Consider the following 62,836-nt stretch of genomic DNA (forward strand, 5'->3'; position numbering starts at 1 on the left):
TCAGCTAGAGAGGAGGAAAACTGTGATGGGATGTGGGGGTGGAGGAGGAATGTGGTAACTGCCAAATAAACACACCATCCAGGGAAGCCAGCCAAGGCTGGGCCCAGAATATCTGGAACGGAACCCATCTTCCTTCTGCAGCAGGAAGTGGTGTTGGGAGCTGAGTTGACTGGAATTTCCGAGCTGTGAGGATGTTCCTGGTGAATGCCTTTTATTTATTTATTTTTTCATTCATGAAAAAGAGTTGGAATTAAGTGACTCCCCCCCCCCCAAACAAACATTCCCTCCCACAGAGGAAGCGCTTAATTTAGCCTTATGTTCCCAGTTGAAAAATATCTCTGAGGTTTGCAGGGCTTCTGCTGGGTTGTTTGTTACCCCAGAACATGGCAGGATGTTAATGAATATGGCAGGACTGGACTGTCTGTATCTTGATTTTAGCTGAGGTTCTAAGAGAATAGGTGGCTCCATCCCAACCTCAGCACCAAGAGGAAGTTCTGTTAGGCCATCTATGCAGGATGTGGAAAGAGGTGTTGAAAACCAGTTTTGGGAACCTTAGATGACCCTGTCCACTCTGGCCCATAAAAGATGTTGGTGAGGCAGAGAGACAGTTGAAAAGTAGAGAGAATGTCTTTGGAGACATCTGTGCTATAAGTTATCTCCCTTGGGATGAAGCAGAGGGGTGCTTCCCTTTATCTAGCACCAAATTAGAGGAGCTTTGATGGCATTACTCAGGAAGCTTGAAATGTGCCCCTGGAGTTTGCAGGATGCAGTAGACTGGGTATCTGATTCACCGAAGAAATTTGATTTGTGAAAGACTGCCTGGAACCAACTGTCTGGAATCTAAATGGAAATGTGACTGTGTGTGGGAAGTAACTGCAGTCCATGAGGTGGTGGGTGAAAGGGGCTAGCTAGTCTTCTTGTACCAGAGGTGGCCACACACAAGAGGTAAAGAGTTGTTTAAGTCTTTCCACAAAGGGCTACCTGGCCTGAGGAGGGTGAACCCAGCACAAGGAGCCTGGAGGTGAAACATCCCAGATACCTGGGTATCTGTAAAAAGCAGCTTGGAAAGGACATCCTATGCAAGAGGTAAGACTGGGACCCCAGGTTTTCTCAAGCGTTTATAGGAAGGATTCTTGACTGTAAAATGCACATCTGTCCAGCAGCAAAAATCAGAATACAGCTGTAACCTTCACTTTGATGATACTGTGATTTATCATAAGAAGTATATATTTGATCTTTGTCATTGGTTCCTAGCACAAAGCTCCTAAAACCCTTGGCATTTCCTAAGTGATAAGAGCAATCAAGGTATCTTGGTATTCACAACAAACCCGTTTGAACTATACTTAGTTTATGTTAATGAGATGACTTTTGGAAAGCAACTGAGGATGGGGGCTGTTGCGTCAGTTCAATGATTTAATCAGTTATGCTTATGTAATGAAGCCTCCATAAAACCCAAAAGGATGGAGTTCAAAGAGCTTTTTGGTTGGTGAACATGTGGAGATGCTGGAAGAGTGGCATGCTGGAGAGGGCATGAAAGTGCCCTACCCTTTTCCCCATACGAGGCATCTTTTCCGTGTGGCTGTTCCTGAATTATACTCTTTCATAATAAACCTGTGATCTAGTAACTAAAATGTTTTTCTGAGTTCTGTGAGCTGCTCCAGCAAATTAATTGAACCCAAGGAGGGAGTTCTGGGGACCTCTCATTTGTAGTCAATGGGTTAAAAACACAGGTGACAACCTGGATTTACGATTGGTGTCTGAAGTTGTGGGGAGGACAGTCTTGTGGGACTGAGCCCTTAACCTGTGGATCTGACATTCTCTCCAGGCCAGGTAGATGGTGTCAGAATTGAGTTGAATTATAGGACGTTCAGTCAGTGTCTGCTGAGAACTAGAGAACTGCTTGGTCGTGTTGGAAAAGACACACACATCGAAACATCCAACTATCTTATTTCATATGACTGTAGGATGTTATCATTAAGCTAAATAAGAGAAGATGTCATAGTATAGAGCCCAATGAATAAAAGCCAAGCGTTTTCAAATGTAAAAACAAAAGAAAAAAGGAAAAGGAAAAGAAAAGATTTTCTTTGCGTAAGGTTACTCAAATATCAAATTGAGTGTGGATAAATGTACCTGAAGCCTTCTCAGGGTTTGAAGGGGCTGGATTGCCAAAGAAACTCTAAACCAGGTCTGCAACCCTTAAAGCCACCCCAGAACTCCACCCGTCAGAAGCCAGCTGTGGAAGCTATGCAGAAACCAGGGAGGGCACATGCTTCGCAGCCCATTTTAAACTGAGAAGAGTTAAACTGGCCAAGTGGGCAATGCCACTGCCAAAGAGGAAATGAGCAGAGGAAGTGGGCCAAACAAACAACTCACTCCATTGTCAGAGCAGCGAGTTCCATCACTTCTTACCACCCAGTGGGCCTTGATCATAGCTTGGACCACCAACTGTTGGGCAGGTTTCCCATTCTCCTATTTTCAAATGAGAGTTTTTTGTTGCGATTATCCTGCTTCTACTCTAGCATTGTTTCCATCACCATATATCTTTTAATTTATAAGTCACTGAATGCAGAGAAGTTTATCCAGACCCGATGGAGAGAACCCCACATCTCCCAAAACCTGAACTGGAATCAGCCATTGGATAAGACTTTGGGGTCATCTCCTTTGAGTAGGAGGCAAGGGTTTTTCTACGTAAGGTCAGAAGGGTTCGCATGGTCAAAATGGTAGACTGTTGAAAAGATTACTAAATTGTACCCCATCTTCTCTATTTTTCCTTTTATTCTACAGCAATTGAAGTTTTCACTTGGCACTTGATTGCCCAGCTATGATCTCATCCCCCAGATTCCCCTGCAGCTCGATGTGGCTATGTATCTAGGACAGCGAGATAGGAATGGAAGTGATATGTACAATGCTCTGGTTGAACCCTTAAGAGGAAGTTTACTTGTGTTCCTTCTATTTTAGTCTTCATTTCTGAAATGATTTTTAATTTTATTTACCTTTTATTTAAATTTCTTTCTAGGTTTTTCTATTCTGACTTATGTTGCTATTTCTGAACTTATATAATCTTACTATCTTTGAATGCATTTGGATATAGTAGATTACATTTTTCATCTGTTATAGATTACATTTTTAATCTGTTTTGTGGGCACATCTTTCTGGCTCATGTTTGTTATCTGTGGGGATGTTACTTTGCTCCTTATTTCCACTTTTCTTATAAAAAAAACGTTGTATGGAATTTGGCCTTGATAATTTTCTATTGCTTACTTCTGTGTGAAGTTAGTTTTCCTGAACTTTTAGAAGGACGCTGGTCATGACTTCCAGTACAAGGTGAACAGAAGCAGTGACAGTGGGTTTTCTTGACTTATCCTAGAATTTTAAGAGTAAAAATTTAATGTCTATCCATTAAATATGCTTTTTCAAAAGGATTTTGGTGGATCTCTTTTACCTGGTTTAGGAAGTTCCATTCTATTTCTAGATACCTAAGAATTTTTATTTTTAACGGGTGTGAATTAAAACATTTTTTTTTTCATTTGAAATAATCTTGTATACTTTTAAAATTTAATAATGAGATGAATATTTAGTACATTTTAATGTTGAATCATTTAGGAATTTTGGAGGTAAATCCAGCTAAGGTATGATATATTGTTGCTTTAAATACACTGCTTGATACAGTTTGTAGAATTTTGTTTTGAATTGTTATAGTTATAAGTAATATTGCTCTGTGATATTTCTTTCTCATTTTATTCTTGTTTGGTTTGAGTATCAAGGTTTTTCTAATCTCATAAAATGAATTGGGCATGTTCTCTTCTTATTTTCTGGAACAATTTGCATGATATTGGAATGATCTGTTCCTTGAATGCTTTGAAGAAACTGCCTAGAAAACTATCAGAGCCTATTTTTTAATGGGTAGATTTTTAAAATTTTGCTTAAATTTCTGAAATGGTTATAAAATTACTTAGCTTTTCTATTTCTTCTTGAATCAGTTTTGGATGGATACATTTTCCGGGAAGTTACCCATTTCATCTAAGTTTTTAAGTTCAGTAGTAAAGGTTTGTTTATACTTTATAGTTGTTTATTGTTTAAATTGCTGTTTTTTCTATTATTATGCATCTTTTTCATTTTTAATATTGCTAAGTTGTGCCTTCTTTCTTATATGTTGTATGTACTTAATGTCTAAATTTTATTTCATTCTTTCTGCTTTTTTGGATTTATTCTATTAGTCTTTTCCTCATGTCTAATGTTGGCTGATTAGCTCAAACATTTTCAGCCTTTCTTCTTTTCTAATATTATCATTTATGGCTACACGTCCGTCTGATGTCATGTTTCCTGGAAGTAGAGCCTAGGATGGGGATTCTTGTATACATGGTTTACTGAGAGACAGCTCTCAGAATAAGGGAGCTGAGGGAAGCTGGATAAGGTTAGGGAGGAGCTTAGCAAAGATGTGGCCCAGCTGAGGCTAAGTGGGCCTGATCCACAGGAGCTCTGGAGCATGAAAGGCCACTGAATTGGTCCCACCTTGAGGCAAGTGGGCGGGACTTTTGCAATCCTATTTGAGTCAAATATTGGCTATAGACTACCATGGAGTGGTAGGTGGGGGCATAATCTCCCAGGTCAGATGGCTCCCATGAACTGAAGGCAGGTCTTTGGAGAAGGGACAGCCATGAGCTGTTAGTAGGCAACACTCCTAGAAACTGGAGATGTTCACGTTGATCTGTTAAAGAGCTATGGTTACAAAAAAAGGAACATGGTTGGGGCACCATCCATAGCGACTACATCCAATAACATGTTATATTTGTATTATTTCATATTTGTAGTATTTCGTGATTTTATATAAATTTGTTCTTTTATCTGTAACTGATTTAGAAATGTGTTTAATAATGTATAAATGTGAGCTTTTTAGTTATCTTTTTGTTAACTAATCAAAAAGGTGTTTATAAGTTAATTGCTTTCTATTAAGAGAACATTTATTATACTCCTTTTTTGCTATTGGTTGAGGATTACTCTATGGCCAATTTTTGTAAATATTATGTATGCACTTGAGAAGAACTTTGCATCTTATTGGATGCAAAGTTCTATATAGACCTTTTAGATCAAGCTTACTAATACTATTGTTCAAATCACCTATGGTCCTTAAAAACTTTTAATTACTTATTTCTCAATTATTGAAAGAAGTTTGTTGAAAATTTATGCGAAGATCATGGGTTTGTCAATTTCTTTTCATAATGCTATCAAATTTTGTTTTACCATATTTTTAAGATGCACATTTCCCCCCACATTTTAACATTTCTGTTATTAGGATATATTCACAATTGAGGGTAACTTATGATTATTTTTAGCTAGGTGAAAGTTGTCATTGCATGAGCATAGATGAACTTGGTCACAGTTGTTCATATTGTCATCATTTCATTTGAGTGATATACATATTGGCACATTACATGTGGAAGTTATTGACCATTGTACATTTCCTAACAATATTACATTAATGCAGCATAAAAATGAAAGTTAAGTACGTTTTATGTACAGAAAGAGAACAGCAAAGCAAAAGCACCTATGTAATGTTGAAGTTATTAATATTACTCTAATTCTATTTTTTTTTAAACAGAGCAGCAACCAGGGATTTTATGAAATAAAATAAAGAAACCCATAAACAGATGAACCTGTGTTATAGCTAAAAAGCTTCCCTGTCACTCACCAACCAATACAACTAAAGGCAGGAGACATTACCAAAACCCTCAAATTGGATGAAAGACACTTCAAAACATTGAGAAGCTGATATGATTGATATGTGATGTGGGAACTATTGCTGAAGCTTTGAAAATCAGTTGCCCAGAAGCTTTCCTTGACTTTGAACAGAAGCTGTTTAATTTCTGGTGACCTGATTCAATTGGGGAAAAAAATGAAACTGTACATTTAGTCAAATAGAGAAGGATGACAAAATCACACATTGTTTCAATACTTGAAAATTGTACTGTTAGTTTTAAAAACACTAAAGAAAATATTGTAAGCACACGTTACCAAAAGAAGCAAATCACTGTCATGATATACATATGTAGCTGCTACTAACAAAAGATGCCATGATATTTAATATGACTAAGGCGTTCATGTACTGTGTTTCCCTGAAAATAAGACCTAGCTGGACAATCAGTTCTAATGTGTCTTTTGGAGCAAAAATTAATATAAGACCCGGTCTTATTTTACTATAATATAATACCGGGTCTTATCTAACATAATATAAGACCCAGTCTTATTTTACTATACTATAAGACCGGGTCTTATATTAATTTTTGCTCCAAGAGACCCATTAGAGTTGATTGTCAAGCTAGGTCTTATTTTCGTGGAAACTCAGTAGTTTAATTTCCAAAACAGAATACTTATGAGAGTGAAATAGGGAGTTGTAGATATTTATGTAAGGATAGAGGGACTGTCCTAAGTAAACTGAGTCACCCTAATTTTCAATTATAAAGCAATTTCTGAGAATGACATTTCCCCCCCAAATGTTATTGTGGCTGCGTAAAATAATGGACGGATGCTAGCTGGGTCAATGAAGGATTAGCTAAAAGTCATCTAGAATAGATGTAAATGAGCCATGGGCGACCAATCTACCCAGTACATTAGTCTTGATACATTTTGTGGGCATTTATTTGAAAATGAGATAATAACCTCAAGAGACAAAAAGAAGGAAAACACAGAAAGAGGGCCAGAGACTGAGGGAACACAGTGATAAGTTCTAATATATATTTAATCAAAGTTCCAGAAATTGAAGGGCAAGAGAATAGGTGGGGACAAAGCAATATCTGAAGACATAACAGCTGAAAAATTTCTGAAACTATTGGAAGATACTAGTCCACAGATTCAAGAAGCTCAATTCCAAACAGCATTCATAAAAAGGAACCTGAACCTAGACACATCATAGTGAAACTACAGAGGACCAAAGACACAGAGAAAAATTTTGACAGCAACTAGAGAGAAAAAAAGACAGATTATTTTTAGTTAGATGGAATGGAAGTGAGAAGGAAATGGAATGATATTTTCAATGTGTTGGAAAAAATTCATAGAATTCTACTCCTAGCTAAAACATCTTTCCATTAAAAATAAATAAATATGTTAATGTGTTTTTTTTCATTGTATTCATTTCCCAGCACCAGACACAGTTCCTTGTTATGACTATGCCACTTGCCCAATTCTCAGGAGCATCAGAAGTGGAAAATAAAACCAATGCTACCAAATGTTTTAGGGGGTTGAGAAAAAAGTAATTTCAAGCTTGGAATATTTGCTGCCATCAGGAAGACTATGACTACCTTTATTTTGAAATACATGACGGAAACCACAGCTCTCTGTGGTTTAAAGGAAACATGATGAAATCATTTTGAGGCTCTTCTCCTGTTTAAAACCTGGGATATAAAAAGAACTCAATGATAAAACAAACAACCCAATAAAAATGGGCAAAGGATTTGAACACATGCTTCACAAAAGAAGATATACAGATGACAAAAAAGCACATACAAGATGCTCAACATCATTAGTTTTTATGGAAATGCAACTACAATGAGATGTCACTATACACCTACCATATGACCCAGTGATTCAACTTCTAGGTATTTATCCAAATGAAATAAAAACTTACATCCATACATAAATCGGTACGCAAATGTTTATAGCAGTTTTATTCAGAATCTCCCAAACAAGAAAACCCAAATGTCCTTCAACTAGTGAATGGATAACCTGTGGTATAATTACATAATGGAATACTACTCATCAATAAAAAAGGAATGAACTATTAATAGACCCAGCAACATGGATGGATTTCAGATGCATTAGGCTAAGTGAAAGAAGTCAGATTCAAAAGGCTATGTGCTGTATGATTCATTGTTTTCCAGAAGAGCAAAACTATAGCGTCAGAAAAAAGATCGGTGATTTCCAAAGCTGGAAGAGGAAGAAGGGCTGACTACCAAGGAGCAAGGAGGAATATTTTGGGATGGTAGAGCTGTTTTATATATTGATTACTGTGGTGATAACACAACTATATGAGTTTTTCAAAACTGCACACTAAAAAGGGTGAGCATTACCATGTGTAATTTATACCTTAAAAAGGAAGAAAACAAAAAAGAAAAAAAGTAAAAAAAAAAAAGAAAGAAAGAAAAGAAAGAAAAAATGCAGGCATCCTCAGGGTATTTTATTATCTCACTCTCTTTGACATGTAAGTAAATGCTGTGCGTGCGCGCACACACACACACACACACAACATTGGTGGTTGTCATATCAAATTTCCAGGACCATTTCCTCCAGCCCTCTTTCTCCTTTTAGTAGATGACTTTCCTGTCTACATAACCAAGAAGTATCAGATTAGATGAACACACTTGACTTTTCTCTCCTCTATCTAAATTGTCTCTCCTTATTCTTATGAGGATTCAGGATAATCATGTAAGCATCTCAGGGTATCTGCAGTCTAGTGTGGAAAACAATTTTTAAAATTATTAAAAAGTAGAATAAGTTCAAGAAAAAATATAGTGACTTGGTGATATGACCAGACACTGGCATCCCTTGATGTTTCAGGGCTCAACCTATTTGTGGACGAATTACCCAGTTAAGGCTAAGTGGAAGAGGCCAATGTGAAAAGGTTACATACTTTATGATTCCAACTATATGACGTTCTGCAAAGGGCGAAACTATGGAGACAGTGAAAAGATCAGTGATTGCTAGGGGTTTAGAAGGAGAGAGGGGAGAGTCGATGGAGCACAGAGAATTTTTTGGGCACTGAGATTTATTCCATATGATATTATGATGGTGGATACATGTCATTATACACTTGTCAAACCCATAAAATGTACAACTCCAAGAGTGAACCCTAATGTAAATAATGGGCTTTAGTTAATAATAATGTATTAATATTGGCTTGTCAGTTATAGCAAATGTACCACAATAATGCAAGATGTGAAAAATTGGGAAAATTGGGAGGGAGGGTGAAGGGGTACATGAGTTTTTGTTCTGTAGTTTTTGTTCAAATTTTTCTGTAAACCTAAAACTGTTTTTAAAAATCTATTAATTAAAAATAAAGTGATGCAGAAGAGTTGAACGTTAGATGTGAAATTTTCAGAATACTTAAGCAATTTTATTTGCTTGAAATTTCCTTCTTATGTATGCACAAGAGTGATAAGCTATAATTTATTGATCCTAAGACACACAATTTAAAAAATCTCTGAATTGGGATGCATCTTAAAATGGATGACATTTTAGATTTGATAAAATATATATGTTTAAATAAGTTGAAAGGAGTTCTTTCAATAAGTATTAAATAAAACCTAAGATTAGAAAGTGTTGTGTCATAGTTTAATAGATAGTGTTTTTCTTTTTAAGTGGTGCTTAAAATAATAGTGCATCTTATAATTGATGTGTTTCAGATTAGATGAAATATAAGTATACACTATAAAAATCGGCTAGATGATGCATATTTAATTTATCTGTTATTGCCTTTGGTGATGGGAGTTAAAGGGTGATGACAATTTGAATCGTAATGCTTTATTTATTGTATTTAAAAATGATACAGCAACTGATATAAAATGTTAACAATGATTAAATCTGAGAAATAGGAGCATGGTGTTATGTCTTTCTTGGCTACTTTATTTTCTACATTTAATATTTTAAACAAAACAGAAACACCTGAAAAAATAAAATGGAAGAACAACAGCTCAGAAACTTATTTTATTTGCTTGGGAGTATTCTTGGACAATTAGAGGATGGCAGAACTAGAGGGAGGAAAAAGTTGGTCAGGCAGACACAAAAAGACAAATATTGCATGATTCCACTTATATGAGATACCTACAATAGTTAAATTCCTAGATACAGAAATCAGAATAGTGGTCACCAGGGGTTGATGGTGGGGAGGTGGAGGGAAGGGGGTGTTTTTGTTGAATGGGTCCAGCGTTTCAATTTGGGATGATGATAAACTTCTGGAAATGCATGGTGATGATGGTTGCACAATATTGTGTATGTACTTAATGCCACTGTGAACTGTACACTTAAATATGGTTGAAATGGTAAATTTTCTGTTATGCATATTTTAAAACACACATACACGCACACACGCACAAGTTGAGCAGGGGAAATCAAGAGTCTTACTTTGGGCATGTTGAGTTTGAGACGCTCAAAGGTAAGTTGGATAAAAATCTAGATGCAGGGGAGTGATCGTGGTCTATAGATGCAGATTTGGAAGACGCCATGTTGGAGCTGTGGGGCCAGAAAGTATGGGGAAGGGCAGGCAGTCAGTTCCAAGACCAGGGCCCTCCAACCCTCAGAGAAGGTGCATCCAGTGAGGTAGGAGAAAACCAGGAGAGGTGGGGCCCAGGAAGCCAAGAGCAGAAAGCCTTCCTAGCAGGAGACAGTGGTCAGCAGTCTGGACTCTTTCTGAGAGACGTGAGTGAGGTGAGGACCACTGGATTTGGATGTGGTAGTGACGGCATTGTTGGGGTTTCAGTAATGTGCTAAGGAAGGAAGGCAGACTGAGGTGGGTTGTGAAGGGAGGAAGTAGTGATGGGAACTACTTTATCCACATATTTTGAAATTTTGCTGTGAATGTTAGGTGAGTAATGGGATGGTAGCGGGAGGCAGATAAGGAAGTCCAGGAGAAAGTCTTTTTTTTTTTTTTTTTTTTTAAAGATGAGAGATGATGGAAGACATTTGTATGCTTGTGGAAATGGTCCACTGTTCCCAGAAAAGAGGGAGCGAGGGAAGAGATAGGAAAGGAGAACCGAAGGAGGAGGGATACAAGTGGTGTGAGTGGCCTTGGATGGGAGCAGGATACCTCCATCTCAGAGAGGAGAGGGGGTAGAGAGAGTGGGCCCCAAGTATGTGGGTCTGAAGTTTTGGTGGTGGGAATATGATGGTGTCTGTTTCTTCAATGAGGAGTGAAGCAATAAAGAGGATGGCTTCTGTTCCCTCACCAGCTGAGCTGGGCACAAGAGGGGGTGTTGGAGGTTTGAGGACAGAGGCAAAAATGCGAACAAGTCATAGCAAAGAGTAGGAAAGGCTACACCCATAGGAAGTGCAGTGGGCCTGTGGAGCCCTGGATATAAGGGGAGGCCAGTGACAAGGCTGAGTGACTTTCTCTAGTGGTGAATTCTAAAAGTGTGCTTCAGGGACCAGTATCACCTGGGAACTTGTTAAACATGAAAATGTCAGGTACCACCCCTAACCTATTAAGTCAGAAACTCTGGGGTGGGGCCCATCCAACTGTATTTTTCACAAGCTCTCCAGGTGATTTGGAAAGTCTGAGAAACTCTGAACTGGAGTGAAGGAACCAAGGGCATTGGGGATGATCTGCAACTTGTAAGTGCCAACAGGTGCCATTCTCCGGGGCAGAAATGCCAAGTGCTATGAGCTGTGGGTGTGTCTTCTCCCTGGACTAGTGACAGATCTATAAGCACACCCTGGAAACTGCCCAACAATGGAATGACACTTACAGGAACTTGGAGCTTTCTAATGAAAGATTATTTTGAAAGACAAATACCATCTTTCAAATACACCTTTTTTTTTTTTTCCCTGAATCTGAATTTGAATATTGAGTTTCCTATGTCTTGGTCTCTTCTGCCCACCGTGTTGTGGAGGACGCTGGACTTTCCCTGCTTTCCCCAGGTCGCATATTCCAGGGTCGTCACAAAGCCCTTCCTTGGGACTGCTCTGTCTTTCCACATGGCTCACTTCTAATTTTCAAGTGTGTGGAGAAACAAGGATGAACTAACTGGTCATTCTCCTACGTGTGAAGACTTTTCCTCCTGAACTAAAATAAAGACAGGGATGAGTCAGCCTCTCCCAAGCTCCAGGATCTCTCAGTGACTCAGAGGATGGTCTGTTTAATGGGCAAGTGCTCCTCCCAGGAAGTTGGCAGCCCAGCCTCCCCCTGTCTGAGTCACCAGCCCTGGGTGCTCCTTGCCACACATTGCCACCAGGATCTGGGGAGACAGACTAAGAAAGATCAGTGATAAGTGGACCAGGAAGGAGGATGGAGTTGAAAGGCTAGTATATAGGAAGCTAAATTAGTTCCTCATTTGCTGGTGGCCTTGGGTGAACCCACAAAAAGCTCAGTGTCCCTTTTTAGAAAGTGGGAGAAATCGTGTATCCTACAATGTGAATAGACCCAGTAGTGGCCCAAAAGGAGAGAAGATGAGCCCTCTGGGAATATATCTGGTTGGAGACACACGATGGAACTTTTCTGTGAAAAAGGAAGGGAGCCGTGGGGGTGTTTCATCCTTGAGGATTTCTAAGACAAGCTGTAGCTTGAGAAGAGTCTGTAGGATGGTGCAGGAGCCTCCATGGGAGGAGGGTAGGAGGTCAGATGTGGGGAGGCTGGCCCCAGGCAGGGGAGCTTGGCAAGTAGGGGCACCAGTGGGACACCTGTGGGAACGCAGAACAGCTGGTAGAAACACAGCAGCCCAAGTCCTTGGTGTTGGTACTGCCTGAGTTGCTGGGTCTGGCTTTCTATTCTGTCTCTTTCACTGTCTGTCTCTGCCCATCTCTGTTTCTCTCTATTTGTCTCCTCCTCTGTCTCCTACATCACAGAGAGTAGTGAAGGCCCCCCTCTGCATGGGTCAAGTGTTTTCTTTCCTGTTTAGATGGTGACTGGCATTTACTTGTGGAGGCAGCAATCAACCCATCCTGTTTACCTATCACTGACACAGCCTGTTGTGGTCAGAGAGGCTGTCTGCCGCAGCCTCCCAGGGTGGGGTGAGGGCCAGGATGAGGACACACACAGGCACACACACTCAGCCATGACCAGGTCAGTCTGCCCCATAGAGCCCGCGGGTCCTGGGCTGTCCCACTTTGATGTCTTGGATGCTGTGAGCCAGTCAGCTGGGCTGAGGTCACCTACTCTGCTGCTGACGTCTGATGGCCCAGCATGCTTGGCACGGACTCATGTTTCAGAAAAGATCTGACCGAAGCTGAGTACACAGTGCACAGCTCCTCAGAGGGTGGGGGAGTTCTCAGAAGTGAGAAGGGCAGCACCCGGAGGGCAAAATGTTAGAAGGCATCTTGCTCAGAGTTCCCATTTCTATGTGAAGGAATTAGGACCACAGAGAAGGCAAAGAGCTTGCAGAATCGGTTACCACATCCCCTCTCTTCTCCGCCTCGCCTGGTTGGGCCCCTCTTTCCTTAATTCATGTGTTTTGAAACACTTTTAAGTTTGTTTCTCTTAGTTTCCCCAAATTTTGTGCTGTGTGTGCTGTTCAGAGTTAGGCTGGAGATTGACAAGTTTTCCAGAAATTGGTGGTATGAGTGGGGAAAGGGCGGGAGCAAGGCCAGACCTGTGGGGGGACAGATGGTGGTGATGATGGCCATTTTAATAGAGGGAAGGAGGAGCCAGGCTGAGAAGATGGTACTCAATGTTATCAAGGGCTGGCCTAAAACCTAGCTCATAAACTCAGAGTATATAAGGGCTCAAGCAGACAAAGATTGTCAGTGAAAATGACCAAAGAACATGGAAAACCTAAATAAGCTGAGAATCTAGGTGGATGACCTTTGATATTTCGAGGGTTTTTCTGAATTCCTGTGGTCATGTGGAGTTTTCCAGGGTCTGTCTCATGGCCTGATTGTACTCCAACTGTGATGGAGAAGAGTCAGATAGACATGGGCTTGGTGGCGGGGCAACTCTACCTCTCAATGCTGGGGGCCCATGTGTGTGACTGGGGCCCATGTTTTGACTAGGACATTGTTCATTTTCTGAAGTTCAGATTGGACTGAGTGTCTTGCATTTTCATTTACTAAATCTGGCAACCCTTCTAAGCTCTCCAAAGGTCAGCCCCCACACCCGAGGCCATCAGCAGCAAACCCGAATTACTCTGAAGTATGAGATTTCACCTGAAAAACTCACATAAAGTTTAAGGTCATCTTCATGTTTCTCTCCTTATTTTGGTATAAAGCAGGTATTAAATTATCCTGGTTAATAAGGGGCTAATATCCAAAATATACAAGGAACTCATGAAACTCAACAACAAAAAAAACAAACAACCCAATTGAAAAATGGACAGAGGACCTGAAGAGACATTTCTCCAAAGAGGACTTACAAATGGCAAATAGACATATGAAAAAATGCTCAACATCACTAATCATCAGAGAAATGCAAATAAAAACCACAATGGGATATCACCTCACCCCAGTCAGAATGGCTTTCATCAACAAGACAAATAGTAACAAGTGTTGGAGAGGTTGTGGAGAAAAAGGAACCCTCATACACTGTTGGTGGGAATGCAGACTGGTGCAGCCGCTATGGAAGGCAGTGTGGAGGTTCCTCAAGAAATTACGAATAGAATTACCATACGACCCAGCAATCGCTCTCCTGGGTATCTACCCAAAAAATCTGAAAGCATTTCTCTATAGAGACACGTGTACTCCAATGTTCATTGCAGCTTTGTTTATGGTGGCCAAGACATGGAAACAACCAAAATGTCCTTCGATAGATGAATGGATAAAGAAGTTGTGGTATATATACACAATGGAATACTATTCGGCGTTAAGGAAAGATGATATAGGAGCATTTGTAACAACATGGATGGATCTTGAGAGTATAATGCTAAGTGAAATAAGTCAGACAGAAAAAGCAGAGAACTCTATGATTTCACTGATATGTGGTATATAAACCAAAAAGAACAAGACAAACAAATGAGAAAGAAAAACTCATAGACACAGACAATAGTTTAGTGGTTACCAGAGGGTAAGGGGGTGGGGGATGGGTGATGAGGGTAAGGGGGATCAAATATATGGTGATGGAAGGAGAACTGACTCTGGTTGGTGAACACACAATAGGATTTATAGATGATGTAATACAGAATTGTACACCTGAAATCTACGTAAATTTACTAACAATTGTCACCCCAATAAATTTAATAAAAAAAAATTATCCTGGTTTAGAAGGCAAACATTTCCCACCTATTTATATTTGATTGTGGATTAGTTAAGGCCCTGCTTATCCTGATGGCTGACTTTCTAGGTGGATAGTAGGAGGACTTGGGGGTGGAGTCCTGGGGGTGTTTGCACTGGGCACCAGTGAGCGAGGAAAGGAAGAGTAGGGGAATGAGATTTTTACAAGGTCACATTTGTTCAATTTAAAGGACTCCATTTTTGCCTTCCATTTTGCCTTTTTGGTATGTGTTTGTCTCTTCTTTCACAAAATCAAGATTATTTCAGTTAAAAAAAATACAAATTCTCTTACTTTGTAAAATAAAGAGTGGGCAGGCAGAGAAAGCCAGAGCCTCTGGAAAAGTGGGGAGGAGGCAGGAGGGTACAAACTCCTGAAAACAGCAAAGGGTGTTTTCAGAACAGTAGCTACATGTTGGAATAACTAGGAGGCCAGGTGGCACCCCAGACCCTCTGCATCAGAAATTTTGGGGGTGGCAGTGCTTTTTAAAGCTTCCCAGTTTATTCCAATGTGCAGCTGAGGTGGATGCCACAGCTTTGCTACCCAAACTCTGGCCTGAAGACCAGTGGCATTAGCCTTCCCTGGAGGCTGGTTAGAAATGCAGAATCTTAGGCCCCTCCTGCTGAATCAGAACCTGCCTTCCAACAAGGTCCCCAGGTGTTTCATCAGTGGTCTGAGAAGACCCGCTTTAGTGGACCAGTCAGGAGCCTCATCTTGATGGGGTAGTCTCAGCAGGAGCTGGCCTATTCACTGGGGACCTGAAGGCCACGGGTGCTTTCTCTCCATCAAGCCTGCTATAGTATCTCCCATTCCTGGGTGTATGAAGTTGGAGCCCTGCCCGTAGTACTGGAACTTGTATCCTTTGTTTGGGTCTGTTAGTGTCTTTTCACCAATACATCATTTGTTCCATCAGGACAGCCATACAGCAACCAAGGATGTTGGCTGAAGATCAGGGAATCCTGTCCTGGTGGAGAAACATAAGCACACACGTCAGGATATGTGGAGAGGACTAGAGGGAGTATACAGTGTGGCCTTGACTTCAGATGCAATCTTTATTTACTGCATGGCCATGAAGGCCTGGTGTTGAGCTATGTACTCTTGTTTTCTACCTCTTTCTTCAATCAGATGGAATTGACATAACTTATGAAAACACTGGGTGAGCGAGGATACTTTTTATTTGTCTTTATCTGTCAGATGCTGTCACAACAGTGCTTTCTAACAACCGTGAAACCTCAGTGGCATACAACAATTAGTGTTTATTTCTCGTGTGTGTGGTTTGGCTGGGAGGGCTCTGCTGATCTCATGTGCTTACAGGGTGGGTGGGTGATGGCTGATCTAGACTGGGTTCAGGTAGGGTCTTTAAGATAATGGTCTGGGTGAGTTTGGCTCTAGGTGCTGGGTTGAACTCTGGGCTGCTCCTCATGTGTTCATTCTATGGCTCCAGGCTGAAGGGCAGCAGCTATCTAGGGGACCATTTCTAATGGAGATGGCAAAAGCACAATAAGGAAGTGGAAATGTGCAGGAACTCTTAAAACTGAGGCTCAAAATGGACACATTCCCACTTCTCCATTTCATTGGCCAGAGGAAATCACGTGGTCGAGCCCAACATCAGTAGGTGGGAAAACATACTCCATCTGTCTGAGTCCATGGTAAGAATATGGCTGCAAAATGCTACACAGAGAAGTGAAGAGTTGGGGCCAGTAGGTCAACCTGCTACATCCTCCCACCAGGAACACTTCCTTGGGGATATATGACCCATTCCCTCTAGAACTTCCTTATAAACTCTGTCATGCAGAGACTGCAGCCCGTTACTCCCAAATCACTTTCCTACCTTTCCTGTGTTCATAGCGAGAACACATTTCCCAGCCTCTCTTGTAGTAAGGTGTGATTACGTGACTGGTTTTGGCCAATGATATGTGAGTAGAAATAATGTCATTTTTCAAGTTGAGGCTTTCCAATGCTGCTGGCTTTCCAATAACTACAGACCCTAATGGTTGCTGGAGGCACAGGTTGGAATGAACCTAGATCACTGAATATGGAGGAAAGCCATTATCAAATGGGAACGCCTCTTTATTGTGTAGGTAAGATATGAATTTCTATTATGTTTGAACCATTGTATTCTTGGATCTCTTTGTTACAGCATTACTATAACTAATACACTTCTTAAAGCCCTTATTTGTTACTCTGCCCTCATAACATTAGGGCAACCCAGCTCCCTGTGATGGAGATTAGGGAAGTGCTTTGTAAACTGTGAAGTGTTCTGAATGTTCATGAGAAGTCTGAATGTGATTAGTGCTTTCCTAATGTTTTAACAGAAAAATGGGATCTAAGTCAGCTATACTGACGTGGCAGAGACTGATGCTAATAATTACATCTAGAGGGGACATAACGGTTTAGACATCACTTTCACACACTTCATTCTTTTTAATCTTCATTGCAATCCTGAGTGGTAGGTTTTTTATCTTTACTCCTGTTTTAAGGATGACAAAAGGGAATGTGCCAAACTTGCTCAAGGCCTCACAGCTTGTCAGGTGCCTGAGCCTGACCTTTCCTTCCTTGTTGTTCTGGGAGGAAACAATGAAGAATTGTTTTAGCTCTAATCCATTTTGCACAAATCAGGCTCCAAAGGGTCCCTTGAGGGGATAGGAAAACAGGTTTCACCCAAGGCTGCTGATGCTGGTGATGTGATTTGTAAGAAGCATTTAAATTTGGGGACCTAGTTGAACCTGCCTACCTCAGGAGTCTGTTCTTAAGAATAAGAAGGAGGTATTCTTTGGTGTTTCTACTTTGTGGTAGATGGCTAACGAGGAGTCCCTCCTTTCCTGTATGTTAATTTGTTATAGGTTGAATCATACCCGCCTCCCCTCCCCTGCATCGATAGGTTGAATATGTTGGAAATATGTTGGAGTCCTAACCCCCAGTACCTCAACATATGACCTTATTTGGAGAAAGGGTCTTTATAGAGGTAATCAAATTAAAATGAAGTCATTACGGTGGGCCCTAATCCACTGGTGGGCCTTAAAAAAAGGGGAAATTTGGACACAGAGATAGGGACTTGCACACAGGGAGAACTCATGTGAAGATGAAGGGATGAAGGCAGAAATTGGGGTGATACATTGACAAGCCAATGGACACCAAAGATTGCCAGCAAACCACCAGAGCCAGGAGAGAGGAATGGAACAGATTCTCCCTCACAGGAGGAACAATCCCAGATGACACGTTGACCTTGGATTTCCAGCCTCCAGAACTGTGAGACAGTACATTTCTGTTGATTAAGCCACCCAGTTTATGGGACTTTGTTGTAGCAGCTCTAGCAGACTAATACCACACTCCACTCTTCCTAACACGAGATGGAGTCAATTCACCCTCTCCTTAAATCTAGGCTGGCTTTGTGACTTTCTTTAGCCTATGGTATGTGGCAGAAATCATATACTGGCAGTTCTGGGCTTAGGTTTAAGATGTCTAGCAGCTTCCAACTTTACCCTCCGGGAAGCCAGGCTGCCATGTAGTAAGAAGTCTAGGTCATCCTGTTGGAGAGTCACATGCAGAGAGAATCCATTTGGACTATTCCACGCCCAGCCAAGCTTCCAGTTGTTGTCCTTAGTCAGCGTCACATACAGCAGAAGAACTGTCTAGCTGAGTCCAATCAACCCACAGAGTTGTGAGAAATAAGAAATCATTGTTGTTTTAAGCTACTGAGTTTTGAGGGTTGTTTGTTGGGTAACAATGGACAACTGAAATGTATTTTGGCAAGTATTGCAGCACCTCTGTCACTGTTGAATGTTCTCCCAAGAAAGAAGGATGTTCCAAAGATACTGGGCATCCCTGAAACATGACGAAGGTCCCCAACAATGGCCTATATATTTTTTGTGAACTTACAGTTTGTTTGGCACACAGCTCTGGGTCCACTCACCTTCTGATTGTATGCAGTACCCTGATACCATCCTTCCTCACTCTCCATCGCTGTGGTTTGGATGGGATTGGCATCAGGGTTGGGCATGTGATTCAGGCCCAAACAATGATATGTGATCCAGTCAGAGCCAACTTGGTGTAACCTTGGGTTTTTGCTGGGACAGCTGAAAGAAATGTGGACTTGGGCTGTGAAGATGGAGCTGCTGGCAGCCATCTTGTTGCTGCAAGAAACAAAGAGAGGAGGAGAGAAAGACTAAAGCTTGGTATTTTTTGTCTCTTGATACCATTGGAGTCTTTGCTTCTGTGAGCATATAAAATTCCTGTTGGTTACCCCAAGACAACGTGAGTGGTTTCCCATCATTTGTAATGCATCAAGTCCATACAGATGTTCTTATTTAATACTTACAACTCTTTGGAGTAGGTACTACTTATTAACCCCATTTTACGGATAAGGAAACTGAAGCACAGGGAGGGCACGTACATTTCCAGAATTCAAACCCTGGAAATGTAATCCTGAGAGCCCACTCATAGACATTTTGCTTTCCTTGGTGACGGGGAAGGATTCACAGAGGAGAATGTGACATTTAACTCCAAGGGAATACATGGGCTTGTCAGGAGCAGGGAGGAAGGCTTCTAGGTGGAGGGAATAGCTTGGACAATGACAAGGCCTTTTTCTGCTGAGAAGAAACAAACCTCAACTGGAATTCACCATCCACGTGCCCTACAGCCTATTGAGGAGGAGAGACTGTTCTGTGATGTGACTGCCGCCAGACCCACCAGAGAGATCTGGGCTGAAACAGGAATTGCTTCCTAAAAATCCCCTCAGAGAGCGCTCCCCTTCCTCTATGCCCCAGATGTTCTGGCCCAAGAACAGGCCTTTGCCCTACCAAGCACATAAGGCTTTTCCCGCTGTTTGGAGCGAGTCACGTATCAGTACCCTTATCTTTTCTGCCCCATTCTATATATAATTCTTAGGGCCTGCCATGTCGCTCAGAGAATATCCATGTCATTTTGCTGCTGCCCACGAGAAGCCTCATGTGTAAATTCCCTTGCGTTTGCCTGGGGAAAATTTTCCAACACCTGGCCCCAAGTGGGTTCCTTCTGCAGGGGAGCGTCAAATTCCAGTACTGCTGGGACGCCTCTGTCCTTCTGGTCTCTGGACCCATGAGGGCCTATGCTCTGTCCTGGGGCCTCTGGGTCCCCTGTGGAGTCTGGGTTAGGTGAGGCACTTTCCTCAGCCTGAAAGATAGTTCAGGGCAGGGGCCTGGCTTCCACTGAAGACTTGCTCTCCTAGACTGGGTCTCTATCAGCCTCAGGAAGCCCTGGAGATGCTCACAGGGTTAAATAGAAGGCAATTGTCAGAGGCCAAGGGCTCCCTCTCTCCCTTTAAACCCTTAAACTAGAACAAATGAAAAACTGTACAGGGACCAGAGCAGTGCTTGCCGAACCACAAACCGAAAACAAATAATTTTTATTGTTTATTTATTTTTCTTAAGGAAAAGAAAGTGACCCTCGCACTTATATTTGCTTCGGTTTTTATTTGAGCGTGAGGCAGTGGGTGCCAGTGAAAGATATTTTCTTAAAGAGGGTACTTCCACTGACAGCCCGTGGGCTGCGAAGGGACAGGCTGTGGCGATTTGAGTGGCCCCCACCCCTGCTGTTGCAGGTTTGAGATTGATTCTAGGAGGCGAGTGGGTGGGGTGGTGGATACGGCAGCGCCGTTGGGGAGAAAATGAGATTGGGGGTGGCCCCAAACCCTGGTCTGAGGGAGTGAAGACAACTCTGGGACAAGAGAGGTGCGCCCCTTCCTTTCGAAAGGGGGATTCCAAACTCTGCGGGTAAACTGAGGCCCCCGTCCTAGCTCTGTTGGATGCCTGGCAGGAAACCTCGACCCTACGTTTTGCCCAGCACAGGGTGGGAAGGGCTGGGTCCGCTACTTTTCTTTCTGGGATGGGTGGTGACATTTGGCGCTCAGCTTGACTGCCGCAGAGGGCTGTGGGGCCCTGGTGGGAAGCGCCAGGCTGGGGATCGGAGGCCCGGGCACCAAGGTCCTCGGTCCCGGCGGCCACCAGCTTCCCCGCCTCCGGCGGGGCGGGCCCGGGGAGGAGCTGGGTGCGTTCCCGCCCCGAGGCGGAGCGGGGGCCGGGCCGGAGCGGACCGGGCGGGGTGGGCTGGGGACACTAGGCGGAGCGGGGCCCCACACAGGCCGCGGCGGCTGGCTCGGGCCCCTACGGTCCCGGTGGCGGCTGGAGGAGGAAGCCAGGCGGTGGAAGAAGGAGGGGAGGCGGAGGAGGCCGAGGCTGGAGCGCCGCTCGCGGCAGACTCACTTCCCGGGCTCAGCAGGGAAAGGTACGGCGCGCCGGCTCTCCGGCCCCAGCCCCCGGCGCCCGGCCCTCGTTGGGGGGTAGGCAGGGGCTGCGGCAGTCACGGGGGGTGAGGGCCCCGGAGCAGCCCCGAAGGCTCGGCCGGCCCGGAGCTCCGGCAGCCAGCGCGGCGCTGGGGCCGGAGGGCTGGGTGCGCGGCGTTCCCCGAGGCTTGCGGAGAGCAGTGGGCGCCGCGCCCACCTCGCCGGCGTCGGGGGAGGCGGTGGTCGGGCCCCGGGGACCGTGGTCTCGGGAGGGGGCTGCGCGAGCCCGGCTAGCGCGCCGGGGTGGAGGGCAGGCCGGCCTCTGCGAGCTGCGTGCGGCTGGGGAGCGCCCCGGGCGCTCGGCAGGCGCGCTCCGTGGGCGCAGACAAAGCCGGGCGCCGACGCCCCGCGACGACTCGGGCGGTCCGGAGGGTGGGCGCTGGGGAGAGAAGAGAAGGCTGCGGGGCGACGGCTGGGACACGGGTTGAGGCTGGGCCGCCCTCCCTGCGGACGTACGGGTGGTCTCCGCGCGGGCGCTGGGGTGGGGAGCAGCTCTCTCCAATGGGCCAACTAAGGGCTCACGGGCTGCGCCAGTGGCTTGATGATAGCCACACTCGGAAAGGGATAGTGTGTTGAGAGCTCACTTTGGGGGAGGGGCTGCGGGAGGTCACTGCTCTGGGTTGGGGGCTGAGGCCCTGATGGAGCCGGTGAGGGTCTCGTGGACCCCTTCCGAGCTTGCACCAGGATGGGGCGCACCTCCTGATGAGGTAAGCTCAGTGGCTGGACCGTATTGGTAAGATGTGTCCACAGGTTGTTTGCAGAACCTGCTGGTGCGGGCACATCCCATGCCAGTCCGTGGGAGGGCCACTTGTCCAAGCAGTGAAACAAGGCAGGTCCCTCAGGGGTCACTGGAGTGGGCACGAATGGAGGGTGTAGGCGTGCATCTGAAAATGTGTACAGTGAAGGCCCCACATTTGTATTCTGCCTCCTTGGCCCCCCTTCCTCTCTTCTTCTCCCTTGTTAGGGGTAGGAAGCATCCCCATTCCTGCCACAGGCCCATGCCTCCACTTGGGCCCCAACGTGGTCCACTCCCCCTTTCTTCAGTTACTTCTCTCTCTAGTGTGAGAAGTGGCTCCTTTTCCCCTCAGTCATTCACAACAGTATAAGAACAGACTTTGGCGCCCTCCTCCATCCCCACCCCCCATTTCATAGTCCCCTTTTTGCCTTCGTTCCTTATTCTCCCCCAGCAACAGACCCACTTCTCCACTCCTCACAGCAAAGCTTCTCCAGAGAGCTGTCTGTACGTGCTCCTCGGAAGCACATCCCTTTGGTTCCTCAGCCTACTTGACCTGGCTTCTGTCCCACCACTTCACTGAAACTGCCCCAGTCAAGGTCTCGAGTGATTCTCTTCCCACCCCCACCAGGTCTTCCTTGACCTCCCTTTGTCTTGGTCATTCTCTTCTTCTAGAACCAATAATCTCTGTTGGCTTCTCCTGGTTTTCTTCTCTTTCCCTGCCTAGTTCTTTCTTAGTCCTCTTTGGGGACAACTTCACTCAGCTCCAAATGTTGGAGGATCTCAGGGCTCTCTCCTCAGCCCCCTCGTCTTTCCTGGCTCCCTTCTCTTACATACCCCACCATGTTCTCATTCTTTCTTAGGATTTTTAAAATCAAGCATTAATTTACAACAATACGGATCCTAAATGTACATCATTTTCATTCTCATGATTTTAAGTAGCAAATTTTATCCCTAGCCTCTCTATCCAACCACCCATCTGATGATTTATGGTGTCCTGGATGTGTCATAGGTATGAAAAACTTCACACAGATGAAACAGAAGCCTGACTGCACTCCCCAAACATGACCCTCCTCAGGCCTTCTCGTCTCAGTAAACCCACCCAGCTTTAAAGACAGGAAACAAGGTGGCATCAGCTCCCCGCTTTGTCTCCCTCCCCACATCCAGTCCAACAGCAAATCCTTTTGGTTCTTTTTGCAAAATCTATCTCAGGCCTGTTCATCAAACTCTGACTCCACTTCTACCGCCCTCGACTACTACCACAGGCCAAGCTCCCTTTTATGTCTTGCCTGAATGCTGTAGTAGTTGCTGTCTGATTTCCCTAAGTCCGCACTTGCCCTCCTCTAATCCATTTCAACAGAGAAGTATTGAGGAAAATATTGATTAGATAGTCTCATTCCTCTAAATAGCCCTCCATAACTCTCTGTTGCACTTGGAATAAAATTTCAAAACTTTCCCATGGCTTATCAGACCCTCCATGATCTGGGCCCTTTTGACCTTCTCCAGCCTTGTCCCTTTGCATGCTTCCTGTCAGCTACACCTGAATCACTTTGCCTTTGAACTTCCGAAGTCTTTTCCTGCCCTAGGGCCTTTGCTTGTGCTATTTTCTCTGCGAAGAATGTTCTTTCCAGAGTTTTCTACTGGGCTAGCTTGACTCCTCCTTGTTTTTCGGGTCTCACCTTAAATATGCCTTTTTCACATGCCTTCCCAGTCTTGGTAGAGGGTCCCTCTCTGTCCTGTAATTCTAGCACCTGCTTTACTTTCTTTCTTATGTTTATCACAATCCGTGACCAATTGTTATAGTTGTCGTTTTACTTCGTCCGGCTTCTCAAGGGCTAGAACCTTGACCGAACGGCCCACTGCTGTATCTGGAGCATCTAACACAGTACCTGGCACATAGCTGCTGCTCAGGAAATCTTGTGCCAGGTAGGAAGGTCTGGGCCGGGCTGGGCAGAAAGAGGTGGGTATTGCCATCAGCTCAGGAGCCCCCTTTAAACCTCAAGTGACAATGAGGATTTTAATTTTGTTTCCACAAAAGCAGTTGTGCAAATGGCTGCAAGAATCTGAGGGGGCCAGTCGGGTGTGGAAAATGGAAGTGAAGAAGGTACAAGTGTCTTGAAGGCAGGCCCGTATGCCTAGGGGGAAATTGGGGGCCCGGGGGATGTGGAGTGGTGTGGGTAGCTGTGGGTTGGGAATAAATGACTTCCTTTGCTTTCTTTGGTGGAAATCCAGGCTGGGTTAACAGAGGGGTGTGTGTGTTCTCTAACTCAGGAGATGAGAGCAGCCCGGGCAGCGGGGGATTTATTTCAGGCTACTCTCTTGGGTGACTGCTGGGTTCCTAGCCTTGGGGTACAGGGAGTTGAAAGGGAGGAAGAAGCTGGGGCTGGGTATCTCTCTATAGACCCTTGTCTTTCTACCTACAGCTCTCCTCTTTGCATAGAGGAACCAGCTGAGAATTGAATTGTGTGGCTGGTGCTGTCAGAATGGAGGGCTGAGAGCCAGGAAACCTCAGATCTGGGAGGGAGGGGAACTGGGTGCTGGCCAGGCAGACTGGTGATGTACCAAGATGGCACTGTGAGGTGAGCCCTGAAACTAGGGGATGGAGGTCCAGATCTAGAATTGGGCTGGCATGCCTAGGAAAGGCTTCGAGCTGGGACAGGTGGGAGCAAGGAGGGTATCCTGGGTGGGAGAAATCAGGCAGAGTCCAAGAGGCTGGGCCAGGGCCCTCGTCTATTCAGTGGGTGCCAGACAATGTTCTGCAGACTGTGCAAGTATTAACTGCTTTAATCATCTTAACAGTTCTCTAGGGTAGGTCTTATTCCCATTTAACAGATGGGAAGACTGACGCACAGTAATACAACACAGTAGCGACAGAGCGAGGATTTGAACCCACTCAATCTGGCTCCAGAATCCAAGCTCTAAAGCACCTCACTCTACTACTACTCTCATGCCTCTCAGATATGGCCCAGCTGAAGTCGTCTTAACAAACGAGTGGTTTTCCCAGACTTCCTGAGGTGCCTGGCCTTGGGGACTGGGGAGGTAGGAAAGAAATCATGCCCTCTAAAGTAGAAGGGGTCCTTGCTCAGAGTGGGCAGCTGATTTTCTCTGCTTCATGTACTATCTTTTTTTCCAGGAGGAGCATAGGCCCAGGCCGAGTAGTTGGGTGTCATGCACATTGTGATTTCAGGGTGCTGGGGAGGTCAACTGCTTCTGGTACAAAAACAACTCTCTACTTGAGATGCTACCATTACCATGTTTCCCTGAAAATAAGACCTAGCTGGACAATCAGCTCTAATGCGTCTTTTGGAGCAAAAATTAATATATTATATTGTATTGTATTGTATTGTGTTGTGTTGTGTTGTGTTGTGTTGTATTGTATTGTATTGTATTGTATTGTATTATATTATATTATATTATATTATATTATATTATATTATATTATACAGACTGGGTCTTATACTAAAATAAGACTAGGTCTTATATTAAATTTTGCTCCAAAGGACGCATTAGAGCTGATTATTCGGCTAGGTCTTATTTTCGGGGAAACACGGTAGAATGTCACCCCTCTGGGTTTAGCATTGCCTCACTTCTCTCTTCATCTGCCTCCAGAGAGCCAGGGAGGTCAGGTAGGAGCTCTGCAGATGAACTGGCCTGTTTTGGATTCCATCTAGGATATCGTGAGGTTGAATTTCAGACTTGGTCTTGGGAAGCCTGGATGGGGGTCAGGGTGGGGATGGGTTGAATGTGGGAGCTGAGCTAGGGGAACAGAGAAATGGGACCTGCTGAGAGCTTAATGGACTTCACTGGTGGCCCTGTCCTCACCTCTTTTAGTCTGTCTGTAAAATGGGATTCGGAAGGCTTTTTCCCCTTTTTCCCCAGAGGTTGTGGAAACCGGGAACTCCTTAAGGTTACGTGCTTGAGTGTCTTCTTACAGATCCAGTGTGAAGGACTTCCCATGGGACACCAGCCCTGAGGAACGGGGCCAGGAAGGAGGGAGCCAAGAGGAAGGTGTGGCAGCCCTGTCCTGTGAGGCTTTCCTGTTTGGTCATGAGAATGCCTCTGGGCAGGTGACTTGGGCTCCCAGGGGCCTGGCTGGCTGGCCGAGTGAGGATTTGCTGAACACACAAGGATGGAGTCTCTGTGTTCCAAATTCTGAACCCTAGAGTTTAAGGGATCTGCTTATCTAGCTTGACAGATTCTGCCAGCCCTCCAGGAAAAGCGGGAAGCAGAGTTGGTGGCTTCTCTTCTGCATTTTGGGAAACTGAGGCACAGAGCAAGGACATTGCTGCTGGAAGCTCAACTGGCCCATGGTTGTGGCAGGGAGTATGCAGGAGGCTTAGCCACGCTGCCCAAGTCTCTGTCTGCTGGTTTGAGGTGAAGGTTGTGGCAGAGCCAGAAGCTGGCAGGCTAGAGCGGAGGGTGGGCTTCTTGACAACTGGATGCTGGGCCTTGTTACCTTTGGTCATCATTTGGCATCTCGAATGCCCCAGCTTGGTACTCACAGCCACTGGGAACACAGGACAGGATCCCCACTCTCTAAGAAATAAGAGTGAGCCATGCTGTGTGTGATATAATAAGGTGCAGTTCAGACCAGCTTCCTGGAGGAGGAGGTAGTGCTTTTAGAGGGTCCTGAAGTCTTGGGTGGCTTTGGCTGACAGTGGTGGTGATGACATTCCCAAGACAGAGGAGAAGCCCAAACCTGAAGAAGTGGGTTAAAGCCAGGCTGGGGAAGGCCTTCACTGCTAAGCTGCTGAGTCTGGACTTGATTCACTAGGCCCCAGGGAGCCATTGGAGGTTATAGGCTCCGGGTGCAATGACTTGAATGGAACAGTGGCCTATAAAAGTGCTTCTCAAACTCTAACAGTCACAGGGATGACCTAGGCAGCTTGTTAAAATGCAGATTCTAATTCAGCTGGTCTAGGGTGGGGCCTGAGACTCTGCATTTCTAACAAGCTCTGGGGTGGTGCGATGCTGCTGGCCCACAGGCCTTCTTTGTGTAGCAAGGGTTAAGGCTGGCAATTTGAGGGCCAGGCAGGTGCAGGTCGGGTGGGACCTGGAACAGGCAAAGAGGCCTGTCCTGGCTCCTATGGACTGTGTTTGGGGAGGTGCACGGACTGCTTGTGTTGGGCCTGAGGTGGGAGCAGGGCAGAGGGGAGTGTGTAGAGGGTGTGGGAAGCAGGGGGCTGCTCTACTGGTAGGTGGGGCTACGTGAGGGGTCTCTGGGGCCTTGGGTCTCAGGCCAGGAGACAGGCTTGATTTCCGGGGCACCTGACTATGAGGAATTCACAAGATAACGGGAGGGTATCTTAGGTAACTGCCCCAGGGCAGGATGACAGGCAGGAGGCACATAGGGCATCTTATCTTTGCCCACAGCTGAACCCAGCCCTGTGGGTAGCTGATCTGGGGTGAGCACTCTTCCTCTAGCCATTCACGGTGGGGCCAGGGAGACTGGGTAAACAGCTAACTTCAGCCCAACATGCCATCTTCTAAAAGCCCCCAGATTCTGCTCAGCTGCTGAGCCATACCCGGCGTCCTTTCCCCAGCCTGTGTGAGTCCTTGTAGCCACTGCTGATGGTTACCTGAGCCACTGTTGGGATCTTCTCCCACCAGGCCCCCTCCCTGGTACACCTGGACGTGGGAAGGCCCAGATGCTTCTCTCTGCTCTGCCCCTGGCAGGGCCACTACAGGCAAGTGACTGCTCCCTGCTTAGGCCACAGTTTCCTATAAATTGAGGGATTTAGTCCTTGACCTGGGGAGCAGGGGAGAGGGTCATAGGGTTTGTTGGGGGGGGGGCACTGCTTTTTCCCAGAATGGCAGCTTAATACTTTTTAATTTTGGTTTAATATTAAAACTTGAATGCTAATGATAGAGTAGAATGAGCAATTTGCATGGAAGAACTGTCTAGCTTGCTTTGGGATCTCCCAAGGTCCCTCGTTCTCTGGGCTCAGCATGGCCTGGGGAGTGGTATCTGAGGGCATTGGAGAGATGAGGTCCCTCTAGACATTGGCAGGGGAGTCGGCAGTCACCTCACCCAAAGGAAAGTGGGAAGGGCAGACACGAGGGCAAAGGTTCTGCAGCCCTGGGCAGTGCCAAGAGAGGCTCTCAGGCTAAGTTCCCCAAATGTACCACACGCCTTATAAAAGGACCGCAGGGTCCAGTGCCTGCCTGTGTGGCATTTCTCAAAGACTGTTCTGAGAAACCTCAAGGGTTCAGAGAACAAATAAGGGTAGAAACTGGGAAATTCACTCCACTGCTGGGTGGGAGATTCAAAATGCTTTTAAGAGAATTAAAGGCTCTGACAAATCCTGCAGAAAAGAAATTATTTGATGTTTCCCAAATTGATTTGACCATAGAAATCTTTTTTTTTTTTTTTTAAATACTTCCTAATAATATCCCTCTGACCAGGAAAACACCCAGGGGGAAGAGTTGATGTGGAAGGATGCTGCCCCACAAAAGACTACAAACGAGTGATGGGTGGGCCCAGAAGTGCCAGGGAAGGAAGGGAAGGTGGATGGATAGCTTCTTGGGGGAGGTGGACTTGGTAGGATGGGTCCCATTTGGAGGGTCAGTGGAAGAAAAGGGACTGCAGAGGGAGGGACAGCCTACAGAGGACTGGGGCCCAGAGCCAGCCCTGGGTTCTTGTGGCAACCGTTTGGCTTCACTGGGTAGGTGAGGAAGGGGCCTCAGAGGACCTGTCTGGTGCCTAAGACCCAATGGTAACCAGGCCCTGGTCTTTGGGATTCTGGGAGTGCCTCCCACCCCACCACTCCTACCATCTCCTTGCTCTACAAATTCTCTCCCAGCTGTTCGTCTCAGAGAGCAGGGTTGTAACCTCTCAGTGCCTCAGTTTCCTCATTTGTACTGTGGGAATAACATTATTTCCCTCATAGGCTCATTGTGATATTGAATATCTCTATTGGCTGCTCTTAGTGTGACTGACATGGCTGTAGGGAGTGTCTCCAGGAGGGACCCAGGGAACGGGACAGTGGTCAGAGTCATGAGAGGCATAAAAACCACTCGAGAGCATGATGAGGCTTGAGGTGGGTCCTAATTAGACCAGAAGAGTTATCTTCTGGAGAGGAGAAGAAAAGTGTGGGCCAGGGGAGCCAGGACTGACTTCCTAGAGGAGTGGCCGGCAGGATCAGGAGATTTGGGCAGAATGAAGTAATTTCTCAGGCCACTCTGGCCTCTGTGGGCCTCGTCTGAGTGTGGATTTCAGAGCGTCATGTGGGGTGTAGGAGACAGAGAGACGGCGGGCAGGGAGGAGGTGTCAGGGATCTACCTTCATTCAGTAGGCCATGGGGAGTCATCGAAGGTTTTTGTGCAGGGCAGTGGTTTGATGAGAGCAGTGCTTTAGTGAGAAACGTGGCAGGGCTGTGATGGTGGATTGGGGGGCAGGACCCCCCGTTGGCCTTCCTCATAGAATGGTTTGTGCCCCTTTAAAACTCAAAGCACGGGCCGGGGTCAGGTTGCTTATATGACCCTTATCTTTAGATTCTCAGAGCTCTGAGTCATTTTCTCCCAAAGGTTGGGAATTTCATCCTGTTGCCTTCCTGGCAGGGTGTTGCAAGTGCAGGAAGGGGGTGGGGGGAGTTCCAGGGCCCCTGCTCCGTTCCCCACCTCCCCCCACCCCCTGTGGCTGAGGGCCTCAGTGAATCCACCCTGCCTTGTCCCTTGCCACACCTCATTTCCTCTGAAGTGTGAGGACTCTTTGTTCAGCAGCTCAGGTAGGGGTGACAGGGTGTGGCATTTCAAACAGTGACCCAGGAGAAGTTGCTTTCATGGTTCAAAGTTGGGCAGACAGGAGGGCCCTGGCAGAGGATGCTCAGTGAGCTTGCTTACCCAGCACAGCTACACTCTCCTGTCCTCCCTCGCCCTCCTCCTTGTTTTCTTCCTCTTTCTTCCTCAAACAGTTGGAGCCCAGCGCTTTTCCTGCTGCCTCTAAAAAGGCTGGGAGGACAGGGGAGGAAGTAAAGCATTTGGGTCAGCCAGAGTAGGGTGTCCTGGACTGGGGAGTGGAGCACCCCTGCCCCCTCAGTCTAGATTCCTTTATCTTCTACTACTTCTTGGAGGAGGGTGTAAGGAAGGTGTGATTTAAGCCCAGGAGAAGTACTTGGAAATGAACTGTAATTTATTAGAAAACAGAACAAAGAACCTAGCCACTCTCTGCCAATTTTGGGCCAAGCCTTGGCTGACCCATAGTTCCTGCCTCAGAAACTATGGCCCCATAGAGCCCGAGCTATTACCCCATTTCACAGACGGGGACACTGGCAGTGCCAACGAATGGAATGACTGGGTCTCCAACCCCAGTTCTAGGATATCTGGTCAGGGGTCTGTTCTTTACCTCATAGACCCCTCGGAGCCTCCCCACCACAACCAGAACTTCCCCCTCAAGCCAGGCCAGCCCAGCTCCCCGAACTCCTGACCTCAGGGAGAAGGTGCTGATGGGTGCTTTTGGACTGGCAAAACACTAGACCTTGAGTCAGCTGGATTTTAAGATGACTCAGGCAGAGATACTCAGGACCATCAATGGGCTAGGATACTCAGGAAAGATTTTTAAATGAGGCCTTTAAATGTTAAACATACAGATCCCTTCTACTCTATTTGAAAATTTTGGAAAAATTGATTTAAAATATCATACACAATTAATGGAAAACTTTTGACTTAATCTGAAAAAACAACTGAAGACAATGAACTCAACTCATTCCTTGGTTTTAAAATAATGTGAAGTCTGAGCCTTAGTATTTTACTAAGTAAATTTTGGAGCGCCTTATGTCAGATGGCAGGTATGGGACCTCTCTGAACCTCGGTTTCCTCCTCTGTAGGATGAGGGTATTGACATGAGGATTCACTGATATATTCCACGTGAAATGCTTAGCATTCTGTTCTGTACCTCAGACGTGCTCGGTGAAAAATAGTGATAACGATGGTGACAAAATTGTAAGAACAAGCATTTCTTGACTTCAAAAGCTGGCGAATTATTAAGTCTTTCTGTGAACTCAACAAAAGACTTGAAGAATATATTTATTGTACAGGTTCAGTGTCTTAACTGTAGGTGTTTTATAGATTAAATTGTGGGGTCAGGGCCCACGTGTGCATTTTGAAATGAACACCATTGGCTTTCAGACTTGGTTCCAGCTCTTGCTGGAGTTCTGCTTCAGGGTTGAACTTTATGGAGAGGCCTTTATTGGGTGAGCCTACGTTAGGAGATCCTGTGTTACTGTTTTCCCCCGAAAATAAGACTGGGTCTCATATTAAGTTTTGCCCCAAAAGATGCATTAGAGCTTATGTTCAGGGGATGTCCTCCTAAAAAATCATGCGAGGGCTTATTTTCCGGTTCGGTCTTATTTCCGGGGAAACACGGTAGGATTTGTTAGAAGAGCACAGTTACACCATCCTGAAGTTACCAGGTGGGGAAAATCTTGGGCCACTGAGAGAGGTGACAATCTGAGGGAAGTATGAGTTAGTTGCTCTTAGAATTTTTTTTTGTGTGTGTGCAGGCACAGCAATTAGACCACTGTCCCTGTCCCTGTTTATGGAGGATGAAGCCAAGGGCAGAGGGCTGTGGCCTGGCATAGTGTAGTGCCTGGCAAGCCTTGCGCCAGTCCCCATGGGGCAGGGAGACTCGGGTGGCCTGAAGCCGACCCCACCATCACCCTGAGCAGGAGGCAGGTGGCCTCCCCTTGGCAGCCCTAGGTTTTGGTGGAGCAGCCAGGCTTGGGGACACCTCATGCAGGGCAGCCCCAAGTGCTTGGCACAATGTGTGTAGTGTCAGTCTGTGGGGAGGTGTGGGACAGGAGAAGTGGCAGGCCAGGGCTTTCCTCATGCCTGCTGCCCCTGGAGGCTGATGGGGGCCTGAGAACTCAGTAAGTGCTGGGGAGAAAGACATGAACTCTCAGTGTTCTCAAGCCCTGCTCCGCCTTCACTCTGTCTGGGTGACCTCCATCACAGCTGTGAACCTCTCTGAGCCTGTTCCCTCCTCTGTAAAATGGGTCCCCGGGAGTTTGGGAGTGTTAAATGACGGCATGAACGGAGACTGCTCAGCGCGGGGCCTGGTGCAGGAAGGGCTCAATAAACACAAGTTTGCTACGAGGTTCATATGGTGCCTGCGTTTGGGGGGGGGGGATGTTTTTGTTTTTCTTTTTGCCTTTTGTTATGCGTGCCACCTTCACTCTGTGATAAACTGTGCTGAGTGGGGGCCATAGGAGAGGGAGCTTTATGAGAAAAGAGTTTACAGTGGAGGGGGACTCCTTCCCACAAAACCTGCCTGGAATCAGCAAGCCTTGGACACTCAGCTCTCCTGTCAGGGCTGCAGTGTCTCGTTGGGGGCAGGGAGCACGGGTCCTGGGCTGGGCAGAGTGGGGACCCTGTGGTTCTGGAGAGAGGATGGGCTTGCAGGAGAGCTCCCTCCTCCCGGGGGCTGGAGCTGAAGCACAGACAGGCTTTGTGCAGAGTCACGAGGGGCCAGCAAGGGGGAACTGCGCCCGGGCTTGAGTTTGTCTCACAAGCCTCAGTTCTTGTCAGTGGTTTTGAAAGAGTCAGTGGAAAGTGCTGACTGGGCAGCCCCCTTCACCCTAGAATTGTGGGGCTGTGGCTACGGGCAGGGAGAGGGGAGAAACCTGGCAGGGAAGCCACCTCCTCATCTGCCAGCTTACACTTCCCAGGCTTCAAGTGCTCCAGGTGCAGAATAGGTGGGGACACTAACCCAAGCCAGGGGCCGGTCAGGGGGGTGCCTGCAGGTGATGCTTGAAGAAGGGGGCTGGGAGCGGGGCTCTGGACTATGTGTTTGGGGGTATGCTGGGCATTGCCGTGAGAGGTGGCCTGGAAAAGCATTCTCAGTGATAGCCCTGAGGAGAGAGCTGGGCTCTGGAATTAGACCACCGGGGCGCTCCTCCCACCTGCAGCTCTTATACCAAGTTATCTGGCCTCAGTTTCTCGTCTTTCTTACCCCACAGGCTTCTTGTCAAGGGGAAAGGGGATAATCAGATGACATAGAACTCGACAGGGTTTGTCCTTGTGGTGTCATGACTGGTCACCCAAGTCATCCTGACCCTGCTCTTGCTCTCACCCCCACATCCTGTCATTCAGCAAGTTCCTAGAGGGTCACCATAGGACTGTCACCGTCTGATCCCCTCCTGCCTGTCACTTCCTCTGCTCCATTGGCACCTTATCAGAGAGGCTTCCCTGACTTCCCCACACAGAGCAGCTGCCTCGCCCCTCACCCTGCTCTTCTTGTAGCACCTGTCGCCCCTGGTCTGTTAGACCCTCCATGGGGAGGCTTCTGACTGTTGCTGTATTCTGAGTGCCAGAGCAGTACTCACTAAACTTTTCATTGTTCTTGCTATTTTTATTGGGGGAAAATGTACATAACATAACATTTACCATTTTAACCATTTTTAAGTGTACAGTAGTTCCGCCATTATCCACAGGGGATATGTTCCAAGACTCCCAGTGTTTGTCTGAAACCAGAGATTGTACCAAGCCATCTGTTACTATGTTTTTTCATATACATACATACCTATGATAGAGTTTAATTTATAAATTCGACACTAAGAGAAACTAAGAGATTAACAACAATAACTAATAATAGAATAATTATAACAAAATACTATCATAAAAGTTTGTAAATGTGGTCTCTCTCCCTGTCAAATATCTTATTGTGCTATACGTACAGTGTGGATGTAGTGGACAAAGGGATGATTCACATCCCAGGCAGGATGGAATGGGACGGACGGCGTGAAATTTCATCACACTGCTCAGAACAACGCACAATTTAAAACTTACGAATTGTTTACTTCTGGAATTTTCCATTAAATATTTTTGGACTGCTGTTGACCATAGGTAACTGAAACTGGGAAAGCAAAATTGTGGATAAGGGGGGACTCCATGATGTTGTGTGCCCACCCAGACTTCTCACTGCACTGTGCACTGGCTCTACAGTGCCTGCACTGTTTGCTGAGTGACTGTGTGACCGTCCTGCCCACCCCCTCCCACTTCGTCTGGAGGGTTGGGACTGAAGGTGATACCTGATGAAATGGGGCTGGGAGAGGGGCCACGCTCCACACTCCACTGCCTGTGAGGTCTTGTGTTCTCTGGGGACCTGGTGCCACTTTGCCCTTTCTCCTGGGCATGCCCCCACAAGGGTGAGCTTATGTGTGTGGCTGACTTACTTGGGGAAGCTCAGAGCAAGCCCTCCAGGCCTGCACTGTAGCTCGGGTGGTGGCTGCTGCACCACCCGAGGAATCAGGTGAGTGGCCGCGTGAGACTGAAATTCAGCAGGTTGAGTCCTGGAGGGAGGGAAAAGCGATGTTGAGAATTGATCTTGTAAGCAACGCCTCTGAGCCTTTGCACATGCTGTTCCCACCACCTGGAACTCACTTCTCATGTCTCTCGTGGAAATCTCATCTGACCCTTCTCCCTGCCCCCATTAAGGGCCCCTTCAAGGCTGGTACTTTATTTTAGTGTTCCTCTACATTCTGTATCACAATCCATCCATATCAAGTCCTTATCACTATGTTGTACCTATGAATTAATTGGCTGTGGCCTTGTTTATTTAATCCATTGCTGTATTCTCCCCAGGGCTGTGTCTTGGGGGAGACAACACATATACATCTTTCTAAAGATACCTAGGACCTCAGAGAGCGCAGAGCAGATGTGATGGCAATTCCCATTTTACAGATGAGGAAAGAGAGTCTTCCCCAAGATCACTCAGAGCTAGACCCCATCCTGTACTTGGAATCCTCTCAAAGGGCAGAGGTTGTCCCTATCTGGCTTGAGGTGCATTACAGGTATGGAATGAAGAGCGCTTAGGGAGCTGGGCAGCTGCAGGGGAGTGGGGATAGAGGGAGACCCTCAGTTTAAGGGGATTGGGGGAGTGGACCTTGGGCACTTCCTGTCCTGCTGCTCTGTCTGCCTCCTCCTCTCCTGCACAGGCGAACACCATGTTTCTGGGCTAGCCTGGAGCCTGCTTTTGGAGCCTGCTGTAGAGTAGTGATTCTTAACCTTGGCTATATGTCACCATCATCTAGGGCCCTTAAAAAATATCCACAATGGGACCCACTCCCAAAGAGTCTGATTTAGATGACTCAGAGTGGGGGTTGGGTATCAGTCTTTCATACTAATCTCTCGTGGAGTCTAATGCACTGGCTGGGAAGGAGCTCCTGTCCTCTGGGCCTTGTTAGCCTGGCCCAGGCTCTCTACCCACTCCAGCCCCGAATTTCAGAAAAGAGGGAACTGGGCCCTGAGTGAAATGGGGGGTTTATCTGAGGCTGTCCCCACCCTGGGGGGTTCCCCAGGGAGAGAGAACTGATGACTGTATTAGTTACCTATTCTTGCGTAGTAAACTACCCTAAAACTTAGTGGGTTAAAATAGCAACAAACATTTATTATCCTCATAGTTGTTGGGAGCAGTTTAGTTGGGTGTTTCCGGTTCAGGGCCTCTCAGGAGGTTGCAGTCAAGATGGTGGCTGGGGCTGCAGTCACGTGAGGGCTTGACTGGGGCCAGAGTGTTTGCTTCCAGGGCGGTTCACTCACGTGCTTTGCTAAGTGGTTTGGCGGTTGGTAGGAGGACTCAGTTTCTTGCCTGATGGGCATCTCCACAGGGTTGCTTGAGTGTCCTCATGATGGTGACTGGTTTCCCCTTTAGCAAGCAGTCGAAGAGAGCAAGGGGGAAGCCACAATGTGTTTTATGAACTAGTTTCGGAAGCCACACTCCATCATTTTTACAATATCCTATTGGTTACACAGGTCAGCTTGGAAGGAGGTTATATTAGGGCACAAGTATTAGGAGGCAAGGATCATTGAGGGCCATCTTGGAGGGTGGTGACCACACAGATCGGCCTGTCATTGCACTTGTAGCCTCACAATGTTACCGGGGAGGACCAATCACCCCCAGTTAATGGAGGGGCCCTTCTTTTCTAACCTCTGTTGCTCCCCTGTCATCAGACCATAGCAATGTCACTGCTGGTTCTCTCTGGGGCCTGCAGGTCTTGCTCTGGAGTCATCATGCGGCCCAGGGTGGGAGGGGGGAGGTGTCTATGACCTCTTAATTGGCTGGATTTTCCCTAGCCCCTACCACATCTGGTGCCCTGGCCCAGCCCTCCCCACAGTCACCCCACTAGTGTGCAGAGTTGGGCCTGTAGGAATATAAAAACTACTGCTGCTACATGCCTGGCTGTGGGCTAAGCACTCTGCATTGTCACACTTACCCCTGAGGCTGATACTCTTTATCTTCATTGTACTGATGAGGAAACTGAGACTCAGGTCACTCATTTAATACGTGATAGATATTCAAACCACTGGTATTCAAAAACAAGTGATCTGACCCCAGACCCTGTATGAAAACCATTGTGCTATAAAGTGTCCCCAAAGGAGGGGACTATTTATCAAGCAGGATCATCAAGCGAAACATAGCAAAGTATGTTTTTGTGATTATGTTTGTGTGTGTATGTGTGTGTGAGAGAGTGACGTGTATCTTTCTGAGATTTCTCAAGGGCCATGGACTCAGAACAGGGCTGGTACTTTGTTTTTAGGCTGTTTTTTTTCCCTCTAGGTCCAGCCCTTTTACAGGAACTTCTTCCCAGGGAAGTGAGTGACTGAGAGCTCCATTTCCCATCAGCCGTCTCCTGCTCATAGCCTGGTCTGCTATCCACAAGGGCAGTCTCACACCAACATAGTCACCAGGATAGTGGCCAGCTCTGTGGACTCTTGTAATTCTGTGGTTGATGACTTCCTGGAGGGGGGTTCAGAGTTGGGGTGTCAGGTCCTGCTTAGAGTGAGGGAATCTATGTCATGGAGTCTCATCCTAAGGGTTGCTAAAGGGAGCCACAGTGAAACCTGTGCCTTTAGGACTTTTCTGGGGAACACAGGAAGCTGGCTGACAGAGTCTGGGCTCGGGCCTCACTCAGGGTAGGGGTAATTATTCCCATTTTACAGATGGGGAAACTGAGGTTCAAGTGCCAATGGACTTTCCAAAGGCCACACTGATTAGGGGCAGAGGCTACTGGCTGGGCAGTTTCATCTTCTCCAGGAGTGTCCAGGAGTGGCATAATTATCATGTCAGACTCAGACCTCTCTCTGAGGTCTGAAGGTCTGAGGTCTGGGCTGAAGAGGTCTGGGGTCTGTCTGTCTCTGTAAGATCTGGGATTGAGGGGAAGAATGTGGGCCCTGCTGGCTAAGGGGTAACTGCCTACCCTGTCAGACAGGACATCTGCAAGAAGACAAAGATGGGAAACCAGGGCGTGGGGTGTGACAAGCTGGGGTTGGAGCTGGAAGCTGAGCTGTGCGGCTGGCCCAGAATTTGAAAGGTTCATAGGAGGTGTTTAGAACCATTATGACGGCCACCTGGTCTGATTTATTGTCAGAGCATGATCCACTCATTTGTTTTTGCTGAAGATGGGATCTCTAAGGTGGAGTTTGGGGTAAAGCTGTTTGGAGGGTATGGAGGCAGGAATGCAGTCCTAGGCTCTGCCCTGGCCCATCTCCACCGCTGTTTCTCTTTCTGGCTGCACAGTCATCAAAGCTGCCAGCTGAGCATTATTTATGCCCATCAGAAAGACCTTACCTTTTCTCTGGCTTCTTTCTGTATTCTCTTCCCTTCTCCACCCCCAACTAACCTTACTAGCCAGAGGCAGGTGGTCTCCAGGGTCTCTTCCTGCAGGCAGCTGTAAGCTGGGGTCCTGGAACAAGCCACCTGGGTCTGTCCCATCTTGCAGAGCATCATGGGAAGTAGAGGGTGCACAAAGTGCTCACCTCTCCAAGAATCCCTCCCCCTCTGCCACCGGTGCCTGTGTGGGCCAAGCGTTGGATCTGTCCCCTCAAATACCCTGGCTAGCTGCGTCTCTCCATGCAGTGTAAGCTCCCCTTTTCTGAAAAGGCTTACAAAGCCTTTAAAGTTGTGCTTTAAACACATCTGGTTGTGGGGAAGAGATGTGACTGACAAAAATGGAGAGAAGTCTAAGTTCCAGGAAGGAATATGGGGCCGCCCAGAGCCCTTTCCTCACCTTGGCCTCTGAGGGCCAGAGAATGTTGCTGGTGGGAGGGCTCTGAGGAATGAGGGACCCATGCCTTGTCCCTTTTATGAGCTTGGGGATGGCCAATGGCCCTTATCTCTGATGCCTGTCCCTACCCCCAAAACTGGGTAGGATGGTCAGGCTGAGACAGTATTGAGGGCAGTCTGATGGATGTCAGGGTCAAGGTCCAGTCTGATATTAGGGCTGGGGCCATGGCTGAGGCTGGGGTCTGAGTTCAGGTGAAAACTGGGGTTCTTCAAATGAACTGGAGCTCTGGGCCGTGGGAGAGGTGGCACCCACATCTGTACTAGTCTCTCTGGGTCACTTCCTCCTTCTCCTTCCCTTTCTGAGGTGGCCCTCGCAAGTAGCCACACCTTCTGCTTGTGCTATCATTTAATCTTCTCAGCAGTCCCACCAGGTAGCTCTACCTGACCCCATTTTATAGATGGGAAAGCTTGAAGTCTAAAGGAGGCCGTGAAGCATCCTATGGGGCTTAGACAAGTGTGTCCAGGAGGCGGGGTACAGATGCTGTGTCCTTGGAGTGGGTTCAGAGGTTTTGGCCAGGTGGGGCCCAGAGAAAGGGTCATCTGTCAAGGAAGCGACTGAGCTGGGACCTGGGACTCTCGGCACCCAGGCCAGTGTTCCCTCTCCATCCCTGTGTCTCTTTGGCTTGCAGGCTGCCCTTGTCCTGTCCCCCACCCCCTGTGACCGGCCAGGCCTGGCTCTGCTTTCCTGCCTCTTTTACTTCCTGGCTGGCTGGTCTGGGTAAGGAGGGCTGGGGAGGGTCTGGCTGGGAGGAGTTCAGGCCCAGCCCCTTCCTGGGGCTGAGGGGTAGGAGGAGCCACGCCGGCAGACACAGAGCCCCTTTGTCTGGGCTGCCCGTGCAAAGCAGCTGGTCTGGGATTTCTGGGCGTTTTTTACATTTGAAGAATAATTGCATTGTCTGGGGGGCCCCTTGAGAATCCAAATCCCTCCCCAGACCAGCCAGGCAGTCCAGAGAGATTTCCCCTGAAATTCCCCCTCCCCTTCGATGTCTGAGGCAGAGGGGTCCCTCCAGGGAAACTGAGGTAGGGCTGCTGCCCTCAAGCGCTAGGAGTATCTGTTGGGAGGAGAGACTTAGAAGTCCCCAAGGTTGGTTGGGGAGGGTTCAGGTGGCCCCCAGAGCCCTGAGCAGGGCTGAGAGGCGGGGAAGAGCCTGCTGATTGGAAGGGGTGGGCTCATTTTGGAGCGGAGTCTGAACCCTAAGGAGTGAGGTGAGGTGAGCCAGATGGGCTAACTGCCTTGCCATACTCTTCTCCCCTGGGACATGGGTCATTCACCTGGGTGACCTTGAGAAAAGGAGAAGGAGGCAGACACATTTGGGAGTAGCCTGTGTTCAAGGGTGAGCCAAGAATGGGTAGAAGAGTTTTTGTTCCTTGTGATGGGTGACTTTGGAAGGGTGTGGGGCACCTGGGAAGCTGGCCCTTCGTGGCATCATTTTTGTTGTCATGGCCACTGTTGGGGAGGGAAGTGACCTGCTGATGGCTGGGTGAGCAGAAGTGGACTCCAGTGCTGAAGAGGAAGGGGCACCCCGTGCTGAGCTGGGCCCCTGACCTCCCTTGGAGTTCAGTCCTAGGCTTGGGGAGGGGGTCACCAGTCTAGCCTGGCACCCTGGCTCTGCTCAGTGATCATGGGGTCAGCCTCACTCCAGAATAATAGGCAACAGGATTTCCTGGGGGCGAAATGCCTATGCTTTGGGAACAGGCAGTGGCTGGGCGGTGGTGGTTGCAGAACAGAACCAGTGCAAGGAACTCACATTGCCAGGGTGTCTGTGGCTGCAGGAAACATCAGGGGAACAGGCCATCCTGGTGGTTCAAGCAATAGACAGCCGTGCAGTCACACAGCTGCACACCACTGTCCGCCACACAAGGCTGTGCGTTTACGAGAACCCAGCCGGCCTCTCTGACGTGTGTGGGACGGGTGTTTCCCACAGGCCTTCAGCGGGGCTGCACTGGGGATGCTCAAGACTAGTGAAGTTGGGGTATTTGTGTATGTTTGAGGGGGTGTGAATAAAAACTGAAGCCAGAACGGTCAGCGAGGTCCAGAGGGCCAATGGCTGAGGCCTGCCTAATACCTGCCTAATACCTGCCTAATACCATTGTCGATCCTCAGTGAATTGCTGGATATTATTCCCGGTCAATGCGGGGTCCGGCCAGCGTTGTCTTTGAGGGGGTGGCTGAGCAATTCTGTAGGGGTGCGGTTCAGATGGAGGAGACAGCCCGCTGCTTGGGGAAGTTGAGTATAGAGGCAACAGTGATTTGGGCTGTGGGGTTGATGTCGTGACCCAATGGACACGGGCAGGTCTTTCACGAAGGATGCCTTCAGTTTTGAGCCCCGGAGTGCTGGGTGCTCCAGCCGTTTTTAATCGAGATGGGAAAAGCATAAGGACATGCACGGTGCCCCCAGCTCAGTTCTGGGCATTTCCAAGAGGGGCTGAGCAGGGTCATTTGTGGGAGGCCAGGATTCAAACGTATCTCTTGTGTTTGGCAGTTAGGAGGTTACTTTTTGAAGAGTAAATCTCAGGGTGTCAAATGAAACAGTGAGGATGTTGTGAAAACGTGGGTGTCGAAGTGGACGCGCTGGGGTGCCAGTGCCCATTCCTGTGGCATGGCCTCCTCGTCTTTGTCCATTCTTCTTTGGTGACTCTGCCAAGGGACAGGCTCTTTCATCCCTCTTTTCCTCTCTCCCCTGCTGCCCTCTTCTTTTCAGTTTGGCTTCTTGGGCAGCTCAGTCATGGCATTGTTGGCTCTATGCAGCAGGGGGAGGCCGGGGCCTGCAGGCCAGAGTGGGAAGGAGGCCAGGGAGGGTCGTGGGGCATCGTGAATGGCAGTGAGACACTCATGCCATCGCTGGCCTGATTTCCTGAAGTTACCAGGCTTGGCCTGCTTGGGGATGCGGGGGTCCTAGGCTCCCACCCCCATTTTGCCATGGAAGCAGGAGCAAGAAGGCAAGTGCTATTGCCCTGTGCCTCCTGCCTCCCTCCTCCCCTACCCCTTCTCCTCTCTCTCCTCCTCCTCCTCCTCCTGCCCCCTCCCTGCCTGGCTGAGCCAGCACTTTTTTCTTCTCTCCTTTATCTGCTAGAAAAGAACAGGGCGTTCTGTTTCTCCTGTGCATACAGATCAGGGAGCGGATGTTATTTATTTATTTATTTCCCAAAGTTGAGAGAAGGGCAGGCAGGCACCAAGGAGCATTAAGTAATTCTTCCTAAGGCAGGCATTTTCTCATAAAACTAAAAAAAAAAAAAAAAATGTTGGAAAGGAAAACATGACACAAACCAATAGAAAACAAGTTGTCTCCCCAATCAGATAACAGCACCTGAAGATCCAGTTCAGCATTTAGATGAGGGCCCAGCACACAGTAGGTTTCCCTGCACATTGCTTTCTTCCTTTCAGTTTGGACCCCAAGGCGTGTTGACCCCAAGGGCCGATATGGGGGGCATGGCAGACACCTCATCTCTCTCTGCCTTCTGTGGGCTATGCTAGTGGCTTCTGTGGCTTCTTGGGGCCCCCAAGGGTTGATGGGCCCATCTGAGACAAAGCCTGTGGAAGGACAGGACTGGGGGATTAGCTGTGAGAACCAGGGGCACCGGTGACCTACGTGACCCCACTTACTGCTTCCACATTGGCACCCCATGTGTGATGTCTGTCTCTGATACTTGGGAACTCGGGGTACTTTTCTGTGTTCATCTGAAAGGCAAGCTGCCCACCTGTACTTCTCAAAATCCGTTCCTGAACCCCTTCCCAAAGACAATCTGCTCATAATTTAGCTACAGAACTTCACAAATGATGTTTACACGCGCAGTTCTTGAAAAGGCTGACAGTCTTGTGACATCCACATAGGGCCTTATTGGACCTCACAACTATGCAGTGAGGACAAAGCTGACCAATTGCGAGAGAAGGAAGTTCAGGAAAGGCTGGGAAAGTGCTGCTGCCCCAAGCATTCTTTCCCTAGACTCGCTTCCCAAGGTAGCTTCTTACCTAGACCCCAGGTTTTTAGAGGTAATGTCCCAGGGAACCTGTGATGAGACTTCAGTGCGGGCAGGACCCCCCACTTCATCCCAGGCATACTCTGGGCCCCACAGGAACTTTCGAGAAGGGGTTCCAACAGCAAAGTTGGAGAACTACTGCATCAGTCCAACTCCTTTATTGGATAAAAGAGTTTGTTTTGGGGGTGGCCTCAAGGTAGGGGTGGGAATAGGGACGAGATGAGCAGTGCCCAGCTGTGTTGGTGTCAGTAGTAGCTTCCAGCGCGCTATGTATTTATAGACCTGCTGCAGACCCTTCCTCCCTGCTGACTGCCCTGCGTGGATATGCTACACATAGCCCAATATATTTATCCACTCTCGTGTGGATGGACTTGGGTTGTTTCTGTTTTTTGGCTATTGTGAATAAAGCTGCTATAAACATTCTTCACACCTCCTGGTGTGGACAGCCACAGCCTTACCTACATTTAGTGTGCAGGAAGGAGAACCTGGGGGAGGGCAGAAGGGAGGGGAGGAAAGGACTCAAGCCAGCCCTGATCCCCATGCTCCTGGGAGGCTGGATGGAACGTCCTGGGGAACTGGGGGTGGAGTGGGCGGGGCGTGGTGGTAGGAGGACTGAAGCAGGAGGGAGGAGGAATGGGAAAGCTGGGACACAGGCTGTCCTGGAAGGAGGCGGGGCACCAGTCTGAATCTGGGAGCCCCTACCTCTGAACCTGAGATTCTACCTCAGAGATTCCAGGCCTCAGGCACCACCTTCTGGCCCTCTATGGAACCACTTCTGCACTGAGTCTGGGCCTGGAGCGTTTGGAGGGAGTTTGGGGCAGGAGTGGGGGAACATGTTTGTCCATGCCCAGGTGTGGCGTTGACAGGTGGGGGGTTGGGGGGAGGTGCGAGGAGCAGCTTCTCAGCTTGAGCATATTTAGAAAAGGACCCCTTTGCTAAATGTGTGATAAAAAGATGTTCAAGGGTAAAACTTTAGTGATCAGTCCTTGAGATGTGTGGAGAAGGAAGTCAGTGTGTCAGCTTTTATTTTATTTTTTTATAGGGAGCCAGGAATGGATATCTGAGTGGTTGCTGAGGTATAAACACACGCATACAGTAAATGGCACAAATCCTAAATGTCCCCCTCTGTGGATCTCTGTATGTTCACTGTGTAACCACCATCCAGATCAAGCTCCATATTCCTTCCACCCCAGAAAGTTTCCTCCTGACCCTTTTCAGTCATCCTCCCCACCCCCATTTCTCTTCTGTCATCACAGATTGATTTGACCTTTTTATGAACTCCACGTAAATGGACTCATACAGGATGAGCTCTTTTATCTCCGGCTTCTTTTGTTCAATGTAATGTTGTTGAATTTATTGCCGAGAACGAGTCCCTTGCATGAATATGCTACACATAGCCCAATATATTTATCCACTCTCATGTGGATGGAATTGGGTTGTTTCTGTTTTTTGGCTATTGTGAATAAAGCTGCTATAAACATTCTTCAGCATATCTGTTCGGTGAAATCTGCCCTATTAGGTGTGTGTCACAGCTTTTTAGATGCCCCCTGTCTGCTGCCCAGAGCAGCCACCTCGCTCCCTGTTGTTAGGTCTGCAACTTCTGCCATTGAAACTTCAGCCATGGCAACTGGGTCAGGTAAGGAACAGGGACAGAATCAGAGCTGAGTGGCTCCCCAGGGTGACCCACGGACACCTTCAGACCTTTCTGGTTACTCTGGGAATAGAAGGGTAGCTTCTCCCAGCCCTGGGGCCAGATTTCTGGACCCCCTTGGCCTCCCAGCCATCTACTTCTTAGCCTGGCGTCTCTGAGCAAGCTGGCTTAGCGTAACTGTCAATTTGATGTCTGGCCTCTGGTGCCACAGGTCCTCATGGTCCACTGTTTCCTGGGCTCCTTGCTGCTTTGCGGTGACTGAGGGGCTGGATGGTTGGAGAAAACAACCAGAGGTCTACCCGGAATAGCAGAGGCGCGTCCAATACCGGCCTCGTGGCATTTCTGGGGGGAGGGTGGGACTCTGTCCTGCCTACCAAATTGCCACCTCGTTGAGGCTGTGAAAGACTAACAGAGAGCCAGAGGAGAAACTAAGGGGCAAGGAAGAGAGAGTACCAGGGAAGAGCCAGGCAACGGAGAGAGAACAGAAGGTCCAGCGCCGTGCGAGCAAGTATCTGGGGTTGGTCGGTGCAAACGTCCTGGGGTCAGCGTGGGCATCCTGGGGTTGGTGTGAGCTAAACCACAGCAGCCGTGCTGGGCCCAGCTGGTTCAGGGTTAGCAGTGCCAGAGTCAGTTTCTCCTGCCTTTGGCCTTCTGGAGCATCCTCTTCCTGGCCAGTCTCTTAGCCTTGGGGAAAAATAGTGCCTAGTAGGTTTGGGATGGCATTGATGGCTTTCGGGGATTCAGGGTGGGTGCCAGTGCTCCTGCTTGTGATAGGGTCCAACAGTACACCCTTCTTTCCTCTCTCCTTCCCTGTTTCTCTTCCTCCCTCCCCAGATCCTTTGGAGATGGGTGGTTGCTCAGGTCCTGAAGGTGGGGGAGGGCTTGAGCTTCCACCTTGAGGGTGGAGCTCGTGAGTACCCCTTCAGGTAGGTGGGAAGTGAAGGGGGGTAGGTGAGCTGTGACACCCCTGCTTCCTGCAGGTTCCTAGGAGGCGAGTGCGGACGGTATGCAAAGTTGTGAATCCAGTGGCGACAGTGCGGATGACCCTCTCAGTCGTGGCCTACGGAGAAGGGGACAGCCTCGTGTGGTGGTGATCGGCGCCGGCTTGGCTGGCCTGGCTGCAACCAAAGCGCTTCTGGAGCAGGGCTTCACGGATGTCACTGTGCTTGAGGCTTCCAGCCGCATCGGGGGCCGTGTGCAGAGCGTGAAACTTGGTGAGTGCCACCTTAGCCCAGCCACCTCTCAAAGTTACCTCTTGTTCCCCAATGCCTCGGCCCTGCCTGAAATCTCATTACTTTAGTTTCTTCTCTGAGGTAAGTGTTCCATCATGTATGCTGCCTGGATGTTTTCCAGAAGCTCCCTTTGCCCCTCTCAGTAGCCCTCTGAGGTTTGCAGGATGGGGTTCTGGTCTCCATGTTTGGAACATGACCTAGGGTTCATAGTGTGTAGGAGGGAGGGAACACCCAGAACCAAACTGTCTTGGCAGTGGGTGGACCAGTTTCTATTTCCCAAGAAGGGGAATTCTGTGAGCTTCTATTAGTCATTAACTTTTGAGTATGAATTAGTCTGTCATGAGTGAGAGTAGCTGGGACAATAGAAACTCAGGGCAGCAGAGGTGGAAGGGGATTTTGGGCCTTTTTGTGGGTGATGGGCAGGTCTTAGGATTGTCTAGGAAGAGGGCCTGTCCAGGTTGCAGAGTAATGAGGTAATGAGAGCTCTGAAGAAAGCAGCTAGGTAAGAGACTTACCCCAGGTGTGGGCAGATGATACCAGGGGTTCTAGAGGGTAGGGAATTGCCTGAAATGCAGCTAGAAGCCAGGGTTTCCCAGCCAGGAGATTTGACCAATGAGTGGTTGAGCAGGTAGGGACCATGGAAATGGCCCAATAGGACCATGCATTATGGGCTCCATTGACTGGAGGATTTTGTCTCTGTGACCATTCCCTCACAGGCAGCAAGGCCAAGCAGATTCTATGTGCCCATTTCCCTTTTTATTTACTTTTTTTTTTTTTTTTTTTAATGGAGGGCACAGCTCACAGTAGCCCCTGTGGGGATTGAACTGGCAACTTTGGTGTTATTAGCACCACCCTCTAACCAACTGAACCAACCAGCCACCTCTGGTGTGCCCATTTTGGATGGATGGGGCAAATGGCTCAGAGAAGTAGGTGGTCAGACTTAGAATAAGTAGAGGTTGAGGACACATGGGGACCTTCTCTCTTTTTTCAGAAGCTTTGATCACATTAGGAGTCTTCCCTTATAGCATTTACTGGAAAGCATGCTTGAAGTTGTGTCTGTCTTCTCCTGGCACACACAGGAGAGTTTGTTGGCAGTAAAACTGAAAGCACCATCCAAGGCATTTGGAAACCTGGGGACAGCCAGGGGGGAAGCCTGGAACTCTTTGCTTGATACCTGATTGGCTGGGCTGGAGCCTTAGAGAAGGGATGGCTTCATTTGTGGTTCTTGAGTCTTGATAAGACATTTAGGGTCTGACACAGAAGCAGAAGATGGGAGGACAAATGGCCCAGTCTCAGTGGTAGCTGACAGCTGAGACATGCCGTGCAGTGAAATGATGGTACAGGCAGCGAGGGGGAAGAAATTGGGTTGCAGGAGGCGGAGGGGATACACAACTGGACAGGAAACCTTCCCCAGAGGGAGGGAGGTTAGATGGGTCTCAGGTAATGGAGGGAATAGGGTAGTAGTAAAAAGAGGACGGGTCAATACTTGTGGAATAATGTATGTGAGGAAGGTAGACCTGCCAGGAAAGGGGAGAGCATATGAGAGCAAGGGCATACATGCGTGTGTTGTGTGTACAGACACGCAGGGCTGAAAGCCCAGGTAGCAAATGGACCTGCTGCAGTGTGAGATGGTAGCTGTGAATCTCAGTGGTAAGAGCAGGGGTTCAGGGCCAAAGGCCACAAGGAAGACATGGAGATATTAGGTTGGTGCAAAAGTAATTGCGGTTTTTGCAATTACTTTTAACCTTCTAAACCACAATTACTTTTGTACCAACTAGTACCTGATGTCCTTTGGATGTCGGGGTGTAGCAAGGGTCACAGAAGCAGAGGGCCATATGGGAGAGGGCAGGAAATATCCTCAGACTGGGGCCTGCTCTGGGCCATACGATTTCCTGGCAGAGCCTGGGGGTTACTGACCTTGCAGCTGACCTCAAGCTGCTCCCCTTGTTCCTGCTTTTACTGGATGTTTAGAGCCAGGAAGGGTACCCCATGCCTGAACATCACTTCCCAGGGGCTATATGACTTGGAGCTCCCTGCTGTGCCCTGGGGAGTGTCCCTAGGTTTACTAAGGCCTCCAGGGTGCCTACCCCTTGTGCTCCTTTTGGGGGCTCAAACCAGGCAAGATTCTTTGGGGAGCCCTAAGCCTGAGGCTCTAAAGGAAGATTAGTAATAAATGCTCCCAGTGCCCACCAGGAACCCACTGGAGGCAGGGAACTGAGTTTTCAGTTTTTGGTGCCCTCCAGTCTGCCGACTTCTAATTAGTCTAGTGTGGTGACTCTGGAGCAAATCATAGTCATTCAGGGTGGCAGTTAGCTATAAAGTGGAATCCATTTTGTGCCACATGTGGTTTCACTGAAAACTTTCCTCTGAGACTTTGGTAGGTTGCCAAAGGGGGACCCTAATCCCTTTCCTGCCCTGTTATGAGTGTGGAATGATCCTCCTGGAGGAAGGAGGGTGAAGCAGTGTTATAGCCCTCTCTGAAGAAGTCCTCACCCCTCTTATGGGCCTGTTGTGTTCACCATCAGGACACGCCACCTTTGAGCTGGGAGCCACCTGGATCCATGGCTCCCATGGGAATCCCATCTATCATCTAGCAGAAGCCAATGGCCTTCTGGAAGAGACAACTGATGGGGAGCGCAGCGTGGGCCGCATCAGCCTCTACTCCAAGAATGGCGTGGCCTGCTACCTTACCAACCGTGGCCGCAGAATCCCCAAGGACGTGGTTGAGGAATTCAGCGATTTATACAACGAGGTGAGGTGTTGGCAGGGCAGCTGAACATAGAGTATAGGGGCAGGAAGTGCCCTGGCAGTGTGGGGGGAGTCAAGTGACTTGCTAGGGTCTTCTAAGATCCTGGTCATGTCTTTGCACACTCTGGGCACTGCATTTGGAACATCAGGACAATTTGTGGATAGAATGAAGATAATGAGTGGAGAAGTACTAGGTAAGAGATTATTGGTACACATGATTAAATATTTCTCCAGAAAGGTCTTAAACATCTTTTATTAGATTTACTACTAGATACTTAGGTAGTGATTGTTGTTATTGATTTTAGATATTTTTGTAAATGGTAATTTAAAAAAACGTTGTTTTCTAGTTGTTCCTGGTATATAGAACTATAACTGATTTTTATATATTGATTTTAGTTACCTTGGTAAACTATTATTTTAATTCTAATACTTTATGTATTAATGTGTTATATTAATTTATATTCTAATAGTATTTTAGAATTTTATGTATATAATCCTGTACAAAAAATGTTGTTTTTTCCCTTTCTAATCCTCAGACCAGAATTGTCTAATAGAACTTTCCACAGTAATGGAGATGTTTTAGACCTGCACTATCCAGTATTGTAGTCACTAGCCACATGTGGCTCTTGTGCTCTTGAAATGTAGCTAGTAAAACCGAGTAAGTAAGTATTTAATTAATTTCATAATTTAATTTAATTTTAAATTGCTACAGGTGTCTAGTGGCTACTGTATTGGACAGCATAGCTTAAGACTATTTCTTTTTCTTACCTTATTGCACTGGCCAATATCTTCAGTACAGTGTCAGAGAGAAGTGGCATGCATCCTTGTCTTATTCAGGTTCTTAAAAATATATTAATATTTGTAGTGTCTTTTCAGTGGTATGGTGAGCTGCATTGAACAAACAAGGTAACATGTAGGCCTTGCTTTTTGATACCTTGTCATTTATAGTGTAATGGCCCTTCACTCCAGGTCCATAAATTGGCCAACAAACACGTATTGTACATTTTCTATGTCTCTTGGGCATGGAGAAGGAGAAATGACCCTTGCTTTGGGGTAGTCCCTGCTCAATGAGGCTGGCTCAATGTGTGTGTATCCACAAGGTATGTTGTGTGCAGTCCCATGGCATTGTGTGTTCTCACTCATGTGCCAAAAGACTGAATTATTACTGAGCAGATAAGAACGAGTGTTCTTCAAAGTAGAACTTCCTGGTCTACTGGGAATCAGTCATGTGCTGATTCCCAGGTTTGTTTGTGTTTCACGCATGGATGCCTCTTGAGAATGACTTTCAGGTTCCACGACTTACTTGTTCTTTTAAATATCCTTAAAAGTAGATCACCAAAAACTTCTGTTTGTGGGTTTGATTTTTGAAAACCAAGAGTGAGTTGTAGAAAGTAGGATGGGTAAGGTGGATTATAGATATGGGTAGTGATGCTTTGGATCAGGTATTAAGCATGAAGTCCAGAGATAGGTTTCTTTGTGTGGCTCTTAATCAATGCTGGAGGACATTCTGAAGAGGTGTGTCTAAGCAGGTGAAGCCCTGCCTGAGGGTGGCTTCATAACAAATATGAAACCTCCCTCCAAAGGTGATGACTTTGAAGGGGGCTACTCATTTAATGTGTTATATTTATTAATAAATAAATGAGTTTATTTATGGAGCAAGACTACCTTGATTCAAATACCAGTTGTAGCATTTATTAGCTCGAGTAAGTTATTGAGCCTCTCTGAGTCTTACTTTCCTCATCTGTAAAATGGGTATAGTTATAGCAATAGTGTCATGAGGATTAAATGAGATCCTGATGAAAGTGCTTAATGAGAATCGGAGTGGGTATTAGCTGTTATAGGCTTGTCCCATTTCCGTTGGGTCACATTGGGAAGATGTTATTTAACCCATAAAAGGAGACTGTACCCATGTGACAAACCCATATTCAGTTAAGGCTATCCTAGTTGGTGACTGACACAGAGTCATGTAGATGAACTAAATTTGTTACTCCTCAGCTGTGCATTTTGGCCTCTAGTCAACATAAGCTAAGGACTGGCTACCATGTTGGTTATCACTCAAGGAAGAAAATGCAGGTAGGAAGAGGCAAGTTGAAAGCCTGACTCCTTGGGGGTTGTACTGGGTGGGGAATTTGCAGAGGACTCCAGTTAAGGCCAGACAGCATCTTGTGACTGAAGGGAGGAAAAATAAACAATTTAACTCATTACGTCTTTATATTTTATATTTCAGAGACATGTTTAATTCATGTTTCTATCTTATGTGGAGGCCTTTCCGTTGAGTGGAATGGTTCAGGGTGGGCAATGCGACCTTCCTTCCTCCACTCTGTAGCCCCATGGTCTATACCAGGGCTGCGTTACAGGGCAGATGTCATTTCCATGAATGTGTGCTAACCAAATTCAAACTCACTTTAGGAAGGGAAACACAGCGTGGATCGGCACGAGCCACAGATGTTTGACCAAGGAGCCTGCATTTGCCAGTGTCCTGGGAGGGACAATGGCATGTGGTGATGCCAGGGTCTTGGATAAAATCCAGAGCCCTTGACAAGACCCTTAGTTCTTCATGCCCAGGTCCTTGCCTGCCTTTCTAGTCATCTCTTCCAATTTTCTCTCTCCTTGCTGCCCACTTCGGCAAGACTGAATCACTGTTGAATGCAATGCATCTTATATTCTCTCTCCTTCTCCCTCTCTCTCATCTTTGAGTATGCTATTCCTTCTGCCTGAAATACTTTTTATCTCCCTCCCACTGCCATCCTGGCTATCTCCTGACTGTCCAAGATTGTCTGGGTGGATGATCACACAACCCCTGGGTTCTTTCCTGTCTGGGCACGTTATGTAGAAACAGCACAGTTCTGATGTTTCCCCAACTTGAGTGAGGGCAGGGGTTCAGGACTGTGTCAATCTGGCTCAATATTACAACCTATCTCAGGCACGCAGTCAGTAAATGTTTGTTGAGTGAATGTTGAGACTCAGACCTTGCCCTTTGGGGATCTCATGCCTGACCCAAGACTGGCTTCCTTTCCTCAGGGAGATCTGCCTGGTGATTGGTGGGGGTGATATACCAGACAGGCACGGGAGGGAGTAGGACCCACTCCAGGGGGCCATTACTTTCTGTTAATGAGATGTGGGTTGAACTTCTTGCTAAAATATGCCGGTGAAATGCATTTTCTTTCCTTGGCACACTAGGGCCTCCCTGCTCTGCACATGCCCTGCCCCAGCATGGCCATCTTCCTTACCTGTGTCTGAGTCTTGCAATAAAGGCAGTGTCTTGGCCAGGCAGGGTCTCCTGGGAGATCAAACTTCAGTGCCCCTTCTGCTCCCCCTCCTCTAAAACACTGGCCAGGCCACCCCTCCAGACTGCCCTCCTGGGAGACAGCGAAGCAGACACGCTTGGACAGAGGTGGCAGGGAAAGGGTTTGTGCATTTAGTTCTTGGAAAAGGCAAATTGTGTGCAGATCTGGGTTCTGAAGTGGGTGGTCTGCTTGGCCATGTAGAGCCCATAAGGGGAGGTTCCTTTCCCATAGACTGGACAGGCACCAAGCATTCCACTTTTCTAAGCAAAGGCCCAGCAACAAAGCCTCTAGGGCCCGCCCATCCCACCCCCGTCACTGGCCTTTGAGAGTGGCATCTGGCGGAGAATGGCTGCCCAGGGGAGCTTGCTATCCCCGAACCATGACCTGTTGGTGCAGTCTCAGTGCATTGCCCGCCACATTGATGCACCAAGGGAGAGGGGTCGTGGGCTCAGTATATCTGGGGACATCTGGGAGGTGGTAACTTTCACATTGGAGGTCTTCGGTCTGAGGTGGAGATAGGATGGGGGAGTATGTTTTCAGTCTCCTCGGGTCTCTCTGGCAGGTCTATAACTTGACCCAGGAGTTTTTCCGGCATGGTAAACCAGTCAATGCTGAGAGTCAGAACAGCGTGGGGGTATTCACCCGGGAGAAGGTGCGCAACCGCATTAGGGATGACCCTGACGACCCGGAGACCACCAAGCGCCTGAAGCTCGCCATGATCCAGCAGTACCTGAAGGTATCTTTGATGTGTGGGAGCTTAGCTGAGTACAGGTGCCAGAGTGAAGAAGACTCATTCTGGGGAGTCTGGGTCCAAGGAAGACATGCTGCTCTGAGGTGCTGTTCTGACCCCTGCCCTGTCTTGGCGGTCACCTGGCTTCTCTCTGGCTCTTCCCACAGGTGGAGAGCTGTGAGAGTAGCTCTCACAGCATGGACGAGGTATCCCTGAGCGCTTTTGGGGAGTGGACGGAGATCCCTGGCGCCCACCACATCATCCCCTCAGGCTTCATGCGGGTTGTAGAGCTGCTGGCCGAAGGCATTCCGGCTCACGTCATCCAGCTGGGGAAACCTGTCCGTTGCGTGCATTGGGACCAGGCCTCGGGCCGCCCCCGGGGTCCTGAGATTGAGCCCCGGGGTGAGGGGAACCACAATCACAATGCTGGGGAGGGTGGCCAGGGTGGAGGGGAGCCCCTGGGGGACAGGCGGGATGAGGATGAGCAGTGGCCGGTGTTGGTGGAGTGCGAGGACTGCGAGGTGATCCCAGCGGACCACGTGATTGTTACGGTGTCGCTGGGCGTGCTCAAGAGGCAGTACGCCAGCTTCTTCCGTCCCGGCCTGCCTGCCGAGAAGGTGGCTGCCATCCACCGCCTGGGCATCGGCACCACCGACAAGATCTTTCTGGAATTCGAGGAGCCCTTCTGGGGCCCCGAGTGCAATAGCCTACAGTTTGTGTGGGAGGACGAGGCAGAGAGCTGCACCCTCACCTACCCACCCGAGCTCTGGTACCGCAAGATCTGCGGCTTTGATGTCCTCTACCCGCCGGAGCGCTATGGCCACGTGCTGAGCGGCTGGATCTGTGGGGAGGAGGCCCTCGTCATGGAGAAGTGTGATGACGAGGCGGTGGCTGAGATCTGCACGGAGGTGCTGCGGCAGTTCACAGGTGCGACCTTGGGCCACCTCTGGCTGCTTCCACCTGCCTCTCTCCATCCGTCCATGACCCTCTGCCAGACCCTCTGCGTCCCCTGAACCATGTGGTGGCTCTTCCCTCCATAGATTGGGAAACTGAGGTGGCACGGCCATTGGGAGAGCTGCCAGCGGGTGCCACGTCTCAGCCTGGAGCTCCTAAATTACAGGCTCTCCCCTGTCTGGAGCTCGAGACACTCAAAACCATAGGTCCTGTGTTTCTTCTCTCTAAGGGCTGATGGTAAAAACTCAGATGTCACTGCAAAACCTCAGCTTGCGTATATCCGACTCATATTATCTTGCAAAGAGATGGATTTGTGTTTTACTGTCTGATTCTTTTAGTGGAACATCTTTCATCCATTGTCCTGGGAAAGTCCCACAAGAACCCCTGAAGTTGGAAGGAAACATGATTATCTAGAATGTTTTTCTGATAGGAAAATGAAGGCCCAGGGAGAGGAGGTGTTTTGCTCGGGGTCACAAGGAGGCATGAGGGGTGCACAGCTTGAACCTCAGTCTCCCTCCATCCTCCTCCATCCTCCATGCCTCCCCACCGCAACCTGGCCTTCTTGGAAACTCAGAGGTGGATAGGAGATGCTCAGGGTGTCTTCTCTGTGTGGCTATTTCTTATCCTTTCTCTTGGCTCTTTTGACTCCCCAACAGGAAACCCCAATATTCCCAAACCTCGGCGAATCCTGCGCTCAGCCTGGGGCAGCAACTCCTACTTCCGAGGCTCCTATTCGTACACTCAGGTGGGCTCGAGTGGGGCAGATGTGGAGAAGCTGGCCAAGCCCCTGCCTTACACGGAGAGCTCCAAGATGGCAGTGAGTATGGGTGTGCTCCATATGTGGGGGGTGCAGGGTAAGGAGGGGCCTGTGAGAGGTGGGTGTGTGTATTTTGTATGTTTGTTTGGTTTAGGGAGAGAAAGGGAAGGGTTTGTTCACTGAGGGGTACCAAGGTGAGACAGGGATGGAGTGTCTTCTATAATGGAAGAGAAAACAAGAAAATGTATACTTAACATCTGGAAAACAAAGAAGGAATAAAATTGAGATGTTAAGTGCTTTCTTGAGATTATAAAAACTGAGCCATTTAGTGCTGTGCCATCCAATATGGTAGCCATTAACCACTATTAATTTAAATTAATTAATTAAAATTTAAATTGATAAATTAAAATTTTAGTGTCTCAGTTGCACTAGCCACATTTCAAGTTCAATCGCCACATGTGGCTAGTGGCTACCATGTTAGACGATGTAGCTCTAGAACATTTTTGTCATCATGGAAATTTCTAGTGGACAGCACTGATTCAGTGGAAGTAAGTTTCCCCACTATGTTTTATTGACTTTTCCCCCCGAATATATTTTAGAATGTAAAATTGAGAACACTGACCCTCTCCCAAATTCTATCAACTATATAACAAATAATATGTAGGGAAAAATAATAAATGTGAAAGAAATAATTATATTTCTGTTCCCATAAAGTGGATTTTGAGTCCCTCCCCCCAATCATACACATACAATAAATGTTAAAACCCCAACAGAATTATATTTAAAACAATTTTTTGGTGGAATTGGTGCTGTCACCAACCTCTCTCTCCATCTGCCAACATGGAGTCAATCAACCAGCAAGGTGTGTTGTGCCTGCCCCAGCTGTGCTCACGGGGAGAGAGGAAAAGGCCCTCACTGCTGCTGCAGCCATCCTCCTCAAAAGCAAAGCAATACAGAAATAACTGTGGTTTAAACAAGATGGAAGTATATTTCTATTACACAAAAGGAAATCCAGAGTAGGCATGAGGACCTGGTATGATTAGCACCTAGCTCCATTTTCAAGGCCTCCTTGTGGTCCAAAGAGGGCTGCAGAGGCTGCTGCTCTCACATCTACGTTTTAGGTTGGAAGGAGGAGGTTCCTTGGGGCTGAATCAGTGTATCTAAGCAATAGTCTTGAAGTTGACTGGCCAGAACTTAGTCACATGACCACACCAGCTGTTGGGGAGGCTAGGATATGTCATTTTTATTCTGGATGGCAATGGACCCAGTAAAAATCAGGGCTTTGTTACTGAGGAGAAAGGATAATAGATGTAGGAGTAGGCAGCTTGCCCCCTGCCAGAATATGCAGGCTTTCAGCTTTCAGCTTGTAGGCTCCTTGTTGGTGGGTTAAAGCCTCACTACTCAAAGTGCGTGGTCCGTGGACCAGCAACCCCAGCATCATGTGGGAGCACATTAGAAATTCAGACTCAGCCCACCCCAGACTTACTGAATGAAAAACTTTACTCTACCAGCTTCCCAGCTGGTATGCATTCAGTTTGAGATGCCCTGGGCTAAAGTCCAAACTCAAGCTTGGAATGCAAGCACTTGTGCTTTGCCTGGCCTCACCTAGATAGCCTGCTTTCTTGAGGTTGAGCCGTGGCTGTATCAAAATTGTCACTCCCCTAAACAAGGCCTGCTTTGGTGCATTTTTGCTCCCACTTTCCTTCTTCCTGAAACGTCTTTTGCCTGTATTTACCCAGCGTCTTCCAAGAAGCAGCCCAAGGTCCTGTCCTCTGGGAAGCTTTGTGTGTCCCTCTCCCAACTATGAGCCTCTTTTCTGGGTTCTCAGCACCTCACCCAAACACCCGTCATGTCACATATGACACCATTAATAATTGGGTTTCGTGTCTGGCTTCCCCACCAGCAAGGAAGCTCCTCAAAGCAGCAGCCTGGTCACCTTTTATCTTCCAAGTTCCCAGAACAGTCCCTGGATCCTAATAGGGGCTCCATAAAGGTTTGTTAAATTACCACCTAACTTTATCAAGTGCTTATGTTCTTCCAGGTTCTAAGTGCTTTAGATACATTATTTCACTTAATCCTTATAACCTCCCTCAGAAGTAGGTAGCATAAACCCATTTTGCGGATGAGAAAATCAAGTCTTAGGAAGGTTAAACTGCTTGCCCTGAGTTCACTGGTAAGAGGCACAGTGAGCTTCTGAGACTGCAGAGCCAGCACTCTAAAAGCCTCAGAGTAGACAGAACTGAGGCCTGGATGTTTGAGGTAGAAGCAGGGCAAGGTGGCCAGGTTGGGTGGGCAACTTCTCATCCTCTGGAAGCAGAAATACCTGCATCTTAGATACCTGTTCATTCTTCTGTGACTCGCAGTATTGATGGAGGGTTCTGGGAGAGACAGATAGCCTCTTGGCCTCTCTTACTCCTTCACCTTCACTTCTCTGTCCCCTGCCCAGCCCATGCAGGTGCTGTTCTCAGGTGAGGCCACCCACCGCAAGTACTACTCTACCACCCATGGTGCTCTGCTCTCTGGTCAGCGTGAGGCCGCCCGTCTCATCGAGATGTACAGAGACCTCTTCCAGCAGGGGACCTAAGGGTCCTCATCACTGCCGAGCGAGTTCCTTAAAGAACCACTAACTCGTGACTGCCAGCCCTGCCCCTTGCTGCTGTATACTCCTAATTCCTAATCCTCTGTAGGATGGATTTATATCTTTTGTAGAGCTAGACCCTGACTAGCTTCAGACCTGGCCCTGTAGCTTTTTCTTTTCTCCATGCTGGGTGGTGACCAGGGTAGGGCCCTTTGATTTACCTCTGTGCTCTGACCTCTGACCTTTCCTCCCCTCCCACCTCATTGTTGTAAGTGCCTTTACTACTTTACATTCTGGGATAATAAAAGAGGCTTGCCTTTCCTATGCTCCTCAGCAACTCTGTTCTGTTTTCCTCACTCGTGTGTGTGTGTGTGTGTGTGTGTGTGTGTGTGTGTTTCTGTTTGTGTGGTTTTGTTTTTTTAATCACATCCCCTTTGAGTGAGGGAGTAGTGGGGGGAACTATGACCTGGCTGTGCCCCCAGAAGGGAAGGTGCCTGCCTTTTCTGGAAGGGATATCCCCTTACCCCAATCTTTTTGTGTTGGTTTGCCTTCCTGTTGGTGAGGACCCTCAGGGATAAGGGCCCCTCACTGCCCAGCCTCAGTTCTTTCAGGACAGGCCTGGGCCTACCTGCTGGCCCTTTGCTGAACTTCTCAGCGTCTAATTGGGTGACATGGCCACATGGAGTGAAGGTGAGTGCCATGGGAGGGTACACCTGTTGTGGCTCCATGCCAAGCTCAGATGTATTAATTATTAATCGGTGTCACCTCTCCATGGGGCCCTGGGTCTGGCCCTTGGGGTGGCTGCTGTTGACTTCTGGGAAAGTGGATAGTCTGACTATTTTGGGGGCAGAGAGATATCCCTAAGTGTTGCCCACCTGCTGTGTTCCAAGAACCTGCCCCTTATATGGGTGTAGTCTTTTCTGCTCTGTTTGCTAAGTGACACACACACACACACACACACACACACACACACACACACACACCTTACATATACTCACCCACATACACACCTACATACACTCACTGCCACACAGATAAATACACCATCCCACATCCTTCTACTTACACACAACTATATCTACACACACAGGCATAGAACCTGAAAGAACATTTGCTCATTTTCTTACGCCGGATTTCTAGTGATAAAGTTCAAACTCTGTAGAGTTCAAGGGTTGAATGGTAGAGGAAATTGTGAAAAACCAGGTGGGCCCCTTGGTCTAACACTGGATGAGCTTGGGTTGGATCTCCTTCTTGGAAGTGTAGGGTACTTTCCCTTGATATGACTTTATATCCTCTTCTCCCCTCACCTCAGGTTGTGATGGAGCTGCCCAACATGTAGACACAGCTATATACATGCCTGCCTGCACCCACCTACATGCACACCCATCCACATGGACGTATTTAACACGTATCTTGCTTTGCCATGGTTGATCCACCAGACAGTTTCATGGAGTTCATGTTCAGGGATTCAGATTCATCTGATAAAAATTATAAGTATAAAAATTAAAAATATTTTGAATAGAGGATCTATTAATGTGGCTCTTCACGCTGAAAAGTCATATAAGTCTACACTGAAACATCTCCCATTGCCGCTCCTCACTGCCCCATGTTAGTCTTACGTATCCATTTTAGATATGTAAATATAGATATATACCCTTCTCTGTCCTTTCAATAAAAAATGACAAAGTATTCATAATGCATTTTGCTCATTTTAATTAACATTATGTATCTTGGCAATCTTCCTACAACAGTACTTAAACAGACGATGTAAATTTTGACCTGACTTTGGTCAAAGAGTGTCTCCTTTCTGGCCCCAAGTTACTTTGCGGGAAGCACTTTCTCTTAACTTCTCTTTGGGAGGTCCTGATCCAGTGCAGACCCTCTCCGCGTCTGGGATTTTCCCCACTCACTGTGGTGGGACGGGCAGAAGTGGCCTGTCACATAAGTATGCAGGAGAAACTTACAGAAGATTTTCAGGTGTGGGAATTTTAAAGGACTCCACAGGGATGAAAGGGCCTGAAATTTTTATTTGGTGACGCGACTATTGGGAGCTTCAGGTGTGGTCAAGAGGGAGAGAGAGAATATTTGCTTACTGCTCACCACCTGCCAGGTAGGATGTCAGTCATAAATGCTGGGCGCATGGTCTGTTGATAAAACAGGGATGCCAGCTCAGGCTGGGAAGGGAGAGGTGTTCCCACAGGGAAACAAAACCTTGGAGAGTTAGGTACCTAACATCACTCAAGTGACACTGAAACTTGAACTGCAGTCTGTCCAACTCCATAGTGCAGGCTCATTCTATTGCATGATGAAAAGAGGCTGATGCCATAACAACAAACAAACAAACTCCAAACAAACAACAAAACAAAACACCCTTAGGCCATTGCTGGAGAGAATGGAGTGAGTGGCCATGACTGAGAGACCGTGTGACAGATTCTACTCAAGCTGGTCATGTGTCCACCAGGTTTTTCACTCCTGGGTATACACACCCCAGAGAAATGAGTGCGTATGCCCACATCTCAGAATGTTCATAACAACCCAGTTTGTGTCAGCTAAAAACTAAGAACAGCCCAGATGTCCATCAATAGTAGAATGGACAAACTAGTACATGTATGCAATGGAATACTAATGTACCAATAGGATACGATGAGCTGATATTTGCAACATCTATTAATCTCAAAAATATGTTGAGGGAAAGATACCAGACACAAGGCTACAGATGTACATTGTTGTATTGTACTTCTCTTTATTGTGCTTCATGAATGTTAAGCTTTTACAAATTGAAGGCAAGACCTTCCACCAGCAAGAAGATCACAAGTCACTTTATTATGATACTCCCTTTATTGAGGTGGTCTGGAACTGAACCTGCAATATCTCCTAGGAGGTACAGTGTTTTCCCAAAAATAAGACCTGGAGAGACCATCAGCTCTAAGGAATCTTTTGGAGCAAAAATAGATAAAATAAGACTGGGTCTGATATTAATTTCTGTTCCATAAGACACATTAGAGCTGATGGTCCGGCTAGGTCTTATTTTTGGGGAAACACGATATTCTATGATTTCTTTTATAGAAGTTCAAGAACCTGCAAAACTAACCTATGGTGTTAGAAATGAGGGGATGGGGTAGTGCTTGGGAGGGAGTGTGGGGGTACTTTCTGGGTTATAGAAATGTTCCATAGCTTGATCTGGCTTGTGGTTGCGTGGATACATACGTTGGAAAAAATGGATTCAATTATACACTGAAGATTTATGTACTTTTCTGTACGTATGATATAACTCAATTAAAAAAGTTTAAAACAGAGTCTGACAATGGCCTTTCCCCAACCTGCCCATCCCTAAACATACAGTTGTGTTGGCTGAGGCAATTTTTTCCGTGCAACAGAGATGACCCATCATGAGAGCAGATAAAGGGAGGAAGGACCTACTTATGCCCCACTGGCTGCCCAGTGATAAGAATTGGCCTTGCATTTACGTAGGATGTCACCATTTATCAGAACCCTCGCCTGTGTCCCTCATCTGGGCATCGATCTGCAGCCATGTGAGGGGGGTGGGGATTGTTTCACAGCGGAGGAAATCAAGGTTCTCAGAAGGACTGGTGCAAAGCCCCACAGCTTGGAGAAGATGCCATCTCAGAGGGAAGAGAGCAACCCTGGGAGGGAGGTGGGGGGAGCCTTGGAGACAGGTGAGGGCAGGTGAGGGCGGCGTGGCCCTGGAGAGGTTGCCAAAGCAGTCAGCCCTCCCAGGCACTGCCTCCATATTAAACAATTGCATAATGTGGGTGGCACTTAACAATTTGCAGTTCCAAAAGCAGGTTCGAGGCAGATACAAAAAGAAAAGCAAGAGTCACTCAGAAGTGAGGAGAGACTATACGTACCGTGAACACAGCCTGAGTTCCTTGCTGGGACTATTTCTGAAGCAGCCTTGGCATTGATTGGAACCCGAAGGACTTGAACAGGGATGGAAAATGTGACATGCTTGGGCCAACACCCAAACCAGTACCTGCTATCCAATTCCTATCGCCTGTCAAAGGTCACTTGAGAGGAAAGTTCTTTCCTGGCACTGAATTCTATGTAGAATTGTTTGCATCGTTTCTTGCGCTGTTGGCATTAGTGAAGTCACCGGCCAGGTGTTCAGTTTTGGTTTTGTGGAAGCCTCAGAAATGTTCCCTTGGGGCCCTGAGGTACTCAGCAGGTACTGTCTCTTTCTAGCTTTGCTGCTACTGGACTGGTGGGCAGCGTGTTGCTCCCACTTCATGGGAGCGGCTTGGATTGTCTGCCCTGCCCACAGACAAACGCCGGAGTGAAGCGCCTCTGGTTTGAGTCACCCTGCATTCACTTGGGCCTGTTGGGATGAGCCCAAGGGTAACCCCAAGGTGCAGAGTGTGGTGAGCAGCTGCTTCAGTTCTAGAGAACTGCCTGCCTAATGAATGGTCTGCCAAACATAATGGTAGTGTTACACGAGGCTATGCTTTCTCATAATGACTGGCTGGGCTGTTTGTGGAGGCTACTTGTGATTTGTGTAGGATAATCAAATCTCAACAAACAGGAAGAGTTGGGGCCCTACCAAGGTGACACCCAGGACATCTAAGCTCATGTTGCTTATTTCATATAAGAAAGGAAGGGGTAGGTCACAGCTGTGCTTCATACTATGTAACGGGAGATGATGGTTATAAAAGCTGTTCTCACCTCCTATGATTCTAGTGGTGGTTGTTGAACACGTGATTTCGCAGGAGTGTTCGAAACCCGGATCTCTGTTAGGCGATCGTGTCGGGCATATTTTGTTTTAGTGAGCTCAGTATTTGAGTGATATTGACCTGTTGGGTTGGGTGTTCCCTCTCCACTTCACTGTAGAGCCCATTACTCCTTTTTGTCTTGGATCTGTCACCTACCCCTCCGATATGTGGGGCTTCTGGGGTCACAGTCATCTATCCATGCCCAATTCAAGGCCATGATCAAGACCAGATGTCTTGTAGCCCATTTCTGAGCTACCTCACTGTCCTTTCCAGCTACATGATCCATTGGTTTCCCTTTGGTTTAATTAGCTTGGGCTTGGTAGGTAGTTTAGCCCTGACTAATTAAACTAGGTTCCAGGTGTAGGGTTTTCAATTATCTATCATTTCACTTGGTCTCTTTCCAATATCCTGAACTCTCTTGCCATTTGTTCTGTTAAAAGCCCAGTCACGGATCCATTGTCTGCTTTCTCCACAGTTGTGTCTGGGTCACCAGTAGGTACGCTGGAGAAAAACACAGAGTCACACCTCCTGGCCCAAACAAAGCAGAACAGAGCAAACAATGCAACACAGGCCTACAGGATTTTTCCATGGACTTAATATGGAAAGCAGGACTCTTTGATCTACTCCTTCCCAAATCTACTCTACTCGGTTTGAGTAAGCGGTCCCAGGCAAACACCTGCGTCCTGGGCTCCTGTTTTTCTTCCATACTCCACATCTTATAATCAAATTTGCCATCAGCAAATCTTGTTGGTTCTACCTACACGACACATCCTGAATCTGATTGCGTGGTACTTTCTCCCCTGTTCCTCTCATCTCTGTCATTGGGCTGCATAAGCCCCCTGCATGGTCCATGCTTGTCCCTTAGCCTGTTCTTCACACAGCAGCCATTGTAATCCTTTTAAAAGATGAATACAGTCATGTACTTTCCTGGTTTCCAATGATTCCCACCACGCTGAGTGTAACAGGTGATTTCCAACGCCACGTGTGATCTGTCCCCTGACTGCAACTTCCTGCTCCCTTCCCTTGGCTCTGGCTTTCCCCTTTATCTGGAATGCTTGTCCCCAGATATTTGTAAGTCTCATTCCCTCACTGTATTTGGATCTCTACTCAGTGTCACTGCTCCAGGAAGACTTCTCTAAACACTCCATTTTCATAGCACTACCAGAACTCTGTTCCATCCCCTTGCCTATCTCTTTATAACTCTTCTCTTTCTCTTTTCTCATTTTTTGTTTGTTTACTTTTATGTTTATTTATCTGTCTGAATCCCCCCGAATGTAAGGAATGTTATAGTGTCCAAAATAGTACCTGTTGTAATAGCTGGTTATCAAATATTTACAGAATGAATGAACAAGTGAAGGAAGAAGCCAAGCTGAATGGTGCCCACTTCTGGACCCATTCTCAGTGCTGGCGGGCAATCTCCCTAGGTTTCCCTTGTCAGCTCTCTCCGCTTCAACTTCCAGCCCCTCTTACCTCCTCAGTGTCAACAGGCAAAATGGTCTCCTGTGTCATAGACAAAATAGGAGCCAATGGAAGCACCTTACTCAACAAGTCTACAGATAGCCAGCTTTTACACCAGTCCTTTTAGACCCCCTCTACACAAACAAAGGAAGTGATTGACCCTCCACTTGTACGTCCCATGTCCCAAACTCAGGGGCTTGCCTCATCTTTTCCTCTTCCCCTTCTCTCTACGACGTCCTTCTCATCCACACTGCAATATGCTCACGTCATTCCCATCACCCACCCTCTTGATACTAACTCCCCTTGCTTCCTTTTCATAGCCAAACTTCACTCTAGCATTTTCTACACTTGCTCTCTGTGCGCCCTCACTATCCTTACCCTAGCGGTTGTCGGTGGGGAGCCTCAGGTTGCAGAGGGAGACATAGGAAGGGTTGGTTTGGCTCCGTGTCCCACCATGGCTGGGAGAGGCTGTAGAAGAGCCACAACTGACTCCAGGGCATTTGGGAGCAAGGACAACCTCATGGGCTGAAGCACGTCCTCTGGCACCATCTGCTGGCCATATCGGACTACAGCCCTGGTGCTGCAGGGAGAACATGTGTGTTCTGGATTCTCTGTGAGCTTTTCTGAATTAAAAAAAAAAAAAAAAAAAGACGAAAAACCAAACATCACAGAAAGTACCTTTAATTAACGTTGAATAACTGAATACATTAAGATTGTAACTTATTC

General features: G+C 47.5%; 1 protein-coding gene across 2 annotated transcripts; it reads left to right on the forward strand.

The window, feature by feature from the left end:
- The first annotated feature begins 20,941 nt into the window (after positions 1-20,941).
- On the forward strand, positions 20,942-56,258 carry SMOX (spermine oxidase). 2 transcript variants are annotated; one of them, XM_081033932.1, is made up of 7 exons: positions 20,942-21,163; positions 44,620-44,853; positions 47,397-47,623; positions 51,469-51,642; positions 51,804-52,563; positions 53,247-53,407; positions 55,794-56,258. In XM_081033932.1, exons 2-7 carry the CDS (start codon positions 44,646-44,648, stop codon positions 55,929-55,931), a joined length of 1,668 nt encoding a protein of 555 aa, XP_080890058.1. In that variant the 5' UTR covers positions 20,942-21,163; positions 44,620-44,645; the 3' UTR covers positions 55,932-56,258. The 2 variants fall into 2 exon arrangements, with proteins under 2 accessions (XP_080890058.1, XP_080890059.1); XM_081033933.1 differs by lacking the exon at positions 51,469-51,642 and having other exon boundaries at positions 20,959-21,163.
- The last annotated feature ends 6,578 nt before the right edge of the window (positions 56,259-62,836 follow it).

This window comes from Rhinolophus hipposideros (assembly GCF_964194185.1).
Source record: "Rhinolophus hipposideros genome assembly, chromosome: 22".
In the NCBI taxonomy this organism is placed as follows: Eukaryota; Metazoa; Chordata; class Mammalia; order Chiroptera; family Rhinolophidae; genus Rhinolophus; species Rhinolophus hipposideros.

Excerpts from the sequence above, each read along its gene's own strand:
- SMOX (XM_081033932.1), top strand. The coding sequence starts at position 44,646 with ATGCAAAGTTGTGAATCCAGTGGCGACAGTGCGGATGACCCTCTCAGT. Across the intron at positions 52,564-53,246 it reads GGTGCTGCGGCAGTTCACAG|GAAACCCCAATATTCCCAAA; the intron begins GTGCGACCTTGG and ends ACTCCCCAACAG. Across the intron at positions 53,408-55,793 it reads CGGAGAGCTCCAAGATGGCA|CCCATGCAGGTGCTGTTCTC; the intron begins GTGAGTATGGGT and ends TCCCCTGCCCAG.